Source organism: Miscanthus floridulus, chromosome 1, assembly GCF_019320115.1.
Source record: "Miscanthus floridulus cultivar M001 chromosome 1, ASM1932011v1, whole genome shotgun sequence".
Lineage (NCBI taxonomy): Eukaryota > Viridiplantae > Streptophyta > Magnoliopsida > Poales > Poaceae > Miscanthus > Miscanthus floridulus.
In genome coordinates this window covers 137,964,428-138,036,516 of record NC_089580.1, presented here as the reverse complement: position 1 = coordinate 138,036,516, position 72,089 = coordinate 137,964,428, and the positions used below count along the sequence as shown (strand labels likewise).

Below are 72,089 nucleotides of genomic sequence, written 5' to 3'. Positions count from 1 at the left end.
GGTCTGATCATTTCTTTTAAAATTTCTAGGTGATCAGTTTATCAAGTTTTTAGGAGGTGCATGTGTGTGTGTCTGGGTCTATGTACGACTCTTTATTTTCCTTTTAATGAAATGATACACAACTGTCCTGCGTGTTCGAGAAAGAAATATATGCTCCACCGTATAAATTGAAAGCCGTATAAATTTAAGTGTAAAATTGGAAGGTGTATAAGTTCTATTTGGTCCTAATTGAACATATAGCTGCATTCACCAAGCATATTATTAGGCCAACAAGGTCCAGCATTAAGCCCATCGCCATATTACATGAGCTCATTGGTGAAGTGTCACATTACAAGGATATCTCCCTCTCATAAACAAACAATCAGCTCAAACTGAAAACTTCAACATCCAAGTGAGCCGGCCAATCCACTAACACCACCATCCCACTGGAAACACTAATACACTATCCTCGCTACCATATCTGAGACACTGAGGATCCAAGCACAGGTATGAACAACATCTGACATGATTAATCCAAACCTAGCCAATTTACCCTATTGAGTAGAGGTGTAGGCGAATGACAAACAAAGGCAAGGGTAGTTAGTAACTTGGTACCTTCTTCATATTCGCATTCGAGAACTCCCATTTCATGTCTGGCTTGTTCTCCGGTGAATCAAGGTGCTGCAACAACAATAGAAAACGTCAACTCAGCTGAGCTATCAACCACCAACCAGATCAGGCAAACGCGGGGGGAACGGATCCAAGGAGTGCTCACGTAGTTAAGAGCCGTGGAGAGGGCCCTGGTGCTGGAGACGGAGCCCCTAGAGGCGGCAGCGGAGATCTGGAAGGAAAATTTTCCGCAGAGGAGATCAGACAATTAGTTTGGGGAAATGGTGGGGGTAGGGGTTGGGCAGAGAAGAGGACTAACCGGAGACGAAGCTAGCCGATAGCTGGTTGCTTTCGACGCAGATGTGGAGGTGAGGCCGAGGAGGCGGCGGGCCACGAGGTGCGCGGCCGGTGGCAGCATGGTGGCGTGGACGGCAGGGGAGGCGATGGAGCGGGTGGTGGTGGAGGTATCGGCGTGTGGCCGCCTTGCGAAGCCTGTGAGGTTAGGAGAAGAAGAGACCCATCTTCCACTCTTGTTGCATCGCTAAGACACGAGCCCTACAGGCCCAATGGGCCAGATCTAGCTGTCTAGCCCCATTTTTTTAATTGGGCTTAAAGTCTGGTCCGTGGCAGACTAGTAACATAACTAAGAGCCCTCTGGGTTCTAGCACCCGAACTTTTCAGTGATTTTGGTCGAGTCTTGGGTGTTTACGCAGTCTCTTTCTGATTTTTAGTGGTGGAAATCATCTGCCCTTTTCCCTAACAGTCTCTTTTGCGATTTTTCCCCAAACAAAGAGGGAAGCTTTATTAGCTAGCCATCGCAAATTACAAACGGCATGATGGAAGGACAGAGCACACGCAGGCACTTGTCCTTGCCAATGTTTACAATGTCTCGCTGAAGAGGCTAATGCATTTGCCACTTGATTGTACTCTCTCTACTTGAAACACTTCAAATCTCCTATACCAAGCACATCACCCGCAGCGAAGCGCGGGCAGCAGTGGCTAGTCTCTATAAACACACGTACGCAAACCCTATCCTCATGAGCACATCCGAAAGACTATGCCAACACATCTTGAGATTGACGAAGTCACCATAGGCGTCTTGTTGTCGATGGGAACGTTGTCTACCACTGAAAGCACAATGCATTAAATCCTAGAATAAATCTAGGAAAATGTGATCACCCATGCCAAGTCATGGACTTGAACCCATGTGGGCAGGTTTCAACACAACGAGCCTAACCAACTCAGTTGCATATATATAGTACTGCATATTTGGCTTCATGGCCCACCATATTGCATACTCAGCCAGGTAATCAAAACATCATATCAGCTGAGATGAAAGTTCATCAGAGTCTTGGCCACCAGGTTCAGATATGTGCTGCACAAGACCCTGCTGCAACCTACAATTGCTTCACCTGTGACCTTTGTGATCATCATCTCGCTCATTCGGCTTGCACACTCGTGCTTGGATCGGCCGCAGCTTGTCCTTCTGTTGTTTATAGGAAAAAGTCCATTTTGACTCCTCCACCTATTGCGAAGTCAACTTTTCCTCCCTCGACACTAAAACTAGACATAGTTCCTCCATCATCTCTCAAAACCGGCTACTTTTCCTATGTTTTCGTTGGTGTTTTTTTTCTATTTTTCTTTATGTTTTTTTTGGCTAAATCTTTGAAAAATCATAGTAAATCATAGAAAAATTATAAAATAAAAAATCCAATTGGGTTGAACTCCACATGAGTAGATCTATATAGTGAACATATGATATGGTATGCTTTACTACAAAGTTTTTGTTGTAACTTTATATTTATGTTTTTCTATAATTAATTCATAGTTGAGGTTTCTGTGATCCAGTTGTAGTGAAATTTTTATGTTGGGCTAATCATTACATGATTGAGCTATAGTAAAAATTTCATGCTTATTGAATAATGCATGATTGAGTTATAGATTTATCTAGGTTTATATATTGTTAAATAGTTTTTAAATGAAATTAAATATATAACTCAGTAATACATGATCCAATGAACATGAAATTTTTGTTAGACTCCACATGAGTAGATCTACACAATAAACATATGATATGGTATGTTTTAATACAAAGTTTTTGCTGTAGCTTTAGATCTGTGCTTTTCTGTAGTTAATTCATAGCTTCAGTTTTCGTGGTCCAATTATGGAAATTTTTATGGTGGGCTAATCGTTGAATTCTTGAGATGTAGCAAAATTTTCATGCTTATTGGATCATGCATGACTGAGTTATAGTTTTATCCATATAAACCTAGATAAATTAATAGATAAATCTATAACTCAGTCATATATGATCCAATGAGCATGAAGTTTTTTCTACATCTCAAGCATACAATGATTAATCTACCATAAAAGTTTCTCCATAATTGGACAAGAGAAACTGCAGCTATGAATTCATTATATAAAAATATAGATCTAAGGTTACAACAAAGACTTTGTACTAAAGCATGCCATATCATATGTTCATTGTGTAGATCTACTCATGTGGAGTCCAACACAATTATTTTTTCTATTTTATGATTTTTTATGATTTACTATAATTTTCAAAGATTCAGCCAAAATAAACATAAAAGAAAAAAGAAAAACCACCGACGAAATAGCCATGGAGGTAAAGTCACCGGTTTTAAGAGATGAGGGAGGTTTTAGAGTTGAGGGAGGAAAAGTTGACTTTCGCAATAGTTGGGAAGAAGTCTAGAATGTATTTGCATATATGGTACTGCATTAATTGGGGGATGCTTCTAGGCCTAGCATACCGGAAGGCCTACTATGACGAAGAAGGCGACTGAGACTATTCCAAGCCTGAGACCATCGGATACCAAAAGCCCGACTTGAAGTTCATGGGCCCTGACCGGCGCAATTGAGGAAGCCCATCGTATGATGCAGCAAGAGCAAAGTGCTTAAGGGCTATGTGAGACTTGGCCCTGACCATTAATTCTTCCTCCTTCCTAAAATATAGTGTATTGTGACTTCTAAAATTTATACTAAAATATAGTGTATTATACATGTGTCAATGCCTAGATTTGGCAAAGTTTATTAAAAAGAAAAACATAATTTGAGGAGAAACACCTTAACTGGTATTCTATGGGTACATGCATCACTTGAGGATTTCCTTAAGTAGTCTTAAATTTTTTGGAATGCACTATATTATAAGATAGAGGGAGTAGGCTAGTGTCACTTTCGGTTTTGAAGACAAAATTGAATACAAAAACATATGTATAGTAGGATCAGTCTATTCATATATGTGAAGTAATACATTACATTATAGTGTTTATATTTACAAAAGCATGGCTTTATTATAAGATAGCCTGAGGGTCTAAAACAAATTTACATAGACTTTAACTAAACAACTCCAGTGGAAGATGACCCCATCTTCACATGCAGCTGATTGGGGAAAGTACTAACCAAACTCAAACAACACCATCTTCTTTGAACTCTGACTCCTAAATCGTCTCACCACATGGGCGAGGTAGCAAGAGACACGAAGAACAAGGATGAGTATATCAAAATGCAATTTGCAAGCGTAGAAAAGTATGACATAAGGTTTAAATGCTATCAGATCAAGACAAGATAAACAATATAGCAACAAGCCACTTTTTGTATAAGTTACCTCGGAGGACCATGCTCTGAGCAAAGACCATGGCATGGCGATAATAAGTGTCATTTGAGCTATTGTTATGAACGTGAATCAGTTTGATCAAGTTGGGCACCTCAATTCACGGTAATATCCTTGATAGGAGCAGTATGAAGAGAACGTATGTACTCCCACTGTCGTTTTGAATTTTTGAGATACATCAGTTTTATTGTCTCTGGACATAGCGTATATAGGTACATAGCAAAAGCTACGTATCTAGAAAAACCAAAATGACTTATAATTTGAAATGGAGGGAGTAGATCACATTAGATGAAAAGGTGGCATGGTGACCGAGAAATCTGTGATGTCTCCAGATGGTCACATGGTTTTGTGTATGACATGGAGAATTGGAATTAGGGGCTGAGGATAGAAATAGTATATCCATATGTGATGGAAATATTCTTAGGTTTAGTGTCACATCACAAAGTGGTGCAGGAAGGAGTATAAGGTCACGACTAGAATCTATAACTTCTCCTAGTGATGTGGGGTTCTCTTAGTGTTTTAACATTCAACATTTACTATAAATATTTTCTACCAAATGCCTCTTAGTGAGGATTCTCATGTGTTGTGACTGGTGGTAGTATTTTGTTACGACCTAAAAACACTAGGAGAACTCCACCATTTTCACTACTGCAGACGGGCTCTTTATCGAGTGCTTAGGGCACTCGACAAAGCCCCTATTGCACTCGACAAAGGCTTTGCCGAGTGCCGCACTTGGCAAAGAGCAGTTGGTAAAGAACCCATCGGCAAAGGTTACTTTGCCGAGTGCCACATATCGGGCACTCGGTAAAGCCTTTACCGAGTGTCACGTCAGCACTCGGCAAAAAAAATCCGACGTCAACTCTGACGGCCTCTTTGCCGAGTGCCACCTTAGCGGCACTCGGCAAAGAATTTTTTCTTTTTTTTGAAAATTCTTTGCTGAGTGCCATACTCTTGCACTCGGCAAAGAAATTTTTTTCTTTTTAAAAAAAAATCTTTGCCGAGTGTCATGGCTCTGGCCCTCGGCAAAGCTGGGAAATTGGGTCTCTACTTCCCAGCTTTGCCGAGTGCCATGGTCACGGCACTCGGCAAAGCCCTTTTTGCCGAGTGTGGCACTCGGCAAAGAGGGGAAAAATGCTATTTTTTGGTTTTTTGCTTTCCATCAGCACAAACAAAGAAATCACATATATATCAACACACAGCACATGATATATCACATACACATCCATATTCCATCACATACACATCCATAACCCATCACATACACATCCACCATCCATAATACATCACATACAAATCCATTGTCCATAATCCATCACATACATTCACATCATCCATGACAATATCCATCACAATATAATATGTCTCTAGTAGTAGTCCAACATAAGGCTAAGTCTAACACAAGTCCATGCAACATGAAAAGAAACAAATAAATGGTACCTACTGCTAGCCTCCCCACCTGGAGTGTGAACTACCACCTTGAGGAGGGCCAGTTGGCCACCTGGCCTGTGGAGAAGGGCCACCTTGAGGAGTCGGGTTCAAACCCGCCGACTGTGGCTGCACAAAGGAGAAGCGAATTTATGAGTATCTACAGGAGGGCCGCACAAGCTAAAGGAATAAACAACCATATATACTCACCGGAGTCCCTATAGGAGGAGGAGGAGCCACAACTAGAGCGAGCAGCGACAGGGGCATGACCACACCTGGCAAGGCCTGAAGGCTCGCCATGAAGCTGAACATGTCCTGCAGCCTCTGTGCCTCGGCCACCCTTTGGGCTTGTACAGCCTCCATCTCCAGCCGATGGGCCTCCGCCTAGGCCGCCTGCTGGGCTCCAACCTCCGCAAGTTGGCCTGCAACATTCCACCCGCAATGTTTAAACAATGCAAAGGCAAGGTAGATGTGTAAAACCAATGAACGAAGAATAAAACAGTACTAACCTAGAGTTTCGCCATCTGCTGTTGTGAGCTCTACTGCTGAGAGGGTATGGGGAGGGAGGAGCTCGTGCTCCTTGCTCGAATCTCGGTGAGGATGGGAACAGAGGCGGAGTCGACTGTGTTGTCTACCATCCAGTACCGGCCGTGCTGCTTCCCTCCTCCCAGCCTCATCAGGAGGTCTGTGTCTAGGGGCTAGGTGGCTGGATCAAAGTCCTCCCATGGCGCTCGCAGGCCACTGAGGTGTACTCGCTAAGCTTGCTGTGGACGCTCGCATTGGTGTACGCCTCGGGCCCGTCCACCGGGTTGTAGGTGACTTCCGGGGCCGTCGCCTTGCCCTTGTGTGCCAGGGCGTACACCATGAACTCATTACATTCCTGGCCTTGGTGCACCTAGGACTGCGAGGAAAACACAAAGATGATTACAAGTAATGAGAATTGAGCGTTAGAATAAATAAATAAAGATGAAAACACAAAGAAGATTACCCATGTCTGGGCATACGCGCTGAGGCTTCGGTTGCCTTGGTGGTGTGGCACCCCACCCATCTACAGGCGGCAGTCTCGATAGATGTTGTGCTTCTTCGCCCATTCCTCCGAGAGCGACCTGTCCACAATGGCCTCCCAACAGAGGCGGTGCCTGGCGCACCAATCAGGACATTGTTGCATGCCATCAAGTTATTGATATGTCAGAAGATGAAATAAAGCCTACCTATTCTTCATGGAAGGAGTCAGTATTAATGTTTCGTACTTATAGAGAGGTACTGCTCCTTGGTGAGCATCCTAGTCCTAGCATCAGCCTTCCCCACCACCTAACCAAGGACGTCAGCGCTGTAGTTGATGATGCACTGGAGCCACGTCTCGTGGTACAGATCCGAGAGTCGGGACCTATAGACCTTGTCCTGCACTCATGCCGCCCGGTCCTCAAACCCTTCATCGCACCTGAAGAAGTCCTACATACAGACATCATGTATCGTTTCATTATTTCAAGAATGACCAATGAATGTGTAGTATTGACTAATTTAGTGGGATGAAGACTCACCCAGAACTCAGCCTTGATCCGCGCCGCAATGGTGCCAAACTCGCTGTCCTCGGCGACGTAGAAGTGGTCCCATGTCCAGGGCGGTGAAGTCACCGAGGCATAGGTGACCATGCCAAGGTAGTGCTGCCGAATTAGAAGGCCTAGGGTGCCATTGATGTGTTGGCCCGTTCTGGACACAACTTCCCAGTTGCTGCAAGAGTCATTAAGAAGAATTGTTAGTCTCCAGTTCGATTTTCAACATGTCATATAAAATAGTAGTGAAAAAATACTTACTTGTCACCGCTGGGTTGAATCACCGGGTGCCGATGAAGTGGGATCGGCCGCACCGGAAGCTATGAGGGCCCACGCAAGTAGACTCCCGACGAGGTAGAGCCAGAGGCAGTGCAAGTGGAACCCCCTGCTGTCACTGTCGCCACCTCCCCGTGGTCCGACGAGTCAAAGGAAGTGCCACCCCCTCCTATGTGCAGGCCCACCGCCTGGTCGTCCTCGTCCTCGGACAGCCGCAGGGGCGGCCGCTCCTCGTCCTCCTCGTCGGCGGCTCTGGCAAGGGGTCCTCCTCGGCGTGGGGTGGTGAGCGCTCCCTCATGTAGAGGGAGTCGACCCCCCTGACGGGCCTACCTTCCGCCCGGCATTTTGTCGAGTGCCTGTAATTTCAAAGAGTAAACCAATTAGCACAGTTAAATTATAAGTACTTATAAAGAGATGCAAAATGAACAAAACATAATTGCAATAATAATAATAATAATAATAATAATAATATAGTATTACATGAATTAGAAATATTCTTCACGATCGGCAGCGGCTGGATCATAGGTGGCGTCATCACTATCAATATTGTCAAGTAAATCGGCTCATCTCCATCGTTGTCATCATTGTCATCGCCTAACTGTAATCGCTCAAGCATTCATGAGTCCTTAGCATTTTGCACCTCTTCTCTGTCGTCCTCATCTCCATCGTCCTGATCAATGTCATTGTCTACTTCCATGCCCATCAGCGAAAACATGTCTATGTCAAACCTCCCTTCTAGCCCCTCTGGTTGATAGAACTCCCATGTGTTTGGGTCAAAGTTGTAATCCTCATCATTTGGGACAGGCAGTTACATCAATGTTGTGTGAAAGAAGAAGCTCATTGAAATAGGGGAGCCTAGTCAAGCTTGATTTGTGAGTCCACTAGTGTTCCTCACCATATCCAATAAAACCACCTTTCTCTTTATCATCTTTGAGAGCCTCTATCTTAGCATGGACCTCGGCACCGGTCATCATCTGAGGTGCAAGGTCGGTGACTTGAACCCCTTTCCTGAAGTTCTTGACGTCTTGTCTGAATGGATGGTCAAGAGGGAGGAATTGACGATGTTGGTCAAACGAAGAAAACTTGCCACCCCTCTTCAGCCAAGTGAACCTCATAGCTGTCTTGCATATTGGGCATGGGAACTTCCCGTGAACACACCACGCGCAGAATATGCCATACGCTAGGAAGTCATGCAGGGAGTAGTGGTACCACACATGCATTGTGAAGTTCTTCTTTGTAGCTCGGTCGTATGTCAATACCCCCTTTTCCCAAGCAAGGATCAATTCATCAATGAGAGGCTCCATGAACAAACCCATCTTGTTCCCTGGGTGTCCAGGAATTATCAGTGACAAGAATACGTTCTTGGGTTGAAACATGACATCGGGGGGGGGGGAGATTGAGGGGGATCACGAACACAGGCCAACAAGTGTACAGGGCCACCAGCAGTCCATAGGTGTTGAACCCATCTGTTGCTAGCGCTACACATACATTTCGAGCCTCCTCAGCTTTACCATGATGTATGCCATCGAAATGGGTCCATGCATCGCCATCCGATGGGTGTACCATCTTGTCAGCATTGTATCTTTTGCCATTTTTGTGCCATGTCATCTATTTCGCGGACTCCTCTATCATGTACATCCGTTGGATCCTCGGTATGACAGGAAGGTACCGTAGAACCTTCGTGGGGATACCAAGCTGTTCCTTCTTGCCATCACTAGTGTCGACCTCCAGATACCTAAAGGATTTGCACTTTGGACAGTGCGTTGCTTTCTCATGATCTTTCCTAAATAGGATGCAACCATTCAGACAAGCATGGATGTGCTCATACGGCATCTTAAGGGCACGAAGAAGTTTCTATGACTTGTACAAGTTCTTCGGCAGAATGTGACCCTCCGAAAGCAGGGATCCAACAACTGATACCATCGAAGTTGTCTCGACTCATGCTACACTGCGACTTGAATGCCATTAGGCATCTAATGGCATCCAGTTGCGAAACCATTATCTTTTTGTGAAGGGGCTTCTGTGCTGAAGACAACATATCATAGTATGCCTTTGCGGATTCCTCTGGCTCGTCCTCTAATCCTTCACCGAACCGTGCCTCCTGAAAGTCATCCATCCAGTCTGCTACCCCAGCATCTCCATCAAAAGCCTCGAGGCGTGGTCTCACCACCTCCTCTCTAATACGATCGGCTTCACCATGGTGGATCCAGCAGGTATAGTTTGGCGTGAATCCATACTTGCAAAGATCTTCCCCCACGTTCTTCCTATTCTTTCTTACACGGTTGTCACATTTGCTACAGGGACACGGCATCCGACTCGACCCTCTAGCAGCCTTGCCAAATGAATGCTCCAAGAAAGCATTAGTCTTAGCCATCCATTCTGGGGTCATACTTGCGTGGCCCGTGTACATCCAATCACGGTTCTCCATCCTCTAGCATATACATATGTAAGCGAGTAATATAACCAGCAATTGCATCTGCACGGTGTTTCTACCATCTAATAGGTGAGGATAGGTCCTAATCCCACCCGCGGATGCGTAGATGAGGTCAGTTTCAATGCTCCGCTCCTATCCGAGATAGAATTTTAGTAGCACCTCCCTGCTGTTCTCTTGATACACGTCCTGCAAGAGAGAGTATGTATCCAGAGAACAACAGGGAGGTGATGCCGAAAGTCTGTCTTGGACCAGAGCGAATCATGGAAACTAACCTCATCTACGTATCCATGGGCTGTCCAAAATATGTGGACAATCCGAAAGAGATACGGTCGCAGATATGCAAAGATCTGCATACCTCCGACCGTATCTCTTCCGAACGGGAGACGCCTAACTGGGCTACGTGACCATATAAAACATGCATGCAAAGGAGGAGGGGGTTATACCTAGGGTGGCGGTGGAGTCAGGCTAGCGGGGCAGTGGCGTGTCGGTGTAGTGGCGAGGCGATGCGGTGCAGGCAGACCAGCAGCGCCGACGAAGACGATCAGGGTTGCCAAGTCCCTCCCACGGGTCCTTCTACATAAAAAGGCAATAGGTTAGAATCCTTTGAAAATTTCGACAGCACCTCCCCTGCACGGGGAGGTTTTCAAAACCTACAAGAAACATAGGCGCGATGGCCAACAACCACATATATACCAAACATAGGCACGAAGGCCAACAAACATATATATACCAAGATGAGCCATGTACTTTAGTTCTCTTTCCATGCACATGAAAGTATCGAAGTAGTACAACAACAAGTACTACAACCACTACTACTACTACTACTACTAACACTAACACTACTACTACTAACACTACTACTATCACTACTTACTACTAACAATACTACTAACACTACTAACTACTAACTACTACTACTTACTAACTACTACTAACACTACTAAGTACTACTACTAACTACTACAGGCGTAGGGCATACCTTCGTGACGAGAATGGCAACAACAAGGGTCGGCGACGACGGCGGGGATGACCGCAGCGGCGTGAGGGTCGATGGGCCTAGGCCGGCACCTTCCTTCTCCTCCTCGCTTCTCCCCTTCTCCTCGCTTCTCCCCTGCCTCCTCCTCTCTTCTGCAGTGGCCGCCGACGGGGGAGGTGGCCGCCGAGGGGGGCGTGTAGGCGGGGGAGGTGGCCGCCAAGGGGGCCAACGCGGGCGGTGGAGGGCGGGCGGGGGTGGTGGAGGCCGGGCGGGCGATGGAGGCCGGGTGGGGGCGGCAGCCGTGCGAGGACCCAGCGTGGGGAGGCGGACGGGGACGGGCCGCGTGGGCCGCCGCATGAGGCGCCGACGCGGGGAGGCGGACAGGGACGGGCGTCGCGGGGGCCCACGCGGGGAGGCGCGGTGGCCGGGGCGGAGGCGCGGGCCGGCGATGTGCGGCGGCGGTTAAGGGAGAGAGAGGTGAGAGGGAGAGAGAAATGAGAGAAAGAGAGCGCACCGGCCGGGCGTGGGTGAAGGGATAAGGGCGGCATTGCCGAGTGCCAGATCGGTGGCACTCGACAAAGTCAATTTTCTTCGCCGAGTGTCGTGATCTGGCACTCGGCGAAGTTTTAAAAAAAATTCAGCAGCTCTTTGCCGAGTGCCAGCTGGGCGGCACTCGGCAAAGTTATTACTTTACCGAGTGCCAACCCTAGGCACTCGGCAAAATAATTTTTTTTTTGGTTTCTTGCCACCAATTTTTTTTGAAGCTTTAGTACACTACCACAAACAACAGGTTTAAATTTGGGACATTTTCATTGCCTTTTGGCATATTTCTATAGTTTATTTTATTTTGTTGATTTTTTCCAGAAAATATAAGTTTGAACTGCAGGTGCATCGAATAATGGATTACATTCGTTCAAAAAATGTTATTCTTGTTTCTTAGTGTAAATTTAGGCTAAATCTAGGAATTGTCTCAAAATTTCGATCAACGTGCTCATGGGGCAACGCCTCCAACTTGCGTTGGAGTGGTTTTTTAATTGTATAAAATGCGAACGAATTCCGAAAATCATGAAACTTGTCGAGTTGTCGCCGTATCGTATGCGTATGCCGTGGAAAAAATTTGAAAAAGTTTCGACCACGTTGTCACGTACGATGCTCACAAACCAGGACATCTCCACATTTTTTCAAATTGTTTCCACGGCATGCGCATACGATACGGCGACAACTTGACAAGTTTCATGATTTTCGGAATTCGTTCGCATTTTATACAATTAAAAAACCACTCCCACGCAAGTTGGCGGCGTTGCCCCGTGAGCACGTTGATCGAAATTTTGAGACAGTTCCTGGATTTAGCCTAAATTTACACTAAGAAACAAGGATAACATTTTTTGAACGAATGTAATCCATTATTTGATGCACCTGCAGTTCAAACTTACATTTTCTGGAAAAATTCAACAAAACAAAATAAACTATAGAAATATGCCAAAAGGCAATGAAAATGTTCCAAATTTAAACATGTTGTTTGTGGTAGTGTACTAAAGCTTCAAAAAAATTGGTGGCAAAAAACAAAAAAAAAATTGCCGAGTGTCAAACGGGGGGCACTCGACAAAGAGGACGCCGCTGGATGCCGTTAGGCCCCTACCAATCTTTGCCAAGTGTCTGCCTTTGCCGAGTGGCAGGCACTCGGCAAAGGCCTCTTTGCCGAGTTTCATATTTTACCGAGTGCAGCGCTTGGCAAAGTAGGTTTTTGCCGAGTACCTAAAATTTAGCACTCGGCAAAGATTTTTGCACTCGGCAAATCACGTGTTTCCATAGTGAATTTGGTAGTGAGTGGAGACAATTATCATCTAAGGCTTGTTATTGTGTTGACGGGTTCAGCCCAAGGCCTTAGTTTGCTATGGACCCTGGGCTGGTAGAACTTACCTTTATGAGATGATGTCAGGCTAGAGCGCCGGTGGCTAAGCTAAAGTATGCCTTAGGTAGACCACTATATCTTTGGTTTTTTGAGCCACCTGATATAGTATTTGTATGTCTGTTAACTCAAGTCAATAAATGAGGCTTATTTGGATCTCCTCCTCTCTAAACTTTAGAGCTAAAGTCTCCAAAAGTAGTATAAAATTAGCTCTAAACTTTAGCCCACCTTACATTAGAGCTTTAGACCTTAAAAATAAGTTAAAGTGCTCTAAAGTTTTTAAAGCTCTAAAGTTTAGAGACGAGGATCAAACAGACCGTTTGGCCTTTAAAAAAGCTAGAGTATGCCTAGGGCAAAAAAAATGATGTGTTATCCACAGTCAAGTCATCAAACTCAATCAAGCACGGGGAAAAAGACACCAGAGTCATTTCCAAATAGCTGTGGTCCATGTCGGGCCAACACGCAGAACGGGATGAGGAACATACATAGATCATCGAAACACGACACATCCAGGCGGCCGGCCGGCGCGGCTCCGATCCTGCCGGTGGTGCAGTGGATGGGTTGATCCGATCCGAACAAACAAGATAAAATCAGAAGGGGAGGACGTAGAAGCCAATGGCGTCGAGGTACTGGTCCGCGCGAGCGAACATGCCGACGACGCTGCCGTTGTTGAGCACGGGGACGTTGAAGGCCGTGCCATCGCCGCGGCCGAAGGGCCCGTACGTGGCGCGGTTGGTGACGAACTTGAGCGAGGTGATGGTGTGGGTGAGCTCCCCGATGGGCCCGACTGACCCGGCGACCTCCGTCACGTACTCGTGAGGGCCCAGGGTGATCACCTCGTCGCTCACGCCACCGGTGCCGCCCCAGGGCCCGGCGGTGTGCAGCTTGCCGTCCCGGTCCAGGTAGGAGAAGGAGATGGAGTCGATGATCTTGCCATAACGGAGGGAGATGCTCTCCAGCCGCTGCGGCGCCACCGTGATGTCGTAGGCGCTGCCGTGGTCGCCGCTGCCCCACGTCCCGATCTTCACCAACGCAGCCTGCACATACACCCAGGATTTCATCTCACATTTCATTTCATGTATCTGCTGCTAGCTGATAGATATTGCAAGGAGATCAACAGTGTAAATGATAAAGAGACGGACCATGTCGTCGTCGTCGCGACCTTTGCTGTTGGGTGTATCTGAGCTGAGGCGCAATGCAATGCAATGCACGCACAGACTCGTTTGTGGGTTAACGTATTAGAGAGAGAGAGAGAGAACGGCCGATACCGATACATAGCTAGCTGGGTAGTTGGCACCGGACAAGGCAGAAAATTGGATGTACAGTGATGGTGTGGGTAGTTGGTATGCACGGCTGTGCTGCCTCCACGTACACGGAGCCGCGTTTCCAGCAGGGGCATTGACGGCGACAACGACATCGCTGCTGGGACGCATCATCGACTTCTTGCTGAGATTTCCATATTGGAGATCGAACGCAACTGCTGAGGATATGCCATGCGACTTTGCTGATTTTCCTATTCGTCTCAGGAACGCAGTAGCGGCCCACCGACAGGTAATCACCTCAGGTGCATCCATAAGCAGGTCCATCTAGCAAAACTACTCCAGCTTCATTGGCATGATCAATCCCTTGGAGTACGATGATGCCCACTCTGAAACTGATCTTGCTGGTCCAACGGTCTCTGAACTCCTTGAAATTAAGGGTCTTCCTCTACGGCTGATAAGCCGGTTGATGCTGGTTTGTTGTGAGATAAAAACATTGTTTCATGGCTAATAAGCCAGATAAGTTCAAGCGAACAGGTTAAATACGAAATTTCAGGAATTTCGGAAATATCGGATCAAATTTAAATAAATTCAAAATGTTTTTAAAAAAAATTCTTGTCAATTCAATTGAAAAAATCTCCAGTCGATTATGCATCATAAATTTATATAACACCGACCAATTGACACAATATATCACAAAAGTAGATGTGCGGTAATACGGCGGGCTGACGGTGGGCTAGCTGCATATGCTGGTGATGTCAAACATGCGAGTGAGGAAATTAAATAAACTTGAAGATATTTAAGGCTCTGGTAAAACTAGAGGATATGGAGGGCTATTTTAGTACGATTTGACATAATTTTGGAGCAAAAGATGAATTTAACCGAAAAATTTTTGACCGATATAAAAAATTTTCAGTCCCTACCGAAAAAGACATATTTCGCCGAAATTTTTAACCCATTCTAGAGAAGGCTTCACACGGCTAGTCCCCAGCGTGGCAACGAGAACAATGACGCTCTACCAAAAGACGCGCATGTCTCTTGTTACCATTCGTTGGTGGTATATGTGTCCTAATCGCTGCTTTAATTTGATTTAATGTTGTGTTTTAATTTGAAATGAATCCTTTTAAAACACGGCATATTTATGAGAATTTGATTTGATAGACGATAGACGTAATTTGTTTCCAATCTATAAACCATATTTGCTCTACAGTCTCAACTAAATCATTTTTGAAATATCACAAGGAAAGTACATGCCGCACAAAAATGTATCCGTATTATGAGAAAATTTATACTCGCTATAGGTCTGCTTGTGTGTTCTCCACCACTTTTGGTAATTCCAGGAATCTCGCCGACCCGTGGATTAACAAAGCATTGTAAAACTCCTCTCTCAATGAAACACTTGTACGGCCACGTTCGCAAAAAAAATATGATAGTGGGCCGAACTGAGTGGTATACGTACCAATGACTTAGCATGGCATGTCCATACATTGATTTTTGGGAGCGTTCGGAACCTCCGGACAAAAGCGCGTGTCTGAACACGCTTGCGCAACCTTCCTCACGCGCGCCCGTGAAAAAGGTCGTGCCTACTGCTCCTTTCCCTTGCCCCCCTCCTCTCTCTCTGTGACCGCGACTCCGGATACCCACGCGCCCGCGGGAAACGCCGCGCCCGCCGCTCCTTCCCCCTGACCCTCTCCTCTATCTCTAGGCAGGTGAGACCCGAGAGCCGGCATGAGGACGAGCACGCCCCATCCGCAGGATCCTAGGTGCGCGTCTGGATCACTGGCCCACGGCTCGCCAGGCCCCAACCCCCGGCGCCCGGCTCCGTAGGACTCTCTACCTCTGAAACATGAAACACTTGGATGCAACATACGACTGAAGCAGATGAAACATTTGGAACAAACAATTACAACATATTTGTGAAACATATACATCATCCGGATAAAACACTTGCAAATTGCAACATGAAAACACTTATTGCAATATAAGACTAAAACAGCTGAAACATTTCGAATAAACTCATGCAACATAGGTGTCAAATATAAGCAATATCCAGATAAAAACGCTTGAAACATACGTGTGAAACAGATGAAACATTTTAAACAAACGCTTGCAATAGCCTCTGAAACACTTGCAACATATGCAACATTCCGATCTACTTTTACAACATCCATACGAAACACCTGCAATATACCCCTGAAACATCTAAAACACTTAAAACATACATTTGCAACATATGGAAGGGGAGATCGGGGTAGATTGATTCCGGCCGTGGGGCGCGAGCACCACCAGCACGGGCCATGCTCATGGGTGCCCTTGGCTCAACTGGGGACCGACATGAGGCACGCGACGGCACCACAAGCACCAGCAGAGGCGGCGCGGTACGCCTGACGACGCGGGTGGGACTGCAGGAGCAAGGAGCGAGAGGCGTTGGTGGGCGCGCGTGATGGGCAAGAGCGAGAAGTGAACAACACAGGGGGGCGTGTGCGGGGAGATGGCTGCAGTGGCAAATACGGAGTGGGCGGACGGACGGCCGCACGGCGCCATGAAGCATGCGATGGTCGAGCAAGTGGTAGATATTTTTGAGAGAGAGACGTGAGAGATGTAACGAGGAGGATGCAGGCTTGGTGAGCCATGTAGGCCCAAGAAAGCGGCGTCCGATCGGTTAGACGCCCACCCCTGAGCATTACCGTTGATTGTTGGTATCTATATGGTATATAGCAACATAGTTGGCCACTGGATTCAGAACCGGAGCGTTGTAAAGCACCTTGCCAGCGATTGAGACCTTTTTCTCTTCGTCTCTTATAATCAACCTAGTAGATCAAAATAGAAAAACATAGAGGCACAAAGTAGAAAAAAGATATTCTTTATTCGTGATTAGAGCCACCGTGTAATGTCTATACTAGACATAAGAGATGATTGATAAGAGCCCACAAAGAGAACTTGCAAGGGTTATGATTCCTTCTCATAGAGAACAAACTATGATTGTGATTTTCCATTCTCCTTTTCTTCATGGCTAGAGTCCTTCTCTTTTTCTTCTTGGCCAGATTTCTCTGCCTTTTCTTCTTGGTTGTCGTACTTCTCTTTTTCTTCTTGGTTTTCTACTTGCACTACCGGAATTCATAGGTTAGCCGTGTGCCCACGGCACACGGCGAAGGCAAAAAAAATACTCAGCAAAGCGTTTGCCGAGTGTTACACTCGGCAAACGGCACTTGACAAAAAATAACTCGGAAAAGCTGTCTCTGCCGAGTATTTTTTGTCGAGCACTCGGCAAGACGTTGCCGAGTGCTAAACCAACACTCGACAAAAAATATTTCAAAAAAAAAAACACCGCCACCACCACGTCTGCCGCCACCACCACCACGCCACAGGAGGCCACACTGTGTTCGTCCTCTGGAAGCTGTTGGACCACCGACATTGGGGAACGTGGAGGCTGTCGCCGGATCCACAGCAGGCTTGGGGCGTGGTGGCCCCATCTGCCTAGGAGTGTACCGAATCTGCATTCACCGACACCACCAATGGCGTCCACGCTTGGGCTGCTCCACCGCCGGCAGGGGAGTGTCGACACGGTGCGGTCCGCCGCCCCATGCTCCGAATGCGCCGCCGCTAGGGCCGTCCATGCCGGGGCCGCACAGCCGTGGAGATCAAGAGTGGTGCGCAATCGCCATGGAGATCTGGCCCACCCATTGATGGCCGCCGCCGCCGCTGCCGCTAAAGGGAGGGGGTGCCGCCGCCGCCGCCTGGGGGACGGCAGCCACGGGACTGCACTACGGTGAGGGGCGCTGTCGCCCGCGAAGGTGGAGGAGGCGCCGCCACGACGTGAGGTGGACGGGCGGGCGCCACCGCTGCTAGGATGGTGTAGATGCCATCGGAGGTGGGCGCCATGCGCGTGAGGTCGGATTCGCCATCGCCAGTCCCACAGCAACCGGAGGGGAGGACGATGATGCTGTTGGTGGGGAGGATGAAGATTCCGCCGGATCCGCAGCCTCCTCGATGGATCCACGGGATGCGCCGGCAAGGGAGCTGGGGAAGGCCGCCGGCTTTCGAGGTGGAGGGGAGAGGGCGCCGCCGGGTGGGATCGAGCCGCCGCCGCCGCTCTAATCCAGACGGGAGCTGGGGGAAATGAGGGAAAAGTAGGGTTAGTGACGTATTTATACAAGGCACCACTTTGCCGAGTGTCAGATCACGGCACTCGGCAAACTTATCTTTGTCGAGTGTCTGCACTCGACAAACCTTTTTTCCTATTTTCTTCTTTTCCATACTTTTAGAAGAGGAAAAAGTGAAATTATTTGCCAAGTGCTAAATAATTACACTCGACAAACATATATCTTTGCCGAGTGCCTAGTTTTACCGAGTGTTTTTTAGTTTACCGAGTGTCAAACTTTGTCGAGTGTTCTTTTTTTTTTGTCAAGTGCAATTATTTTGTCAAGTGTTTTTTTTTCAGTATTCGGCAAAGAACTTATTTGCCGAGTGCCCGATGTATTGCACTCGGCAAACTATATTGCACTCGGCTTAACTTCTGTTTCCGGTAGTGTTGGCTAGAGTCCTTTTTTTCTTCTTGGTCAAGGTCCGTAGGTTTTATAGCAGGGAGGGCAGCTGGGAGGATGTAGAAGCCGATGGCGTCGAGAAAGTCTCCTGCGCTGGCGAACATGCTGACGACTCTGCCGTTGAGCGCGGGCAGACTGTGGTGCGTGCTGTCTACTCCGTGGCCGAAAGGGCCGTAGCTGCGGAGGTTGCTCACAACCTTGATGGAGGTGATGCAACACTCCACGTTCTTGAACGTGAATGGGCCCACTGACCAGGCAACTCCCGTTACATACTCCGAGGCCTCCAGCGTGATCTGCGTGCATGTGCGGATATACACTAGTACAGAAACGGATTTTACTCCCGATTGAAAAACCCCTTCAGTCTTAGTTTCTCAACCGAAAGCACTAATCCAGGACTAAAGAGCCCTTCCTTTAGTCCCGGTTACTCACCCGGGACTAAAGGTGGTTGGTAAGATCAACCGGGACTAAAGAGGCCTCCCGGCCTGGCCACGTGGGGTGGCCCTTTAGTCACTAGTAGAGAACAGACCTTTGATCCTCGACCAAAATGGGCTCTAGTCCCGGAATTTTTTGCCCCCGGGACTAGAAATACCTTTACTCCCGGTTGGTGGCTCCAACCGGTACTAAAGGCCCCTGCCCAACGGCTACTGCGCCAGACAGAGGTGGCAGGGACCTTTAGTCCCGGTTGGAGCCACCAACCGGGACTAAAGGTATACTTTTACTCCCGGTTGGTGGCTCCAACCGGGAGTAAAGGTCTACTCCTGGGCCGTGGCTGCGCCCGGGGTTGGAAAGTTACCTTTAGTCCCGGTTGGATCTATCAACCGGGACTAAATGTTCTCCCTTTATAAATCGGCCGTCTCCTCCTTCCTCCCCGAGCCCGAGCTCAGCACATTTTGAAGCTCACTGCAGTAGTGTTCTTGCTTCCTCCCTCCCTCCATTGTTCCTCCATCCATTCTTCGATTCCTCCGTCGATTCTTCAGTTGTAAAGGTTACCAATCTCATACTCTCATTTTTTACCATTTTCTTATGCCATTTTATTCACTATATATATTTATGGTTCTTTATTGTGGTTTTTTTTCATTTGTAAGCAATTTGAGCTCAAAATCACTTTAAGCTTGCATATTTACATGAAAGAAGGTTAAAGTATATATAAATATAAAGTTAGAAAATAGTTAGAAAATTATAGCAAATCCTTACTAGTTGAACTTGCGGACCGTGTTCAGGTCGGCGAGGATGTTCTCTGCCGAGCGGTAACGGACGTCAAGGAGGAGCTTTGATTCTACGAGGGAGAGCGATAACGGTCGTGGAAGACCGTGTTCCCTTCCTCGTAGAATCGGAGCTCTTCCTTGACCAAGTACGGTGCCGTCCGGTGGAGAAATCCTCGCCGAGCTGATCACGTAAGCAAGGTCAACTAGTACGGATGGTTATTTATTCACATGTCCCGATATCGTCGTAGTAGTCTGTCAATCACCATACCTAAACGTAGTATATATAAATAAAAACTTAGAAAATAGTTAGAAAATTATAGAAAATCCGTACTAGTTGAACTTGCGGACCGTGTTCAGCTCGGCAAGCATGTTCTCTGTCGAGCAGTAACGGACATCAAGGAGGAGCTTTGATTCTACGAGGGAGAGCGACAACGGTCGTGGGAGACCGTGTTCCCTTCCTCATAGAATCGGAGCTCTTCCTTGACCAAGTACGGTGCTGTCCGGTGGAGAAATGCTCGCCGAGATGATCACGTAAGCAAGGTCAACTAGTACGGATGGTTATTTATTCACACGTCCCGATATCGTCGTAGTAGTCTGTTATGTGTGTACATTCCCATTCTTCTGTTAATTTGCGGAAATATCATATGAATTGCTTACCTGCCGCAGTAAAAGACGAGAACACAATGACCATTAAAAATATCATTGTTTAGAGATCTAGATAATTTTATAGTTTGTTAATTTTATTTGTTTATAAAAGAAGAAATTTATAGTGTATTAAAAAATGAGTATAGAGAGTAGATGGCAACTGCTTCCGGGTCCTCGGCCTCTCATGGGTTTCCAAAGCGACTTAGGCCGGGCCTTCCTCTCATTCCATGCGGCAAGTGTCGTGATGAGATGAAGATTGTGATGGAGTACCGAGTGAAGAAGGAGGGTCCCAACAAGGATCGTATCTTCTACAAGTGTCCGGATCGCAATATGAGTTATTTTATCGTATTTAATGATTATGGTTAGTTTATACCTATTTTCATGATGGTTGTGATTAAAGTTCTAGTTTTTTGTTTTAATTTCAGTGGGATGGCAGTGGACGATGTTCAGGCTTCTACTGGGAGGAAGAGTATGTTGAACTCGTGCAAAAATATCTTGCACAACAGGCAGATACGGCGGCTAATGAGGCAGTGATCCAGCCGAAGAAGCCCAAAGATGTTGCACAATCGGGGGATCTGTCTGTTTTAGTTGAGATTGGTCGCGAAATCCTTGTGCTCCTGAAATGTATTTTAGCTTTAGTTCTTTTAGTGGTAGTTGGGATTGTCTACATTGTAGCGATGCTTTCATAAATTTGTATCTTTTGTGGTGGCACGCATGTTGTATAAATAATTAATTATGATCTAGGTTTTAATATGATATTTATGTCATGTAATGCAGATGAGCCGTCATTGGATGTATAATGCTGATCGCCACTCACAAGAGTTCATTGACGGCGTGCATTCTTTATTACGTGCGGCCGAGACAAACAAACGCGACGGTTTCATGTGCTGCCCATGTGCCATATATAAGAATACGGTGGAATATCCTTGCTCAAGGACTCTTCATTCACACTTGTTCAAGTCGGGTTTCATGCCAAACTATATTTGTTGGACAAAGCACGGAGAAACCGGTGTTGTAATGGAAGAAGATGAAGAAGAACAATGGGACGACAATGATATTATTCCTGATGGTGCGTGCTTCAATGATACTGCAATGGGAGAAGCTGAAGAAGAGGTAGCCGCAGAAGATGAGCCGGCTGATGATCTTTGTCAGGTCATTCGTGATGCACAAAGAGAATGTGAAAGTGAAAAGGAGAAGATCAAGTTCGAGCGGATGCTAGAAGATCACAAGAAATTGTTGTACCCAACTTGTGATGCAGGGCAGAAAAAGTTGGGAACCACACTAGAATTGCTGCAATGGAAGGCAAAGAATGGTGTATCTGACAAGGGATTTGGAGAGTTACTAAAAATCCAAAAGAAGATGCTTCCGAAGTACAATGAATTGCCCGCCACTACCTACGAAGCAAAACAAGTTGTCTGTCCTATGGGGCTAGAAATAGAGAAGATACATGCATGTCCTAATGACTGCATCCTATACCGTGGCAAAGAGTACGAGAAATTGGATGCATGCCCGGTATGCCATGCGTCGCAGTATAAGATCAGGCGAGATGACCCTGGTGATGTTGAGGGCGAACGTCCACGTAAGAAAATCCCTGTCAAGGTTATGTGGTATGCTCCTATAATACCACGCTTGAAACGTCTGTTCAGAAACAAAGAACATGCAAAATTGTTACGATGGCACAAAGAAGACCGTAAGGTAGACAATATGTTGAGACACCCTGCTGATGGGTCCCAGTGGAGAGCAATCGATAGAGAATTCCCGGAGTTTGCAAATGACGCAAGAAACTTAAGGTTTGCTTTAAGTACAGATGGTATCAATCCTTTTGGAGAGCAGAACAGTAGTCATAGCACTTGGCCTGTTACTCTAAGTATCTACAACATTCCTCCTTGGTTATGCATGAAGCGGAAGTTCATTATGATGCCTGTGCTCATCCAAGGCCCGAAGCAACCTGGCAATGACATCGATGTGTACCTGAGACCACTTATTGATGAACTTCTCATTTTGTGGAATAAAGAAGGTGTACGTGTGTGGGATGAGTACAAACAGGAACACTTTGATCTGCGAGCATTGTTGTTCATAACAATCAATGATTGGCCTGCTCTAAGTAATCTTTCAGGACAGTCAAACAAGGGATATAATGCATGCACACACTGCTTCGGTGATATTAGAGGTGTATTCTTGAAAAAATGTCGAAAGGTCGTGTACCTTGGCCATCGTCGATTTCTTCCTGCAAATCACCCCGTAAGAAAGAAAGGTAAGCATTTTAAAGGGAAAGCAGACCACCTGACCAAGCCTCGCAACCGAACCGGTGAGGATGTACTCGATATGGTCAATGATGTGAAAGTCATCTTTGGAAAAGGACATGGAAGCCAACCTATTCCGAAAGACGCTAACGGTCACGCACCCATGTGGAAGAAAAAGTCCATATTTTGGGACCTACCCTATTGGCAAGTCCTAGAGGTCCGTAGCTCGATCGACGTGATGCACCTGACGAAGAATCTTTGTGTGAACCTGCTAGGCTTTATGGGTGTGTATGGAAAGCCTAAGGACACATTTGAAGCACGACAGGACCTGCGTTGTTTGAGAGAAAGAGACAACCTGCATCCAGAGAAGACAGATGATGGACGCCATTACTTACGTCTTGCTAGCTACACTCTAAGCAAAGAGGAGAAGGAAATCATGTTTGAATGCTTAAACAACATCAAGGTACCATCTGGATTCTCCTCGAATATAAAGGGTATTATAAATGTGATAGAGAAGAAATTCTGTAACTTAAAGTCCCATGACTGTCACGTTCTCATGACGCAATTACTTCCAGTTGCATTAAGAGGAATTCTACCTCCAAATGTACGTCTAGCCACCGTAAAGCTATGTGCATTCCTCAATGCAATTTCTCAGAAGGCAATTGATCCAACTGATCTAGCTAAACTACAGAATGATGTGGTTCAATGTCTCGTCAGCTTTGAGTTAGTGTTCCCTCCTTCCTTCTTTGATATTATGACACACCTCCTAGTTCACCTAGTCAAGGAGATTTTCACTCTCGGTCCTGTGTTCCTACACAACATGTTCCCCTTAGAGAGATTCATGGGAGTCCTAAAGAAATATGTTCATAACCGTGCTCGCCCAGAAGGAAGCATCGCCAAGGGCTATGGAACAGAAGAGGTCATTGAGTTCTGTGTTGACTTTATTCCCGACCTTGACTCGATTGGTGTTCCTGAATCGAGACATGAGGGGAGACTAAGCGGAAAGGGGACACTAGGGAGGAAAACATATATTGGTACGGATGATGATTATTTCAATAAAGCGCACTACACAGTTCTACAGAACTCCTCTTTGGTAGATCCGTATATTGAGACACACAAGGATCTCTTACGATCTGAGTTTCCAGGGAAGACTGAAGCTTGGATTACGCATAAGCACATGGAAACTTTCGGCGGTTGGTTGCGAAAAAAATGTCAAGGTGATGAGAGCATCCATGAGCAACTGTATTTATTGGCTATGCAACCATCATGGCATATCGTCACATACAAAGGGTACGAGATAAATGGGAACATATTCTACACAGTAGCCCAAGATAAAAGGAGTACCAACCAAAACAGTGGTGTCCGCATAGATGCCACAGACCCGAATGGGAATAAGCAGACATATTATGGACGCATAGATGAAATATGGGAACTAGAATATGCACCTACTTTGAAGATCCCATTGTTCAAGTGCCAATGGGTCAAGGTGACCGGAGGCGGAGTAACAGTAGACAACGAGTATGGAATGACAACAGTAGACCTTAGTAATATTGGGTACAAAGACGAACCATTCGTCCTTGCCAAGGATGTGAATCAGGTGTTCTATGTCAATGATATGTCTACCAAACCAAAAAGAGGGGAAAACGATAATGACTCAACCAAAGAGCCAAAGCGCCACATAGTTCTTTCAGGGAAAAGAGTCATCGTGGGAATTGAGGACAAGTCGGACATGTCAGAAGAATATGAAAAGGATGACCGAATTCCGCCCTTCAAAGTGAACAAAGACCCTAGCATCTTGGTAAATGATGAGGACACTCCATGGTTACGAAGCGATCATAACCAAGGGACATACGTAAAGAAGAAGTTCACTGCTGTGCCCACTTGATGATATAGTGATTTAATATAGTGTGTGTTTGAGATATTATGTAATAATTGTGAATTCAGATGTTTATTATGTAATGTTTCAAATTAAATCAATGTTTGATTTGGTGGGATTTCTCTCTCAAAAAGGTAAATTAGGATACTGAGTGATGAAAAATTAAAATATTAACGTTAAAATGATGTGAAAACAAATTTCCTGTCCAAAACCAATAATTTTAATAATTTTAATTAAACACTACATTTTTGCATTAACGAAATAATAAATATTAGTTACATTATGTTTTATAATTCTAACAAAAAATAAAAAAAGTTAGGTTATCGATTTTTCCTATGTGCAATAAACAAAAATAAAATTCATATTTTTAACAAAATAATTTTATGCCTTTTATTTAATTTACTATGTATTTAATAAAAACTATTGCATTTCTATTGTATTTAACAAGACTATTGCTTAAAACAGGCGAGAAACGAAACTGCAGGCCACCTTTACTCCCGGGTGGGAAGCCCACCCGGGAGTAAAGGTGGGCTGCAGTTTCGTGGCCCGCCAAAAAAAAGCCTTTACTCCCGGTGCGTGTTACCAACCGGGAGTAAAGGTATACCTTTACTCCCGGTTGGTAACACGCACCGGGAGTAAAGGCACCTTTACTCCCGGTTGGTAATACGCACCGGGAGTAAAGGGTTTTTACTCCCGGTTGGTGGCTGGCACCGGGAGTAATTCTCCTCTGCTATATAACCTCCAGCGCCTGGCAGATCGATCTGCTCGTCTTCTTCCTCGTCGAACACCGCCGCCCTCTTCTTCCTCGCGCCGCGTCCGTTCGCCTTCCGTGACACCGGCGCCGCCGTCTTCTTCCTCGTGCGGCCTCCACCGCGCGCGCCCGTGCCCCTCCTCCGCGCTTGCCCGTGGCCCTCCACCGCGCCCTCCTCCGCGCCCGAGGCCCTCCACCGCGCGTTGCCCCACCGCGCCGGCCCGAGGCCCTCCAGTACGTACACTGCCGAGCTTCGAGGTGATATATTCGTCGATCTCTTTGTACATTCGTCCGAGCCCTCCACTGCCGAGTTATAGATCACGTCGAAAACTACAACTTTGGTGTAAGCCATGTGTCAACGGTCGAGGTCGATTGAAAATTCCAAATTTTGAATCACAAAATCTAGAAACTAAAAATGAATATTTGGAACTCTAAATGATTTTAAATAAAAACATATCTTAAGGCAAGTTTTGAATATTTGGAACTCTAAATGACAAGTATAATTAAGGATCACCAATGAAATTACTTTAGAAATTAATTAGATCGATGTAAATCCATGGCTTGTATAATAAACACGCTATATATTATTTGGAAACAACGCTACGAACCATCCGCTAATGATCCAGCCCATCAACCGCCATATATTCATCACTATATGATATGCCATTATTTCAAGATGCAGTTTCAATAGAAGAATTTTTTCTATCTTCATAGATCAATGTTTGTTAACGAAATTTTATCCAAATATATTCATGTAGGGTCTTTTTTTTGAAGGATTTGTTGTAGGATATATAATGGTCAAATAGGAACTCAATTTTGATACCCAGTTTATAAACTAAGCGTTTTTTAGTTTATCAAAAATATCACATGTTTCTTCATTTGTGAACTTTGAATATACAGATATAATATATTAATGTTGCTAAAGTAATATGAGCATTACATATTTTTTTCCGGGAAGACTATCTTCAAACTTTATATCATAGCATCAGAGATCGCCTGTAGAAGAAGAAAATAAATTCTTATCATTTCGGAAATAGTAATGGTTATATGAGCAATAAGACACATATACTTACATTTCATAATGACTTATACTTATATTATTAACATAGAATTTTCTCATATGATGAATGACTACATGGTTGATCACATGGTACATAGGATCACAACATCACGCACCGACACCGCCCCGGCCCGCCTCACGTCGTCGTCGTCGTCAGCACGCCGGCCCGCCTCACGTCATCGTCGTCAGCACACCGGCCACCGCGCCGACACGTATATATACGTCATTTGTATTCATATGCATTTCGTCCATGCGTTTCTATGTATACGGCGGAGCACCGCCGCCCTCGTTCACCCATGTGTACAGACATATATACGGCGGAGTGGAGCACCGCCACTCTTGTCACACCGCCCTTTCTCGTGCCCTAATTCGCCCTAGTACCGACGTAGTTCGTCCTAGTGTGGCGAATTGCGTTCGTGATCGAGGGGCAAGATTTAATAATGCATATTGTTTGTAGATTTTACGCATGTAATAAGCAAAGATTTGACGTACTATATATTGGTTTTGTTTTTTGAAGCTAGATGGCCGACCCGAGAAATATGGATGAGGAGGAGTTGATGATGAATTTGATCAACACTGGCACTCAAGTTGCCGGCGATGATGGTGCTAAAAATAACGTGCAAGAGGATGTAGATGACGGTAGTCAGTACTTAGCTCTTGAACAAAATGAGCAATAACATATTGGCCAAGTATATATTTTTTATTATTAGCTATATATATATTATCATATGTCTTATGTGTGCTCATGACATTAAAAATAATGTTTATGTTTTGTAGCCCTCTGGATCGACATCAACAACTACAACGAAGAGTAAAAATGTTCGAGGTCCCAAAAAGCCATTGGAGGGTCGCTTCATCATCTCGGAGTTCAATGTGGATACAGGAGAACCGGGGGGGCGAATAAAATGAAATTTGTGCACCACTGTGGTTACCTTGTACGGGACCGGCTCCCGATTAGTACCCGTGAATGGAAGAAGAAGACCAATGCTCCTCATATCAGTTTTGTCTCCAATCGTGACAAGGCGTTAATTTAGAATGATGTCTTGGTACATTTCACGCTCCAAACAGATGATTATGATGATATAATAGATGGTGATGAATTGAAGGAGCGAGTTAGGGATTGGGCAATGAAGAAGATGGCCACCCAGTTTCAGACTTGGAAGAAACACCTATACACGACGTATGTCAAGAAGAACATAGCACCAGATTTTACTGTCCCAGGCCCGATCTCAAAGCAGAGGCCCTATTGGGATGAGTTTGTACAGTACAAGACTTCAGAAGAGGGTGTGAGTCGGGTGATAAAGAACCAACGTAATGCCCAACAGAAGACATACCACCATACCTTGGGATCAGGTGGCTACCCGACTGCCATTAAGAAGTGGAACAAAATGGAAGCAGACCTTCTTGCCAAGGGTATCAGACCAGAATCACTCGAGTGGGGAGAACGTGCAAAGAATTGGTTTTTCGCTCATGGGGGAACACTAGACCAGGAGACAGGGAAGTGCGTTTATGGCGCAAGACTGCAAGAAGCAGCAGAAAGATTATTTTATGCTCAGAGAGCTACTGCTAGTGGTGCGTTCAGGCCCAACATAGAGAAGGATGAGCTGACATACGCCATCAGGACTATTGAACATGGTGGCCGAACTAGAGGCAAAGGAAGTGTCTCGTGGGAGCATGGATTCCCTCAGGACAGACCTTCCTACAGAAGTCGCCAGAGAAAGAAGGAAGAAGAGGCACACCGGCTCCAGAGGTTGGAGGAAGCGGTGCGTGAAGCACAGGAGCGGGAAAAAAACCTTGAAGCGAGAATGCAGGAGGAAATCAAAAGGCAAGTGCAAATAGCAGTGAGTGCAAGCAAGCAGGCATCAGAGCCAGGAATCAACATTAGCCAATCTGTTCAGTTGAAAAGCAGCTGCGCTTCCACGGAGATACCAAATCAAGGGGACACAGGACTGCGCTTCCCTGTGGATGACGTCACTGAACCTTGTACAACGTGTGAGCTACACATTCTGAAGGAGAATTCCACAATCAAGGTGGCTATCGGTCTTGTTAATCCTATCGACCGAACCAAGACACCAAGGATTCATGGGAATATAATCCAAGAAGGATATGCCACCATCTAGGTAGATAAAGCTGAAAAAGGTTTTAGTGATTTGCCTCTTGACATTCCTAGAGGTGATGGCGAGAAGACTCTAGGAGAAGCGGAGAAGACATTCATTCTATGGCGCAAGCGCTACATCATCATTCCAGGGATGTCGGCTCCACCTCCTTCTGAACTACCTCACCATAGGTACGTGCGGATGAAAACACTACATCATTAATTTGTATTGGCTTAAATAATTAACAATCTGCTCATAATAATATGTCATTCCTTTTTTTGTAGCAGATCCTCCCCCAACCTAAATCCAATTGTTCAATCGCCAGATCATCATAGTGCTCTGTACGATGACATTGTGTTGGAAGACGAGGCTGCATCCACACCCTCTCCAAGGAGGTCTCCAACGCCGCAGCCGCCACCTCCAAGGAGGTCTCCAACGCCGCTGCCAACACCTCCAAGGAGGTCTCCAACACCGCTGCCAACACCTCCAAGGAGGTCTCCAACGCCTCCCCCGCCCCCGCCTACCAAGAAGCCTAGCAAGAGGCCAGCCCCTCAAACGAAGAACCAGTCCCCGCCTGCAAAGAAAGCCACCGTGAAACCAAGGGCTATTCCCAAAATAATATCTGAAGAGAAGGAAGAAGGAACTGATGCATATAAAAAAGACATGTCTAGATTCTATGACAAACTTAAAATGAATCAAGAAGCAAGGAGAAACCCAGAGAAACCGTACTTCTTCGTAGCTCCGGATATTTTAAGAAAAAAGGTGACTTCTTACCAGCATCAACAGCGGGAATCTCGTAAGTCATCCAAATCAACATTATCAGACTATGACCGCACTCTCACCAAGTCAATTGAGGCGGCACAGAAAAAGAAGCGGGCAGGGAAAGGAGTTGCCCAACTCGGACAACAAGCGCACCAATCAATCCCCCCGCTAGTTGTTGGTAATGAATATGGTTCGAATTTAGGATTAATGCATCAGGCAAACATACCTCCGGATGTCGATTTGGATCACCTTGGTGAATTTCTTGATGAGACTGGTCTCGACCTTTACCAGATGTTTGGTGATGGAAACATTGAGAGTGCGGCGGAGGTTGATATTTGGAAGAAAAAATTTGTACTAGGCCAGAGTCTATACAACCCTCAAGCCTTATCTGATCTGGGGACGCAAATGTACCTGCTAAACAAGTGGTACATGCAGGCGTCTACCAGTGGAGACTTCTGCGTTGGTGTCAGAATTAGAGACGAATATTGGTTCCATGGCGATGATGTTATGTATGTTGACTTTGCAGAATTTCATCAACTATGCCACCTGACCTCTCTGGACAAAGTTATCATTAGCTGCTATTGCCTGTAAGTAATAATTCTTTCGATCTATTATTAAACTCATCATATGTGTGTATATGCATATAAATTATCCTAACAAGTACTATATATATGCAGATTTACAATGACAGAGCTCAGAAAGGAAGGCTGCAATGAAATTGGTTTTGTTGATCCCCATATAGTATTCAAAGACCCAATTACTCCAATGACTAATTGGAAGTCTGAGTCAGAGAGTAACCTCATGAACTTCTTAGTGAACCAACGCCACAAGAAGGATATACTCTTTCCCTATAACTTCAAGTGAGTGTTAATCATGTCGATCATAGCCTTAATGGCTCATATGTTGATTCTAGTTAATTAATGAGTGTTATGCGTTATATCCTATAAACACATGCAGCAATCACTGGATATTGATGGACATCGATCTGGTGAAAAGTCACTTGATAATCTATGACTCGATGAGAAAACCACAACAAGACTACCAAGATATGATAGATATTATCCAGAGGTAATTTCGGGATCTCTAGCAACTATATATACACACAAACATGATGATTAACTATATCTGATGACGTGGCAAATTTTTTATTGGGCAGTGTTTGGAAAACCTTTATTGAGAAGCAACACATGGAAAAATGCAAAGCGCCACTGAATGTAATCCCATTGAAAGTAAGTCCCCTGAATCGCATCATCTTTATTAATTAAACATATAGCTTTCACCGGATCACCAGATTGGATGACAAATCTTTTTCTCGTAAAGTGGTGTCTGAGGCAGGAACAGGGGAACAACTACTGTGGTTACTATGTTTGCAAGTTTATCAAGGTGCTCTTCCAAAGAACTCCTACAGAGAGACTCAAAGTACGTTAAAAATACACTATATATTCATTTAATTATTATTATTGATTGTGTTACTATGTCTTTATATATATATATGTACATATATTAATTTATTTTCCTTTAATTCAAACCTGTAGACTCGATGGTTGGAGGAAAAGGTCATACGGCAAGACCAAATCAAAGCAATTCAAGAGTCTATAGCCGGATTTTTTAATGAGCAGGTCATCGATTCCAAGGGCGAGTTCTACTTCGACCCAACACTGCCATTGAAGCCAAGCTAGAGGATGAGAAGAAACTTGTTATGTCACAACAACTATAATGCAATCTTTTGTAATATATGCACATGAAATAATATAATGTAAAATACACATATGCATGCATGCATGTAAATATATATATGATGCATGCATATATATATATATATATATATATATATATATATATATATATATATATATATATATATATATATATATATATATATATATATATATATATATATATATATATATTTCTATGCTTGAATTGTGTGATTTAATACGTTCATTGTGCTTGAACCGAAACATACTATATGCGCGTATAAATGTATAATTAGCAGCGTACAATACGACTTCGAAAACCTATTTTGAAAAGAAAACAAAAAAATGAAAAGAAAAGAAAAAAGAAAAAAACCTTTAGTCCCGGTTCGTATTACCAACCGGGACTAAAGGTGCCGGCCATCGTGGCATGTCAGGAGGCACCTTTAGTCCCGGTTGGTGTTACCCACCGGGACTAAAGGTCCTCCTTTAGTCCCGGTTCCTGACCCGGGACTAAAGGACCCCCCCTTTAGTCCCGGATGCTTGCTCCCGGGTGGGGAACCAGGACTAGAGGGGGTTCCCCACCGGGAGTAAAGCTCGGTTCTCTACCAGTGAGTCCCAGTTGGTATTACCAACCGGGACTAAAGGTTTCTTTTTTTTTGTTTCTATTTTCAATTGATGATTCATTTTGGTTTTCGAATAGGTTTTCGAATATGCATTCTACGCTGCTAGTAATATACGTATTCTACACGTTTATAATGTTCGAACATTTTGTACAAACTAAAGTATGAAACTAACGTATATATTACATGCATATACATATATTGTACGTTATTTTATGTACATATAATAAAGCTTGCATTGTATATTATATCATATCATTGGGACAATAAATTCATTCCATCTGGTTTGGCTTCCATGTTTCGTTGACGTCATTGTAGAACTCGCCGGCGGGTTGAGGACCTGGTCATTAAGAAATCCTGCTATGGTCTCTTGAATTGCTTTCAGTTGGTCACATCGTATGACTTTTTCCTTCAGCCATAGAGTCTTCAATAAAAGTTAAAGAAAAAGTATTAATATATATATGTGTTGGTCACGTGATTACTTATATATATAAGCAACAAAAGAAATTGTGAATATATGAATATATTTATATAACGTACTTTAAGGATCTCTTCAGGAGTTCTTTTTGCGTACACCATGATGAACTCGCAAACATAGTATCCGCAGTAGTTGTTCCCCTGTTCTTGCCTCAGAACCCACTTTTACGAGAAAAAAGATCCGGTGAATTGAAAGCATGCATGGTGTTAATTGAATTATATATATATATATATATATATATATATATATATATATATATATATATATATAGAACTACTACTCTGTAGCTGGCTACAAAATAACTTATTCTGTAGCCACTTTGAGTTACGATAATTACTATATTAATTTATGAGATTATAATAACTCCTTACTAAGTGGTTTACTATAACGTTATGGTAAATATCCCCGTGTGTTATAGTAACCCAACTATAGTAAATATATATTGACATTATGGTAAATTAGTATATAAAATTATGGTAAATAGAGGTGGCTACAGAATAACTTATTCTGTAGCTGGCTACTGAATAGCCTCTCCCTATATATATATATATATATATATATATATATATATATATATATATATATAAATGTAGCTAGTACTTACTTTGTGTGCGATTACATCCAGTGGCGCTTTGCAATATTTTATATGGTATTCCTCAATGAAACTTTTCCAAACACTGTGTCCAATAAAATAAAAAATTAATTTGGCCTTTAATAATTGTTGTAGTTAAGAGATCGGGGTATATATAGTTACTAGAGAGATCAAATTACCCTTGGATAATATATATCATGTCTTGGTACTCTGTTTGCTCTTTTCTTAACGAGTCTAAGATGCTCAACCGACTATTGGCCATATCGATGACCATCAATATCCAATAATTGATGCATATGTTTTTATACACAAATATGATCGACATTAACTAGAGTCAACATATATATATATGGGAGATAGCTTAGCTAGTAAGCAAATAATTGAACAAATGTCCATATAATCGACATTAATTATTTAACACTCACTTGAAGTTGTAGGGGAAGAGTATGTTCTTGTTTTGTTGGTTCACTAAGAACCTCATAAGATTTTTCTCGAGTTTAGCTTTCCATTGAGGCGGGGGTTAGGGTGTTTGAATACGACATTTGGATCAATGAAACCAACATCATTATCCTTTCTCTTTCTGAGTTCTGTCATCTCATATCTGCATATATAAAAATATAGTGTGAGGATATATATAATTTATATATATACATGTAGCTTTATATATATATACACACTTTAATAGTAGAAAATAATCACACTTACAGACAATAGCAGCTAATGAGATTTTTGTCGAGAGAGTCCAGGTGGCATAGTTGGTGTAATTCTACAAACTCGACATATATAACATAATCGCCATGGAAGTAAGTTGGTTTCTAACTCTGACAGGAACAAAGGCCTCTCCCCGTTCACATGCCGTCATGTACTACTTGTTTAGCAGGTACATTTGCGTACCCAGTTTACCTAAGGCCTCAGGGTTGTATAGACTCTTTCCATGTTCAAATTTCTTTCAAGGATCCACTTTCGAAGCAGATGGTCCTTCAGCGAGCACTTGAGCAAAGTCCAAACCAGTTTCCTTGTAAAACCGAGACAGCTCCTCAAAATCGACGTCTAAGTCTAAGTTTGAACCATATTCATTATGAACGACAAGAAGGGGGACTGATTGTTGCGATTGTTGTCTGAGTTGTGCAACACCTTTCCCTGGTCTAGTCTTTTTCTGCGCCACCTCAAATGACTTGGTGAGAGAGCGGTCGTAGTCCGATTTTGGCAAGGTCTTTTGAGATTCTCGCTTTTTCTGGTCCACCTTCTTTGTTACAAGATCTGGAGGTAGGTAGAAGTACAGTGTCTCCGGGTTCTCCCTCGCTTCTCGTTGCTTTTTCATTTTTTCGAAGAAACTGTCCACATCTTTTTGTACTACAGCATTTAATTTCTTTTCACTTTTCTCGTAAGATAGTTTTTGAGGAATAACTGGATTAGATGATGCTTTCTTCTTTACCGGCTGGTGGGCCAACGGCTTCGTTTGTGGGATGGACCTCTTAGGAGCTGGCTTCTTCTTAGTCATCAAGGGAGGCGGGGAAGCTGTTGGAGACCTCCTTGGAGGCGTTGGAGACCTCCTTGGAGGTGGCGGCGGTGGCGGCATTGCCACCTGATTTCTCAGAGCACTATGATGGTCTGGAGATTGGATAATTAGACTTAGGTTGGCGGAGACCCTACTGTGTGAGTACAAAAAAGAATAATTAGGTATAAAAAATTATTATTTTTAATCATGCATGTCAATAGAAAATTAGTAAAAATTTTTTATTCACTTTTGTCCGCACCTATTGTCTGGCAATTGAGGAAGCGGCGGTGGACTAGAGACCCCGGGAATAATGATGTAGCGCTTGCGCCATAGTATGAATGTCTTCTCTGCTTCTCCTAGAGTGTTCTCCCCATCACCTCCTGGAATGTCAAGAGCCAGATCACTAAAACCTTTATTAACTCTATCCACTGAGACACTAACATATTTAGGTGGTATTATTGCCCCTTGGATTCTTGGGGTCTTGGTAGGATCTGGAGGAGAAAAAACACCGAGAGCCACCATAATTGTGGCATTCTCTTTTGGAATATGTAGCTCACATGATGTAAACAGTGCAGTGATGTCATCCACAGGAAAACATAGCATTGCGTCATCTTGATTTGGCAACTTTGTGGAAGCGCGGTTGCTTTTCAACTGATCAGGGGGCTAATATTAATGTTGATTCTTGGATCTAATGCCTGCCTTTGGGCACTCATTGCTATTTGCACTTGCTTTATGATTTTGTCCAGCATTCTAGCTTGCATGTTTTTTTCGCGCTCTTGTGCTTGAAGCAACGCCTCCCGTGACTCACGAACATATTCCTCCAACCTGCTGATCCGCGCTGCTTCCTCATCCTTCCTTCTCTGCTAGCTTCTATAGGTATCTCTGTCGTTAGGGAAACCATGCTCCCAAGAAATATTCTATCCTAAACCTCTTGTTTGGCCACTGTGTTCAGCAGTCCCGATGGCATACGTCAGTTCATCCTTCTCTCTATTGGGCCTGAACGCACCAATAGCTTTATCTTGTAGAGCATAAGATAATCTTTGTGTTGCTCTTTTGAGTTTTGGGCCATGACCCAGCTTCCTGGTCTCTAGGTCCAGTCTTCCCCCATGAGCAAAAAACTAATTCTTCACGCGTTTGGGCCAATTGAGTGATTCTGGTGTGATACCCTTGGCAAGAATATCCGCTTCCATTTTTTCCCACTTGGGAATGGCAGTCGCGTAGCCACCAGATCCCATGCCATGGTGGTATACCTTTTGTCGGACATTCTCTTGGTTCCTTCTCACCCGTTCCTCACCCTCTTCTGATGTCTTGTACTGTACAAAATCATTCCAGTAGGGCCTCAACTTCGCGAGCAGGCCCCTAGTATTGAAATTGGGCGTTAGGTTCTTCTTGACGTATTTTGTGTATAGGGATTTCTTCCAAGTCTAGAATTGTGTGGTCATCTTCTTCATAGTCCACTTTCGAACTAGCTCCTTCAATTCATCATCGTTGATATCATCATAATCATCCGCTTGCAATGTGAAATGTTGAAGGATATCATCCCAAATTAAATTCTTATTAAGATCATAGACAAAACTAACATGAGGCTCGTTGATCTTTTGCTTCCATTCACATACACTGATCGGAAGTATATCCCTTACAAGGTACCCACAGTGTTGCACGAATTCCTTTGCATGTGGACCAAGTGGTTCGCCTGTCTCGATATTGAATTCCGATATTATGTAGCGCCCCTCTAATGGCTTTTTCGGTCCTCGAATATTTTTGCTTTTCGCCGTTGTGGTCATCGATCCAGAGGGCCACGTATAAAAAAAGAATAAATAAATATCATATGTACACATAATAGATGATAAATATTCAAATATATATATACAATATTCAAATATATATATATATATAAATATATATACCTCACTAGTATTTTCTTGCACAATATTTTCTTGGTTATCTTCAAGAGCCAGGTATTGACTCCCGTCATCTACATCCTGCTGGTCACCATCAACAAATTGAGTGCCGATGTTGATAATATTCATCATTTCTTCATCCATGTTGTCTCTCGGGGCAGTCATCTAGCTTTTACTCCGCTAGATATATCTATAAAAAACATGTTTCAATAAATAACCATCCGTACTAGTTGACCTTGCTTACGTGATCATCTCGGCCAGCATTTCTCCACCGGATGGCACCGTACTTGGCCAAGAAGAGCTCTGATTCCACGAGGAAGGGAACACAGTCTTCCACGACCGTTGCCGCTCTCCCTCATAGAATTAAAGCTCCTCCATGACGTCCGTTACCGCTCGGTAGAGAGCATGCTTGTCGAGATGAACACGGTCCACAAATTCAACTAATACGGATTTTCTACAATTTTCTAACTATTTTCTAAGTTTTTCATTTCATGAAAAAATTAATTCTAAAAAATAAAAGGCATGATTTCTAAGTATTTCATTTTATGGAAAAAATAATTCTAAGTGACCTGCTCGATATCGGCGAGCTCGCGGGTGTTTAGGTTGCCGAGGATAGTAACATTTGTAGATGACATTTGTAGGTCTAAAGTTATCAAATATCCATCAAATTATAGCTCAAAAACATGTTTCAATAAATAACCATCCGTACTTGTTGACCTTGCTTACGTGATCATCTCGGCGAGCATTTCTCCACCGGACGGCACCGTACTTAGCCAAGGAAGAGCTCTGATTCTACGAGGAAGGGAACACGGTCTTCCACGACTGTTGCCGCTCTCCCTCGTAGAATCAAAGCTCCTCCTTGACATCTGTTACCGCTCGACAGAGAACATGCTCACCGAGATGAACACGGTCCACAAATTCAACTAATACGAATTTTCTACAATTTTCTAACTATTTTCTAAGTTTTTCATTTCATGGAAAAATTAATTCTAAAAAATAAAAGGCATGATTTCTAAGTATTTCATTTCATGGAAAAAATAATTCTAAATGACCTGCTCGATATCGACGAGCTCGCGGGCGTTTAGGTTGCCGAGGATAGTAACATTTGTAGATGACATTTGTAGGTCTAAAGTTATCAAATATCCATCAAATTATAGCTCAAAAACATGTTTCACTAAATAACCATCCGTACTAGTTAACCTTGCTTACGTGATCATCTCGGCGAGCATTTCTTCACTGGACGACACCGTACTTGGCCAAGTAAGAGCTCCGATTCTACGAGGAAGGAAACACGGTCTTCCACGACCGTTGCCGCTCTCCCTCGTAGAATCAAAGCTCCTCCTTGACGTCTGTTACCACTCGGCAGAGAACATGCTCGCCGAGCTGAACATGGTCCGCAACTTCAACTAGTACGGATTTTCTATAATTTTATAACTATTTTCTAAGTTTTTCATTTCATAAAAAGTTAAAATAAAATGTTTAGTCGTGGAGTCCATAGAAACGACCATATTTTGACCTAGCAATGCATTGTCAATTGTCATTGCGTTGCATTACACCCCAGACCGCAGCAACACAACGAAAACTATCAGGTCGGCTGTTCGGGCTCCGATTCTATGAACGAAGTGCACAAGACAGCAATGCAACCGCAAAACCATGACCAACAAAGCTAAACGACGACTAACGCCTTCCTGGCGCTCCCGATGGAAACGAGCCACACCACTGGGCACCGCAGCCGCGTGGAGTCAGCAGCACGAGTTCTCTGCCGTCTCGCACGTCGTGTTTTCAAGTGTTATAGAAACTCAAACATACAATGCTACTGACAGGCACATACAAGAGAAACTAATTACAACATAAAATCATTCCTTGGTTCGGTATGCAGCACGTCTGAATGAAGGAAGCACATACAAGGCTCGGTCGCACTCCAGTGAGGCAGCGCATGTGGGGAAGGCTCGGGCGAGCTCCGATGAGGCAGCGTGGGGAAGGCTCGGCCGCCCTTCGGTGAGGCAGCGTGCGCGGGGAAGGCTCGGGCGAGCTTTGGTGAGGCAGCGTGGGGGAAGGCTTGGTGTGCTCCGGTGAGCATGAGCGAGGTGGGGGCCGGGGACGAGGACGACGCGCGCTCCAGCGAGGATGAGCGAGGCACGCTGGCCGGCCGGAGAAGAGGCGCGCTGACGAGGCGAGGCTAGGGTGGTCACCTAGGAGCGGCGGCACTGCTGGATCGATTTGGTGGAGAAGATGAGGCGACGGCATGACAGAGACAGAGAGGAAGAGAACTAGGGCGTGGTTTATAAAGGGATACCTTTAGTCCCGGTTGGAGCTACCAACTGGGACTAAAGACTTTTTAGTCTTGGGCTATTATTAGAACCGGGACTAAAGGTCTGAGCTTTAGTCCCGGGTGTACCCACGACCTGGGAGTAAAGGGCATTTGGGCGGGCCGCAGAAACTGTAGCTCTACCTTTAGTCCCGGGTGGTTGATCCACCTAGGAGTAAAGGGGGATCTGTCCCGGCTAGTGGATACACTCGGGACTAAAGCTCAACCTTTAGTCCCGGATGGTTGATCCACTCGGGAGTAAAGGGGGAGCTGCAGTTGGCTTTCTCCAATTACCATAAGTTTTTTCCTTTTTTATATATTTCTTTTATATAAATATGCAGAGAGTTATTAATTGCCTAATAAATAAAATATTATCCAAAAAATTTATAAAAAAATCTTGGACTTGGTTTTGCATTATTATACGCAACAAAAATTTGTAAACCAAACTCTTTTGTTTTACTGTATAAATATTTGACATAGTGTAAATAATAATTACAATTTACACCATGCAAAAATATACTATTTAATTAAAATCATTAAAACTATTGTTTTTCGATAGGAAATTAGTTTTCACATCTTCTTAACGTTCATCATTTGGTTTTTCATCACACATTCTCTACGGGAAATCCACCGTCTAGCATAAAATTCATTTAAACCGTAGAAAATATGAAAACACGACAAAAAAGTCTGAAGTCACAATTATTACATAATAGGTCTAATACATCACTATATATATCAAGCGGGCACAGTAGTGAACTTCTTCTTAACATATATCCCTTGGTTATGATCGTGCCATAACCATGGAGTGTCATCATTTAGCTGGATGCTTGAGTCTTTGTTCACTGTGAAGGGTGGAATTTGGTCATCCTTTTCATAATCTTCTGATATGTCTAACTTGTCTTCAATTCCGATGATGTTTCTTCTCCCTAAAAGAACTATGTGGCGCTTTGGCTCATTGATTGGGTCGTTGTTGTTTTTCCCTCTCTTCAGTTTTATAGCCATGTCCTTGACATAGAACACCTGATTCACATCCTTGGCAAGGATGAACGGTTCATCTTTGTACCCAATATTGTTGAGGTCCACGGTTGTCATTCCATACTGGTTGTCGACTGCTACCCCACCTCCAGTCGCCTTTACCCATTGGCACTTGAACAAAGGTACCTTAAAAGTAGGTGCATAGTTTAGTTCCTATATCTCCTCTATGCGGCCATAATATGTTTGCTTATTTCCATTAGGGTCGGTGGCATCTATGCGGACACCACTGTTTTGGTTGGTGCTCCTTTTATCTTGGGCTACTGTGTAAAATATATTCCCATTTATCTCATACCCTTTGTATGTGAGGATATGCCACGATGGCTGCCTAGCCAACAAATAAAGTTGCTCATCAATACTCTCATCACCCTGACATTCTTTTCGCAACCAGTCGCTAAAAGTTTCCACGTGCTAACGCGTAATCCAAGCTTCAAACTTCCCTTGAAACTCGGATCGGAGCAACTCTTTATGTGTCTCGATATACGGATCCACCAAAGAGGAGTTTTGTAGAACTGTGTAGTGTGCTTTATTAAAATAATTGTCCTGCATATCAATATATGGTTTCTTCCCTAGTGTCCCCTTTCCACTTAGTCTCCCCTCGTGTCACAATTCAGGTGCACCAATCGGGTCAAGGTCGGGAATAAAGTTAACACAAAACTCAATGACCTACTCTGTTCCATAGCCCTTGGCGATGCTTTGTTCTAGTCGAGCATGGTTGTGAACATATTTCTTTAGGACTCCCATGAACCTCTCAAAGGGGAACATGTTGTGCAGGAACACAGGACCGAGAATGCTAATCTCCTTGACTAGGTGAACTAAGAGGTGTGTCATGATATTAAAGAAGGAAGAAGGGAACACCAACTCAAAGCTGATAAGACATTGAACCACATCATTTTGTAGTTTAGCTAGATCCATTGGATCGATTGCCTTTTGAGAAATTGCATTTAGGAATGCACATAGCTTCATGGTGGCTAGACATACATTTGAAGGTAGAAATCCTCTTAATGCAACAGGAAGCAATTGTGTCATGAGCACGTGGCAGTCATGGGACTTTAAGTTTAGAAATTTCTTCTCTGGCACATTTATTATACTCTTTATATTCGAGAAGAATCCAGATGGTACCTTGATGCTTGCTAGGCATTCAAACATGCTTTTCTTCTCTTCTTTGCTAAGAGTGTAGCTAGCAGGACTTAAGTAATGGCGTCCATCATCTGTCTTCTCTGGATGTAGGTTGTCTCGTTCTTTCAAACACCGCAGGTCCTGTCGTGCTTTAAGTGTGTCCTTAGGCTTCCCATACAAACCCATGAAGCCTAGCAGGTTCACACAAAGATTCTTCGTCAGGTGCATCATATCGATCGTGCTACGGCCCTCTAGGACTTGCCAATAGGGTAGCTCCCAAAATATAGACTTCTTCTTCCACTTGGGTGCGTGACCGTCGGCGTCATTCAGAATAGGTTTGCTGCCATGTGCCTTTCCAAATAGTACTTTCACATCCTTGACCATATTGAGTACATCCTCACCAGTTTGGTTGCCTGGCTTGGTCTGGTGGTCTGCCTTACCTTTAAAATGCTTACCTTTCTTTCTTAGGGGGGTGATTTGCAGGAAGAAATCGACGATGGCCAAGGTACTTGACCTTTCAACATTTTTTCAAGAATATACCTTTAATGTCATCGAAATAGTGCGTGCACGCATTATATCCCTTATTTGATTGTCCTGAAAGATTACTTAGAGCAGGCCAATCATTGATTGTTACAAACAACAATGCTCACAGGTCAAAGTGCTCCTGTTTGTGTTCATCCCACACACGTACACCTGGTCTATTCCACAAAAGTAGAAGTTCTTCAACTAGTGGCCTCAGGTACACATTGATGTCGTTGCTAGGTTGCCTTGGGTCTTGGATGAGCACTAGCATCATAATAAACTTACGCTTCATGCATAACTAGGGAGGAAGGTTGTAGATACATAGAGTAATAGGCCAAGTGCTATGACTACTGCTCTACTCCCCGAAAGGATTCATACCATCCGTACTTAAAGCAAACCTTAAGTTTCTTGCGTCATTTGCAAACTCCAGGAATTCTCTATCGATTGCTCTCTACTGGGACCCATCAGCAGGGTGTCTCAACATATTGTCTACCTTACGGTCTTCTTTGTGCCATCGCAACAATTTTGCATGGTCTTTGTTTCTGAGCAGACGTTTCAAGCGTGGTATTATAGGAGCATACCACATAATCTTGGCAGGGATTTTCTTCGTGGGACGTTTGCCCTCAACATCACCAGGGTCATCTCGCTTGATCTTATATCGCGATGCATGATATACCGGGCATGCATCTAACTTCTCGTACTCCTCGTTACGGTAGAGGATGCAGTCATTAAGACATGCATGTATCTTCTAGATTTCTAATCCCAAAGGGTAGACTACATGTTTTGCTTCATACGTAGTGGCGGGTAATTTGTTATCCTTCGGAAGCATCTTCTTTTGGATTTTCAGTAACTCCCCAAATCCCTTGTCAGATACACCATTCTTTGCCTTACATTACAGCAATTCCAGTGTGGTACCCCACTTTTTCTGCTCCGCATCACAAGTTGGGTATAGCAATTTCTTGTGATCCTCTAGCATGCGCTCGAACTTGATCTTCTCCTTTTCACTTTCGTATTCTCTTTGTGCATCACGAATGGCCTGACCAAGATCATCAGTGGGCTCATCTTCTGTCCCTACCTCTTCTTCAGCTTTCCGCATTGCAGTATCATTGAAGGCCCCATATTCAGCAATAATATAATCATAGTCCCATTGTTCTTCTTCATCTTCTTCCATTACAACCCCGGTTTCTACGTGCTTCGTCCAACAAATATAGTTTGGCATGAAACCCGACTTCAACAAGTGTGAATGAAGACTCCTTCAGCTAGCATATTCCTTCAAATTCTTACATATGGCACATGGGCAGCACATGAAACCATCGCGTTTATTTGCCTCGGCCACACGTAAGAAAGAATGCATGCCCTCAATGAACTCTTGGGAGCGGCGATCAGCATTGTACATCCAATGACGTCTCATCTGCATTACATGACATACATACCATATTAAAACCTAGAACATAATTAGTTAATTATACGACATGCATGCCACCACACAAGGTATTAATTTATGAAAGTCTTGCTACAATGTAGACAATCCCAACTATCACTAAAAAAACTAAAGCTAAAATGCACTTCAGCAGCATAAGGATTTCGCGACCAATCCCAACTAAAATAGACAGATCATGCATTTGTTCAACATCTATGGGCTTCTTCTGTAGGATCGCTATCTCATCGGCCACCGTAACCGCCTGTGCAAGAGAGTTTTGCACGTGTTCAACATACTCTTCCTCCTAGTACTAGCCTGAACATCCATTGCCATCCCACTGAAATTAAAACAAAAAATTAGAACTTTAATCACAATCATCATGAAAATAAGTATAAATTAACCATAATCATCAAATATGACAAAATAACTCACATTGTGATCCGGACACTTGTAGAAGATACGGTCCTTGTTGGGACACTCCTTCCTCACCCGGTACTCCATCACAATCTTCTCCTCACACTTGTCGCATGCAATGAGAGGGAGATCCGGCCTCAGTCGCTTTGTAACCCGATGAGAGGCCAAGGACCCAGAAGCAGTTGACATCTACTCTCTATATTCATTTTTAATATAATATAAATTTCTCATTTTATAAACAAATAAAATTAAAAAAACTCTAAAATTCTCTATATCTCTAAAGCATGAAGTGTGCTATGCATGCTAGAAATGAAAGCTCAATACTAGGTTTGAATAACTACTTTAACCTTCCTTCATCCAAATATGCAAACTTTAAAATGATTTTGAGCTTAAATGGCTTACAAATAAAAAAATCTAACATAAAAAAACCACATATATCTAGTCCATAAAATGAAATAAGCTACTGATGAAACATGAGAGTATAAAGTTGGTAACCTTTAGAACCGAAGAATCGATGGAGGAATGGAAGAAATCTTGTGATCACCGGTGATGAGGAAGAAGAGAGGCTGGCGACGAAGCAAGAACACTAAGCTCGAAGTGGCTCGGGCTCGGGGAGGAACAAGGGGTATATAGGAGGGGACCTTTAGTCCCGGTTGTATACAGAAACCGAGACTAAATGTCTCTTTCTAGTCCCGGACGGAGCCTCCAGCCGGGAGTAGACTTTTACTTCCGGTTGGAGGTACAAATTGGGAGTAAAAGTGAACCTTTAGTCCCGGTTGGTACCTTCAACCGGGACTAAAGGTCCCCTCCAACAAAAGCCTAGTGCAGTAGCCATTGGGCAGGGACCTTTAGTCCCGGTTGGAGCTACCAACCGAGACTAAAGGTTTCTCTAGTCCCGGGCGCGAAAAATATCGGGATTACAGCCAAATTTCGAAGTGGATCAAAGATCGTTTCTCTACAGGTGATGGATACAAAAGACTGTTGAAACAACAACTGAATTGAATTGATGCAATAAGCTAAGGATCGGAACTCACCGTCTCCGTGCCCTCTCCTTTGCCGTTGCCGCCAAGGGCCGGTGGTGTGCAGCTTCCCGCTCTGGTCACGGTAGGAGAAGAGATCTAGTCGATGACCTTGCCCCAGCGGATGGTGATGCTCTGCAGCCGCTGCGGCGCCACGATGAGGTCGTAGGTGCTGCTGCCGTCGCCGCCCCACGTCCCAAGCTTCACCACCGAGCTCTGCCGGTAGGACACAGAGGAAAATGAGCAGAGATTATGTTTGGTTGATTTGCGTCGTCAGCTCGAGTAGTAGTGATGCGATCATCTGAGTCTGATCGATACTTAAGAGCTAGCAAGAGGAGAGGGAGAGGAACAATTGAGGGACCATGTCGTCGTCGCGAGCTCACGTCGCCGCTGCCGCAATAGAACTGAACAAGACCAGGGAGGAGGGAATAGGGATGTAGTATTGCAGGTACAAGATTGTAGGCGTGATATGGAGTTCCATATATTACATTATTATTATACATATAATAACACTACTATAGAATGGACTTGTTGTCCCGGGCGGTAACGGCCTTTAGTCCCGGTTACCGCGCCGGGACAACGATCCCGGGACTAAAGGTGCCACCTTTAGTCCCGGGTCATCGAGCCAGGACTAAAAAGGGACCTTTAGTCCCGGTTGGTGTTACCAACCGGGACTAAAGGCCCTCCAGCCGAGCAAACGTGGCCGCACCCTTTAGTCCCGGTTGGTAACCCCAACCGAGACTAAAGGTTCCTTTTCTTTTTCTTTTTTTTAATTTGTTTTCAGTTCAGTTACACATATTTGTTTAATATATAATATGTTTTTATGTACGTATTCTACGCTGCTAATATAAATATACGCACGCATATAATTACATCTAATTCTCATCTCGAGCATTATTATATTCGAATAAAGTATGAACCTATATATATTATATATATATATGTATATATACAACACTTTCATAATCTTGTTCTCGAAAATAACAATATCAATAAATATTTAATTTACATTATTTATTCCTTAGGATCAAAGTAGAACTCGTCGTTGGGATTTAGCACTTTTTCTAGAAGATATCCTGCTATTGACTCTTGAACTGCTTTTAGATGGTCTTTTTGCATGACCCTTCGTTTCAACCATTCAGTCTTGCATTTGAAATAAAAGAAAAAGTATTAATACATACATATATATATATATTCATTTAAAAATAAATAAAAAATTGATATATACGTACTCTGAGGACATCTTTAGGAGTTCTTCTTATGTGCGTAGTGATAAATTCACAAACATAGTATCCACGCAAGTTATTACCTGGTTCCTACCGCAAACACCACTGTATGAAAAGAAGATTATTCTCATCATCTCACACATAAATTGAAGTACGATATAGTAATTAAATACGTGGGGAAGTGTATATAGTACAACTTACTGGTATTTCAACTACATTAAGTGGTGCCTTGCAATCCTTGCGATGTTGCCGAATAAACTCTTTCCAAACCCTATGCGACCAATAATGTACGATCGTTAATAAATTATGGCAAAGTCTATTCAATAATAGTTGTGCGCGAGAGATCGAAATTATCCCTGGATAATGTCTATCATATCTTGGTATAGTGCCCGCTCTTTTCTCAACGAGTCAAAGATTACTAACCGACTTGAGTTTAACTCAATGACAATGAGTATCTAGTGAAACCTGCATTGGTTTATACACACATGTACATGCATATAAGTTGTATTGATTTTACATAAAATGTGTAGACTACATTATTATTAACACTTACTCAAAGTTGTATGGGAAAAGTATTGTTGTCTTGTCGTGCTGCTTCACGAAGAACATCATGATATTCTCCTATGCTTCAGATACCCACCGCTCCTTGACAATAATACCAGTTTTGAATACGATATAAGGATCAATGAAGCCAACACTGGTGTCTTGTATTCTTTGGAGCTCTGACATCTGGAATCTGTATATAAATCTAAGTTACATGTGAGGATAATTATATACACGTATGCATGGAAGTGAGTTTATTAAATAAAAGTAAGAATCACTTACAAACAAAAGGAGCTAATGATTGATTTGTCCAGAGCGTCCAAGTGGAATAGTTGATGCAATTCTTCAAAACTAATATGTAAGATGTCATCGCCACGGAAGTAATGATGGTCTCTAAATCTGACAAAGATCCACTGCTCACCCCTGCCACACGCCTGCATGTACCACTTGTTGAGCAAGTACATTTGCGTACCCAATTCATTCAGAGCCACAGGGTTGTACAGACTTTTGCCATATTTATAAGTCTTCCAGGTATCAACTTCCAGGTTCTGGATTGGAGCTTTGCCTATCAATTGATCCAAGGTTAAACCAGTATCTTTAAAAAAGCATTAAGGGTTTGAACCGACACTTCTCCAGAGTTGTCTAGTCGATAGACTTCTATATTGGAACCATATTCATTAGCAACAATAAGATTTTGCATTGGTTGCTTCTGTTGTCCGAGCTATGGGACATCCTTCCCTGATGCTCTTTTCCTTTTCTTACTTGCATCATGTGACTTCACGAGGGAGCGGTCATAGTCTGATAGTGGCGAAGGCTTATGAAGTTCAATCATCTTTTTCTTGTGAGCATCGACCTTTTGCCTCAGCACCTCTCGTGGTAGGTAAAAGTACGGCTTCTCCTTAAGCTTCGCTTGACTCTTGTTTTTGGTATCTATAAAAAAATCTTTCATTTTTTTGTCTTTTTCAGCTGCTATTTGCTTATCAGTCTTTTCAGGAAGTATTTCTTGAGAAATAACTCTTTTTATCAGGGTCTTCTTTGCCGTCGGGACCTTAGACGTCTTTGTAGTGCGTCGCTGTGGAGGGGGTGGGGGCGGTGTTGGAGACCGGCGTAGAGGCGATGTGGCCGGTGTTGGTGGAGATCGGCGTGGAGGCATTGGAGATCATTGTGGAGGCGGTGGGGCCGGTGTAGGAGTTGGAGATCATTGTGGAGGCGATGGGGCCGGTGTAGGAGTTGGCGATCGCCATGGGGATGAAGTCGTCTTGCCCCCCGCGACGCTGTGATGAGATGGGGAATGGATGATTAGGCTAGGCTGGGGGGAGACCCTGCTACAAAAACAAGTTGTGTGTCAATTATTTTTGAAGCCAATAGAAAATTAATGGAAAATAATATTTCATTCACTTTCATTTGTACCTAGGGTGAGGTAGGAGAAGCGGTGGCGCCCCAGGAATGATGATGAAGCGTTTGCGCCATTGAATAAATGTCTTCTCTGCTTCTCCTAGTGTCTTCTCCCCATCACCGCCTTCAATGTCAAGAGGAACATTGCTGTAACCTTTGAGCACTCTATCGACCGAGATGCTAGCATATCCAGGTTGAATAATTGACCCATGGATTCTTGGTGTCTTCGTTCGGTCTATTGGAGATACAACCCCAACAGCCACCATGATTGATGCATTATTACCATCTAGAATGTGCAGCTCACATGTTGTTAGAGGCTCGGTAATGTCATCAATAGGGAAGCCAACCTAGCGTCGTCTTGAATAACTGGCAGCTCCGTAGAAGCACAACTGCTTTTCATCTAACCAACGGGGCTAATGGTGGCTCCCGACGTTGATTGCGATTGCATTTGACTCATTGCTAGCTACACTTGCCTCTTGATCTCCTCCTGCATTCTTGCCTCAAGAGATTTTTCTTGTTCAAGTGATTCAAGCAATGCTTGTCGTGACTCATCAACAAATTGCTCCAATGCATGGATTCGTTCTGCCTCCTTATCCTTCTTTCTCTGGCGGCTTCTGTAGGTATCCTTGTCTGCTGGGAATGCGTGTAGCCACGGAACCGCCCCATAGCTTCTTGTTCGACCACCGTGTTCAGGATTCTCTAGGGCATATGTCAATTCATCCTTCTCTCTGTTGGGCTTGAAAACACCACTATCAGCTTCTTCCCTAGCATGAGCTAGTCTCTGTGTTGCTCTCTCAATTTTTTGGCCAAAAATTAGCTTGCCAGTGTCTGGGTCTAGGCTTCCCCCATGAGTGTAGAACCAATTCTTCGCGCATTGAGGCTAGTTCTTCTCTATTGTTTCAGGTATGATTCCCTTGGCAGTAATCTCTGCTTCAAGGTTCTGCCACTTGGGAATAGCACTCCTATAACCACCTGATCCCATGCAATGATGGTATTGCTTCTGTCGGGCATTCTGTCGATTCCTCATCACATGTTCCTCACTGTCTTGAGATGTCTTGTATTCTACGAAGGCATCTCAATGGGACTTCAACTTGACAAAAGCCTTAGCATTGAAATTCGGCGTAGCATTCTTCAAGATAAACTTTTTATACAATGTCTTCTTCCAACTCTGGAACAATGTTGCCATCTTCTTCATTGTCCAATCCCTCACTAGCTCCTTCAAAGCATCATCTGCTTGTAATGTGAAATGCTGAGTGATATCTCTCCAAGCTAGGTTCTTGTCACGATCAGATACAAAACTAACATTAGGAGCGGATATCTTCTGCTTCCATTCATGAGCACTAACTGGGATCCTATCCCTTATAATGAACCCACATTGATTGACATATGTCTGAGCATGTGGTCCCAATGGTTTGCCGGTGTCGGTGTCGAATTCTGATATTATGAAACGGCCCTCTAATGGCTTTTTTGGCCCTCGGACTTTTCTACTTTTGTCGGTGGTTGATGTAGATCCAGAGACTGGCTACATGAGTAAAAACATAATGATTAACAACAAATATACATACGCATGCATCTATAAGAGATGATAGATAATCGAATATACCTCGCCAGTATTTTCTTGTGCGACAATTTGTTGATCTTCAACCACCGGCATATTCAGGATATCCTCATAATCAGCAAAGTACTGACTCGTGTCATCTACATCCACATTGGTGCCGGCGTTGATAATATCCGCCATTATGTCATCACTCAAGTTATCATCCGAAGCAGCCATTTGTATCTTCAAGATAACACATAGATAGAATTACTATGGTACATAACATAAGTACATGTGATAACACATATAGAATTACTAAATCCAATTAAATATAATAACACATAATATTTCATAAGGATAAACAATAATAAGGTATAGGCTTTGGAATCGAATCAAAAACACTTTCGATCCAAAAACATGGAAATAAGACATGTATATATACACATATAATGATACAATATATTTTCTCTCTCTCTCAACACATAGAAATAAGTGCACATGTCTATATCTCTAGATATGCATGTGATACACATAGAATGTCTCTCTAGATACAATTTTCTCTCTCTCTCAACACATGAAAATAAGTACATGTATATATACATATAGAAATAATTAAGTAAATATGTATACATATAGAATCTCTCTCTAGATATAATATATATAGAGAGATATATAGAATATATAATTAATAAATCTAATTAAATAAATCTAACATGAAATTAGATAAACTAGTAATAGATAATACATTTTAATCTAACATATATCAAAAACTATAATAAAAACTATCTAAAAAACTATCTAAATAAAATACTAATTAAATTTTAATACATTTAATCTAATATATCAAAAACTACCTAAGAAATAACTAAAAACTAACAATAATAAACTACTAATTAAAATTTAATACATTTTAATCTAACATACAGCCGAGACTTTGTAAAAAAAATCTAAAAAGCATGGCCGATCGAGAGCATGCAGCAGATCAAGCAGAGTACTCGACGGAGGCCGTACGGTGGGCGCGCGGGAAGCGTCGGTGATGGAGGGTGTGGTCGGGTGCGGCGGCGGAGACGGGATGCGGCGTTGCGGGCCGGGAGAATGGCGTGGCCGGGCGGGGGTAGACGACGGTGGCGCGGCAGAGACAAGCTCGACGACGGCGGATGGCGTGGCCGGGCGGGGCTGAGCGACGGAGGCGAGATCGAAGATGAATAGAACAGACGTTCGATATATATAGGCCGGGACCCTTTAGCCCCGGCTGGTAAGACCAACCGGGACTAAAGGGATCGAAGATGAACAGAACAGACGTTCGATATATATAGGCCGGGACCCTTTAGTCCCGGCTAGTAAGACCAACCAGGACTAAAGGGTTGGACCTTTAGTCCCGGTTGGTAAATGTCCTTTAGTTCGGGCTGGTGTTACCAGTCGGGACTAAAGGTATTTTTGGACGGGCACCGAAATTGCCGCCAATCCTTTAGTCCCGGTTCTTGGTCTGGGCCGGGACTGAAGGCCTGAAAATTTTGGCAACCCGCCAGCGTAATTGAAAAGACGTGGGATTTTGATTTTGTTTAATACTAGGTTAATCAATTAATTCCATAGCAACTTCAATACTTTGCAATATTTATTTTAAAAAATACTATTGATTAACTAATTATTTATTGTAAATAGGAAAATTTTGTAACCTAAAGTTTTTAATTTCTTTTATGAATATAGAATATAAATGTTACCAATACTAAGTATTTTGTTAATGCAAAAATATATTTATAACTTAAAATTAATAAAACTAATATTATTCGATAGGAAATTTATTATCACATTATTGTAACGTCAATGTTTCAATTTTGTCTCGGTTTTTGACCAAAATTGATAGGAAATTTTTGTTGAACCTATAAAAATAAAGAAAATATAGCATTTTTTGTTTTACAACTTTCTCAAATGAAAAAATGGCCTATATAAGGATTGTATATATTGATGAGCTTAACAAACTTGGTATTCAAAACTTTTCAATTTGAGACAATCTAGGGTCCCGAAAACTAGTTTGTAGGCGTTGAAATTTAAAAATCACAAATTTGAACCATTCAAACTTTCTCAAATGGAAAGTTGACCAAAACAACAATTGTAGATCTTTTTGAGTTTAACAAGCTTGGTATTCAAAACTTTTCAATTTGAAGTCATTTAGAGTTCATAATACTAGAGTCAAAGTGTTGTTTTTTCATTTGACCAAATTTGACTTGGTCAAACTTGCTCAAATGAGACACTAAATGACCTCAGATGAAAAAACTCTGAATACCAAGTTTGATCATATCAGCAAGATCTACAATTGTTACATAGCTCATTTTCCCATTTGAGAAATTTTTATCAAACACTAGTCACAACTTCTTGAATCTCATATAGACTTTCTAAAACTATGTCACACACTTGTGAAATTTTAACTACATTTTGTTCAAGCTTTCTCAAATAAAAAAATGGCCTATATAAGGATTGTAGATATTGATGAGCTTAACAAACTTGGTATTCAAAACTTTTCAATTTGAGACAATCTAGGATCCCAAAAACTAGTTTGTAGGCGTTGAAATTTAAAAATCACAAATTTGAACCGTTCAAACTTTCTCAAATGGAAAGTTGACCAAAACAACAATTGTAGATCTTTTTGAGTTTAACAAACTTTGTATTCAAAACTTTTCAATTTAAAGTCATTTAGAGTTCATAATACTAGAGTCAAAGTGTTGTTTTTTCATTTGACCAAATTTGACTTGGTCAAACTTGCTCAAATGAGACACTAAATGACCTCAGATGAAAAAACTCTGAATACCAAGTTTGATCATCTCAGCAAGATCTACAATTGTTACATAGCTCATTTTCCCATTTGAGAAATTTTTATCAAACACTAGTCACAACTTCTTGAATCTCATATAGACTTTCTAAAACTATGTCACACACTTGTGAAATTTTAACTACATTTTGTTCAAGCTTTCTCAAATAAAAAAATGGCCTATATAAGGATTGTAGATATTGATGAGCTCAACAAACTTGGTATTCAAAACTTTTTTAATTTGAGATAATCTAGGGTCCCGAAAACTAGTTTGTAGGCGTTGAAATTTAAAAATCACAAATTTGAACCGTTTAAACTTTCTCAAATGGAAAGTTGACCAAAACAACAATTGTAGATCTTTTTGAGTTTAACAAACTTGGTATTCAAAACTTTTCAATTTAAAGTCATTTAGAGTTCATAATACTAGAGTCAAAGTGTTGTTTTTTCATTTGACCAAATTTGACTTGGTCAAACTTGCTCAAATGAGACACTAAATGACCTCAGATGAAAAAACTCTGAATACCAAGTTTGATCATCTCAGCAAGATCTACAATTGTTACATAGCTCATTTTCCCATTTGAAAAATTTTTATCAAACACTAGTCACAACTTCTTGAATCTCATATAGACTTTCTAAAATTATGTCACACACTTGTGAAATTTTAACTACATTTTGTTCAAGCTTTCTCAAATGAAAAAATGGCCTATATAAGGATTGTAGATATTGATGAGCTTAACAAACATGGTATTCAAAACTTTTCAATTTGAGACAATCTAGGGTCCCGAAAACTAGTTGTAGGCATTGAAATTTAAAAATCACAAATTTGAACCGTTCAAACTTTCTCAAATGGAAAGTTGACCAAAACAACAATTGTAGATATTTTTGAGTTTAACAAGGTTGGTATTCAAAACTTTTCAATTTGAAGTCATTTAGAGTTCATAATACTAGAGTCAAAGTGTTGTTTTTTCATTTGACCAAATTTGACTTGGTCAAACTTGCTCAAATGAGACACTAAATGACCTCAAATGAAAAAACTCTGAATACCAAGTTTGATCATCTCAGCAAGATCTACAATTGTTACATAGCTCATTTTCCCATTTGAGAAATTTTTATCAAACACTAGTCACAACTTCTTGAATCTCATATAGACTTTCTAAAACTATGTCACACACTTGTGAAATTTTAACTACATTTTGTTCAAGCTTTCTCAAATGAAAAAATGGCCTATATAAGGATTGTAGATATTGATGAGCTTAATAAACTTGGTACTCAAAACTTTTTCAATTTGAGACAATCTAGGGTCCCGAAAACTAGTTTGTAGGCGTTGAAATTTAAAAATCACAAATTTGAACCGTTCAAACTTTCTCAAATGGAAAGTTGACCAAAACAACAATTGTAGATCTTTTTGAGTTTAACAAACTTGGTATTCAAAACTTTTCAATTTAAAGTCATTTAGAGTTCATAATACTAGAGTCAAAGTGTTGTTTTTTTATTTGACCAAATTTGACTTGGTCAAACTTGCTCAAATGAGACACTAAATGACCTCAGATGAAAAAACTCTGAATACCAAGTTTGATCATCTCAGCAAGATCTACAATTGTTACATAGCTCATTTTCCCATTTGAGAAATTTTTATCAAACACTAGTCACAACTTCTTGAATCTAATATAGACTTTCTAAAACTATGTCACACACTTGTGAAATTTTAACTATATTTTGTTCAAGCTTTCTCAAATGAAAAAATGGCCTATATAAGGATTGTAGATATTGATGAGCTTAACAAACTTGGTATTCAAAACTTTTTCAATTTGAGACAATCTAGGGTCCCGAAAACTAGTTTGTAGGCGTTGAAATTTAAAAATCACAAATTTGAACCATTCAAACTTTCTCAAATGGAAAGTTGACCAAAACAACAATTGTAGATCTTTTTGAGTTTAACAAACTTGGTATTCAAAACTTTTCAATTTAAAGTCATCTAGAGTTCATAATACTAGAGTCAAAGTGTTGTTTTTTCATTTGACCAAATTTGACTTGGTCAAACTTGCTCAAATGAGACACTAAATGACCTCAGATGAAAAAACTCTGAATACCAAATTTTATCATCTCAGCAAGATCTACAATTGTTACATAGCTCATTTTCCCATTTGAGAAATTTTTATCAAACGCTAGTCACAACTTCTTGAATCTAATATAGACTTTCTAAAACTATGTCACACACTTGTGAAATTTTAACTACATTTTGTTTAAGATTTCTCAAATGAAAAAATGGCCTATATAAGGATTGTAGATATTTCTATTCAAAACTGTTCAATTTGAGACAATCTAGGGTCCCAAAAACTTGTTTGTAGGCGTTGAAATTTAAAAATCACAAATTTGAACCGTCCAAACTTTCTCAAATGAAAAGTTGACCAAAACAATAATTGTCGATCTTTTTGAGTTTAACAAACTTGGTCAAACTTGCTCAAATGAGACACTAAATGACCTCAGATGAAAAAACCAATTGTGAAGTCATAACATATTACATAATATCCGTCTCTAAAACATAATATATTAAACATGCATCGTTGTATCATGCGGGCACAACAGTGAATTTCTTCTTGACGTATGACCCTTGGTTATGATCTTGTCGTAACCATGGAGTGTCTTCATCATTTAACATGATGCTTGGATCTTTCTTCACTATGAAGGGTGGAATTCGAATATTTCTTTCGTAATCTTCTGACATGTCTGACTTGTCTTCAATTCCCACTATATTTATTTTCCCAGAAAGAACTATGTGGCGCTTTGGCTCATTGATCATTGAGTTGATGTCTTTGTTTTTTCCTCTCTTTGATTTTGTAGACATGTCTTTCACATAGAACACCTGACTCATATCGGCAGCAAGGACGAATGGTTCGTCTTTGTTCCCAATATTGTTAAGGTCCACTGTTGTCATTCTATACTCTTTGTCGACTGTTACCCCTCCTCCGGTCAGCTTCACCCATTGGCACCGGAGCAAAGGGACTTTAAAATTAGGTGCGTAGTCTAGTTCCCATATATCTTCTATGCGGCCATAATATGTTTGTATATTCCCATTTGGATCTGTGCCATCTATGCGAACACCACTATTTTGATTGGTGCTCCTTTTATCTTGGGCAACTATGTAAAATATATTCCCATTTATCTCGTACCCTTGGTACATGAGGATATGCCATGATGGTTGCCTAGCTAATAAATACAGTTGCTCATCAATATTGTCATCGCCTTGACATTCTTTTCGCAATCAACCACTGAAACTTTCCATGTGTTGACGCCTAATCTAAGCTTCAGTCTTCCCTAGAAACTTGGATCGTAAGAACTCCTTATGTATCTCGATGTATGGATGCACCAATGATGAGTTCTGAAGAACTGTGTAGTGTACTTTATTGAAATAATCGTCTTCCATGCCAATATATGTTTTCTTCCCTAAAGTTCCTTTACCACTGAGTCTCCCCTCATGTCGTGATTCGGGAACGCCAATCGGGGCAAGGTCAGGAATAAAGTCAACACAGAACTCAATGACCTCCTCTGTTCCATAGCCCTGGGCGATGCTTCCTTCAGGCTTAGAATAGACTTTCACATATTTCTTTAAGACTCCCATAAACCTCTCAAAGGGGAACATGTTATATAAGAACACAGGTCCAAGAATACTAATCTCCTTCACCAAATGAACTAGGAGGTGTGTCATGATATTAAAGAAGGATGGAGGGAACACCAACTCAAAGCTAATAAGACATTGAACCACATCATTCTGTAGAGTAGCTAGTTCCACTGGATTGATTACCTTATGAGAAATTGCATTGAGGAATGCACATAGCTTCACGGAGGCTAGATGTACATGTGGAGGTAGAATTCCTCTTAAAGCAACTAGAAGCAATTACGTCATAAGCACGTGGCAGTCGTGGGACTTTAAGTTTAGGAATTTCTTATCTAGCACATTTATTATACCCTTTATATTGGAGGAGAATCCCGATGGGACCTTGATGCTGCTTAGACATTCAAACATGTTGTCCCTCTCTTCTTTGCTAAGCGTGTAGCTAGCAGGACTTAAGTAATGACGTCCATCATTTGTCTTCTCTAGATGAAGGTTGTCTCGTTCTTTCATGCCCTGCAAGTCCTGACGTGCTTCAAGTGAATCCTTTGGCTTCTCGTACACACCCATGAATCCTAACAGGTTCACACAAAGATTCTTTGTCAGGTGCATCACGTTGATTGCGTTGCGGACCTCTAGGACTTGTCAATAGGGTAGCTCCCAAAAGATAGACTTCTTCTTCCACATAGGTGCGTGCCCCTTAGCATCTTTGGGAACAGATTCGCTGCCTTGTCCCTTTCTAAATACTACTTTCACATCCTTGACTATTGCGAGTACATCTTCCCCGGTTCGATTATGAGGCTTCTTTCGGTGGTCTGGCTTACCTTTAAAATGCTTACCTTTCTTTCTTACTTGGTGATTCAAAGGAAGGAATCGACGATGGCCAAGGTACACGACCTTTCGACATCTTTTCAAATATATACTGTCAAGGTCATCAAAACAATGTGTGCATGCATTATATCCTTTGTTTGTCTGACCTGGAAGATTACTTAAAGCAGGCCAATCATTGATTGTTATGAACAACATTGCTCGTAGGTCAAATTATTCTTGTTTGTACTCATCCCAGACACGTACACCTGGTTTGTTCCATAAAACTAGAAGTTCTTCAACTAATGGCTTCAGATAGACATCAATGTCGTTGCCAGGTTGCCTCGGACCTTGGATGAGGATTGGCATCATAATGAACTTCCGCTTCATGCATAACCATGGAGGAAGGTTGTAGATAAATAGAGTAACTGGCCAAGTGCTATGACTAGTGCTCTGCTCCCCAAAAGGATTCATACCATCTGTACTTAAGGCGAACCTTAAGTTTCTAGCCTCATTTACAAACTCTGGAAATTCCCTGTCTATCGCTCTCCACTGGGACCCATCAGCTGGGTGTCTCAGCATATTGTCTACCTTACGGTCTTCTTTATGCCACCGCAACAACTTTGCATGGTCTTTATTTCTGAACAAACGTTTTAAGCGTGGTATTATAGGAGCATACCACATAACCTTGGCAGGGATTTTCTTTCTAGGACGTTGTTCACCCTCGACGTCACCAGGATCATTGCACCTGATCTTATACCGTGATGCTTTACATACTGGGCATTCATCCAAATTCTCGTATTCATTGCCATGGTAGAGGATGCAGTCATTAGGACATGCATGTATCTTCTGGATTTTTAATCCTAATGGGCAGATAACCTTTTTTGCTTCGTACGTAGTGGTGGGCAATTCATTTGGCTTTGAAAGCATCTTCTTTATGAGGTTCAATAAATTTCCAAATACCTTGTCGGATATACCATTCTTTGCCTTCCACTGTAGCAATTCCAGTGTTGTACCCAGCTTTTTTGCTCCTCTTCGGCCGTCGGGTATAGCAACTTCCTATGATCCTCAAGCATACGCTCGAACTTAACTTTCTCTTTTTCACTTTCCAATTCTTGTTGTGCATCACGAATGGCATCGCCAAGAGCATCACCGAGATCATCTTCTACCGCTACCTCTTCTTCATCTCCCCTCATTGTAGTATCATCAAAGGCACCATACTGAGCAATAATGTCATCAATGTCTAAATCTTCTCCTTCAACTTCTTCCATCATTACCCCGCTTTCTCCATGCTTAGTCCAACATATATAGTTTGATATGAAACCTGACTTAAGCAAATGTGAATGAAGACTCATTAAGCTTGAATATTCCTTTAAATTCTTACATAGGGCACATGGACAGCACATGAAACCATCTCGCTTATTTGCCTCGGCCACACCTAAGAAATAGTGCAAGCCCTCAATAAAGTCTTGGAAGCGACGATCGACATTGTACATCCAATGGTGTGATATAATCTGTATTACACGATAAATTATAAAAACCTTGAATATAATTAAGTATTTTATTACACAACATAAATGACACACACACGATTGATTAATTAACTAAGCCTGGCTACAACGTAAGCAATCCCAACTATCACTAAATAAACTAAAACTATAATGCACTTTAGTAACATAATTATTTCATGATCGTACGCAACTAAAACAGACAAATCATTCTTCTGTTGAATATCAATAAGCTTCTCCTGCTGGCTCACTGACTCATCAGCAGCAGCCGCTACCTCAAGCGCACCCAAATTCTGCACGTATGTAGCATAATCTTTCTCCCGGTACCAACCATCGTATTCATTACCCTCCCACTGAAATTAAAGCCAAAAAATATTTAGTCAAAAATATTCAAGAAAAACAGGTCAATTAGCCATAATTATAAAATACGTAAGAAACTCACATCGCGATCCGGGCACTTATAGAAAACACGACCCTTGTTGGGTCCCTGTCTCTTGACTCGGTACTCCATCACAATATTCTGCTTACACTTGCCGCAGATAATGGGAGGGAGTTCTGGCCTCAGTCGTTTCGCAACCGAACGAGAGGCCGAGGATCCGGTACCAGTTGTTATCTACTTTCTATACTTATTTTTGCAAACTAGTGTAAATTTCAGATTTTCTAAAATGATATATTTAAATAAAACTAGTACGGATTTCACATGTTTCAATAAATAACCATCCGTGATCATCTCGGCCAGCATTTCTCCACCGGACGACACCGTACTTGCCCAAGGAAGAGCTCCGATTCTACGAGAAAGGGAACACGGTCTTCCACGACCGTTGCCGCTCTCCCTCGTAGAATCAAAGTTCCTCCTTGACGTCCGTTACCGCTCTACAGAGAACATGTTGGCCGAGCTGAACACGGTCCGTAAGTTCAACTAGTACGGATTTTCTATAATTTTCTAACTATTTACTAAGTTTTTTATTTCATGGAAAATTTAATTCTAAAAAAAAGGCATAATTTCTAAGTAGTTCATTTCATGGAAAAATAATTCTAAGTGATCTGCTCGATATCGGCGAGCTCACGGACGTTTAGGTTGCTGAGGATAGTAACATTTGTAGATGACATTTATAGGTCTGAAGTTATCAAATATCCATCAAATTATAGCTCAAAAACATGTTTCAATAAATAACCATCCGTACTAGTTGATCTTGCTTACGTGATCAATTCGGCGAGCATTTCTCCACCGGACGGCACCGTACTTGGCCAAGGAAGAGCTCCGATTCTACGAGAAAGGGAACACGGTCTTCCACGACTGTTGCCGCTCTCCCTCGTAGAATCAAAGCTCCTCCTTGACGTCCGTTACCGCTCGACAGAGAACATGCTCGCCGACCTGAACACGGTCCACAAGTTCAACTAGTACGAATTTTCTATAATTTTCTAACTATTTTCTAAGTTTTTCATTTCATGAAAAATTTAATTCTAAAAAATAAAAGGCATGATTTCTAAGTATTTCATTTCATGAAAAAAATAATTCTAAGTGACCTGCTCGATATCGGCGAGCTCGCGGGCGTTTAGGTTGCCGAGTATAGTAACATTTGTAGATGACATTTGTAGGTCTGAAGTTATCAAATATCCATCAAATTATAGCTCAAAAACATGTTTCAATAAATAACCATCCGTACTAGTTGACCTTGCTTACGTGATCATCTCGGCGAGCATTTCTTCACCGGACGGCACCGTACTTGGCCAAGGAAGAGCTCTGATTCTACGAGAAAGGGAACACGGTCTTCCACGACCGTTGCCGCTCTCCCTCGTAGAATCAAAGCTTCTCCTTGACGTCCGTTACCGCTCGGCAGAGAACATGCTTGCCGAGCTGAACACGGTCCACAAGTTCAACTAGTACGGATTTTCTACAATTTTCTAACAATTTTCTAAGTTTTTTATTTCATGGAAAAATTAATTCTAAGATCACGTAAGCCACCGGAGACGAGGATGGCGCGTGCTCCAGCGAGGACGAGCAAGGCGTGATTTTGATGAACTAATTTAACTTTTGTTTATCCAAACATATATGCAAATCATCATGTGATTTTGAGCTAAAAATGACATATAAAATTATAATAAAGTCCAACATATAAAGTTACACATGCATCTACATCGCAAAATGAGATAAGCTACTGATAAAACATAAGAGGATTAAGTTTGTTACCTCCAAAATCGAAGAGCAATACCAATAGAGGGGGAGAGAGCAAGAACAACAGCAAGCTGAAGAACAGAGGCAGTGAGTTTGAATGGAATGGCTCGGGCTCGGGGAGGAAGAAATGAGCTAAATTATAGGTCGAGATAATTAGTCTCGGTTAGGGTTCCAAACCAGGACTAAAGATTAATCTTTATTCCCGAGGCATCACCCAAACCGGAACTAAAAACTTTAGTCCCGATTGGTATTACCAACCGGGACTAAAGGTACCAGCCGGGACTAAAGATCCCTGCCCCGTGGACAACCGTTGGGCAGAGACCTTTAATCCCGGTTGGTACGGTTGGTATTATCAACCAGGACTAAAGGGTCGAAGGCAAAAAAAATGCCAAGACTAATGCTAAATTGGGATATTGTTCTAAAATATGTTCTCTAGTAGCGTAATATATCGATAGCTGGGTAGTTGGCACCAGAGAAAGCGTAAATTTGGATGCGGAGAGATGTTCTGGTAGTTGGTATGCGCGGCTGTGCGGCCTCCACGTACAAGAACCACGTTTCCCTGCAGCGACCAGCCACGGGATATATATATAACTAGTAATAGAGTTTTAGAATTTAGAAGAAAGCTACACCCACCTAGACGGCTAGACTTATGTGCATCTCGCCAAGCCGTATGGGATTGGGACAGCTTTCTACAGCTCCGTACCGAAAAACAAAAACAGCTCAACTTCGATTATGCTTTTTCTAGCCAAACGCTTGATTCACCAAACCATGGATTTAGCTCGTAGATCCATGAAATCTATGGCGCTCCTCAAAGAGACTCCGAAAACTCCTATTTCATGGAGTTAGAGAAAATTACCCACTACTAATACTAGTTATGCAACTTACCGGTTCATTATATTCTCCGTCCACTTGGTTCTTCTTCTCCGTCAACTTAATCTTGTCGTTTTTTGTTTTAGTCCCTTAATAATCTTTTACAATTGCTTATGAATCTAGATTCATGGTGGTAATGTCCCAATCAGAGCCTAGATCCATGGTGGATCTCGTGCTCCGAATTTACTTTTATGGAGCTGGAGCTGTCCTAAACATGCTCTTAGCATGCATGGCTTCGTAACATACCACTGCACTAGTGCATTTCAGAGGCATTTTCGATTTACTGAGATAGTCCCACGCTAACAGTCTGCCAAATGATTTTTATCAATGGACCATTTTAGTATTTAGCTTATTAGCTTGTCTCTATATCTATTCTTTTCACAAACAAAAAAAGAGGATAACAAATATAGAAAAATAATTTTCTAAGCCCAGGATAAACATCCATAGCTAGACACCGTGATAACGCATCGCAAGTTATAGTCACATGATTTCTTTTAATATATTAATAGCATGGTCATTTTAGGATGTCCATCTCTTTAAAGAGGTAAACAGAGATGGGTGTTTGCCTCGAGCTCGCCTCACTGTTTTTTGAGGTGGCATGCAAAGATGTCCAACTCTATTAATTAGAGGACTTGTCTCTAAGAAACTTTTTTAGCCGTGTTGGACACTTCTGCATCTAAAGAAAATTTGTTAGAGTTGATCTCAAGCTCGGTCAAAAGAACCGAGTCTTAAGGGGCTTAGGCCCACCAGGTGCCCTGATCGGGGACAAGTTCTAACGTCCTAACGGCCTGGTCCCAGGGTCTGACACGTGCTATAAGAGAAAAGGAGATCCCACGTCTAGGGATTCTCTCGACTAATTTATCTAACCGATCAAGGGAGCACAAGATCGTCATGAAGACCTACGACAGCCACCATGTCGCTGCCCTCCAGCTTCTCTAACATTCGCGTATGCATGCTTCGTGAGCAGGCATGGGGACGTCAGCGGCCCTATGAGCATCTCCGATTTAAAGCTGAGTACCAATAAGTCTAATTAATTCTAAGTTATGTAAGCGATTCGGAGGCCTGCTCCAGGTTGTCCGAAACCCTAACCCTTAGCCGTCGCCCGGTGGTGCGAACGTGTTCGTGGCCGGCGCGAGGACTTCTTCTCGGCTCTGGCCACGCGCGGGCAGCCTCGTTTGCCGCGGTGCCTGGCGGCCGGTGGCTTGGAGCCCTCGTGGTCGGGAGAGGAGAGTGAGGAGTGGCGCGTACGTCGCAGGAGAGGAGAAGTCGCACGTGGGGGAGAGGAGGAGTCGCGCAGGGGATGGGATGAGTGATGAGGTATGATCCAAAAAACTTGGACTGTTAAATTTGAGTAGAGAAAGAAGAGGCTTGAGTGAGATCTGATCCATTTGTTTTTTACTAGGTGCTGTTGGCTTGATGCGCGTAAGAGAGGTTTTGACTACATGGGACAATTGTTGTGGTAGTTGTAGGTAACTTTACAACTGGTACATTTAGTGGTAGAGATTGTTCATTTGTTCTGGTCATCGTCGTTAGGGATGGAAAATAGAAATGGATATCTGAATTATTCGATATTTGTATCCGCCAAAACTAGTAATATGGATATCCGTATTCGTATCTGTTTCTAATATGGATACTAAATGAATACATTCAAATTCGTTTTTTAGTGTTTTTCTTTATCTGATTCTTGATCCGTATTTGACAATATCTGATAGGTATCCGCAAAGAAAATAAGGTATCATGAATCTATTTTAAAGTTTTCTCTCCATATAGAGTGATCAATTATTTAACTTTATTATTACTAAGGATGCATTGAAACAATTAATAGTATATCTATAAATAACTTTTAGTATTAATTGAAAATCATTAATGATACATAAAGATTAAATTCATTTTAGTATTTTTCTGATTTAGTGTAAGCCTAATATCTATTTTAGTATTAATGACACATAAAGTTTATTTATTTATTAATGTAATTTATTTTATATAATTTATATTTTCATGACAAATATTTATATAAATATAAATAGATTGAATAAATGATATTTTTAATTATTATATATTTATTGATAACTATATTATTTTCATGAGCTATCCTTGTCTATGTTATATACACAAATACTTTAATCTAATTCCAAAATATTGATAAAGAAAATGGCAATTTGTTTTGTACCATTTTTATTTGAATTTCTTCACTTGACCTATTTATTTATTATATATTATGCATAAACATGTATACCAAGGCAGCTAGAGAAATTACCAAAATACCCTTGTGTATAGTTAATTAACCTGTGCAGGAATATTTTGGAAGCTGGAATGTGTGGAGGATAGGGCACCAGGTCGTCCGATATGGCAGCCTTTGATGTAGGATTGTATTTTTTTTGGGACAAAATTTGAATTGTATGATTGCATTTTTTTTTCTGGATGGAGGGAGTAGGAATATGAGGCCAGACGGACACGTGGTGCATCGCGTGTAGATGGAAATGGATGTATGGAAATCCGAGTTATCAGAATCCGTATCCGTTAAAACTTGTAATATGAATATCTGTTTTCGTATTCGTTTCTAATATGTATATTAAATGGATGTATTCGAATTCATTTTTTAGTATTTCTCTCTATCTGGTTCTAGATTCGTATTCGACAAAATTATGGAATATCCGATTTGTATTAGTATCCGAGAAGAACAAGGTATAATGAATCTATTCAAAAGTTTTTCTCTCATGACTAATGACTAAATATTTAATTTAAATATTATTAATGATGCATTAAAACTATTTAATAGTATATCTATAAAAATATTTAATATTAACTTAATACTATTAATGTACATAAATATTAAATTAATTTTAGTATTTTCTAATTTAGTTTAAACATAATATATTTTTGTTGCAAATTCTTTTGATATTTTAAATTATTTTTTCTAATGTAAATTATATTATATAATTTGTATTTTATGAATATTATATGAATAATTTTGGAAATTGATATATTTAATTACTAAATATTTAATAACAGTTATATTATTTTGATTAGCTATTCTTGTCTGTGTTATATACATATAGTGTTGGGTTTATAAACCCGGGGTCCCTCGTGGACCGGCTTTCCAACAAAGGCTTGGCCCAGCAGACAACATTGCAAATAAACGTGCAACTCATGGGCCGGCCCAAGTATCTGAACGACAGGTCAGAAGGGTGATCCAATCACCGACCGAAAGGCCTAGCCGAGGAGGAACGGCGCCCGCTTCCGACTTCGGCCCGTCTCTCCGACCGGAGCGCTCGCTTCAGTCTCCATCCCGCCTACGGACGACCTCTCCGACCGAAAGGCTTGGCCAAACACCACTTCCGACTCCAACCCGCGTCTCCGACCGGGGGTGCGCCGAACCCTGCTCACTGCTCTTCTCCGACTAGCGCGGTCAGAGCCGACTGGGACCCACCGACCGGGGACGCCAGCTCGGTAAGGACTAGGAAACGAACAGAGAAAGTAAGGCAGGGCACACAAGTCAAACCATAATACTAGGGACCGTACCCTGTACACCTGCAGAAACAATACTCTGCAACCTCCCTGGCACGACAGAACCGAAACAGTGTTGTAGGCGCCGATATTTTCCCCTACAGTATTGTGGGCGCCATTAACTCCCATACGATAAGGCACCCCCACATGTCTCTAGGCATCAACAGTGTTGTGGGCACCGACATTTACGGACGAACATGGTAAAACCCCTCACGTGCCTCTGAGCATCAACAGTATAGCAGGTACCGACATCTGCTATACCTAAAGAAGACGACGCAACCTCCCACGTGTATCTGATATTCAAAATAGTATTATGGGCGCCTACCATCAACTTGTACCCACCGGCATGGGCAGCAAGACTTAGCAGCGAACGTACTCCCCCCTCTCACTTGTAAGGCCATCCCCTTCATCTATAAAAGGGGATGCGCTCTCTTTCAACAGATAAGTTTAAGTAGACTCATTTAGATTTATTAGATCGATCAAGTTTACTAGCACACCACAATAGAACCGTCAAGTTCAAACCACAAGCACACGCTTGAACACTTACCTCATAGCGGGGCTCCTGTTACTCTCGGCCCTTCCGACCGAAGTCCGACCAGACCTCTTGTACCCCCCATCTTTCTTCTTCTCGTTTGTAACCCCACTGCAAACTACGAGCACTTGGGCTCAAGAATAAAGTCACTGATCGACTCAAACTGGACGTAGGGCTCGTTACCTGAACCAGTATAAACCCTGTATCATTGAGTGCCAGGCCACCTCCGATCACAACGTACGACAAAACTGCAAATATTTACGTATTGGTCACTTTCTGCACCGACAGTTGTCACCGTCCGTGGGGAAGACACTGTACGTTCAACACTTTTTAGTCATCGGATGGCCCACTTTTTCGCCACCTTCGCCATGGCAGGCTCAAGCGATACTACTCGCTTTGGCTCACTGGAGTTTCCCGTACTCCCACCTGTTGGGATGTGGGTTCCACCTGTCTTCGAGCCATCCTAGGCCTTCCTCTTCGAAAGCCTGGACTTTGTCGCCGACCAGCTCGGCATAGTACACCTCCGCGGGGAGGCACTCGTTCTAGCGCTCGTCGGAGGGATGCCCTCCATTAGCTCCGGGACACACAACGACTACAATGACGAGGCATCTGCGCTTCATTCCGAGCAAACTCTCTGTTCAAACCCCGCTGTGAGTAATGTCCATACTGTTATTTACTCGCTATTTACTATCTTCCATCAATTATCTGGAAGGACTACGTTGTCTGTACCACAACCACCGCACGACCGGTTCCCCTACAGCCTCATGTCCTCCATGGACGCGTATGCCTAGGGGCTCTGAAAAATGCTGACGCCACCCCCTTTTACATCCGAATTCATGGGGATGTCGAGCTATGCTCCCACCTATTTCTACGAACTCCTGGATGACGAGGCTAAGAGCAATGGCTCCAGCATCGGTGACGTGGCACCTAGCCACCAACTATCCTAGGAGTGCGCTATGGCGGACGCTCCGGGGCAGCCACCGATAGTTGCGGAGTCTATGCAGACTCACACCCCTCTGGACCCGTGTGTGGGAGCCCTCACACTTGCGTGAGGGCACACCGAGGAGCTACGACAACGGCAACAGAACCATCCATCGCTTGCGCCAGCGCGCTCGGTACAACACGTTGTGCCCCATGCGCATAACCTGGCCGGTGGCACTCGGGGTCACGCCCGCCAGGTCCAGTGCAATATCATAAACGAGGGGAACGACCCCCCACAATTCGCTCGGGCTAGCCAGAACATCACCTCTGCGGGCAATGCTTCTGCACAGCGTTCCCAAGCCCATCAACCCCCAGGAGCGGGCGGTCTACCGGAACCTCTGGGCGCTGGTAGAAGCCACCGCCATTCAACAAGCGGAAAGCTCCACATCGCGACTCTGACACGCGCCTTCTCTCCCCACTGGTGGACTGGGGATGCGCTAAACGGATCGCTCCATCCACTCACCGCTACAGCCGCCAAACGCGGCTCGGTCCGACCTGGTGCCTTCTCCACACCGACCACCGTTATGCAAGTGGCCCAGTTCGCACCAAGATGCTCGCAGCATCATTAGTAACCGACATCATGCCTGGCATGATGATGACGTCCACCAAGCGGTGGTGAGGGCAGGCAGCACTAGCCCCGGCCGAACCATCGAGGGGAGCGGTGAAACATGCCCTAGGCATGGTCGTCGGCCAGACGACCGGAGTCCCAGCCCCGAGGTCCCGGGACCACAAGCCTTTGGCCGACGTATCCGGAGAGCATCATTCCCACAGTGCTTCTGACTGCCCACCAACATAGCCAAGTACACTGGGGAGACGAACCTCAGTATTTAGCTCGAAGATTTTCGGCTCACCTACCAAGCCAGGGGGGGTGGATGATGACCTTTTCATCATTCAGTATCTCCCCATCTATGTAGGGAAACATGTTTGAGCATGGCTCGAATTACTCCTGCACGACAGCATCCGTGACTGGGCGGACCTCAAGAGGGTCTTTGTCAAAAATTTCTAGGGGATGTATGTCCGCCCTAGTAACTCCTAGGACCTCAAGAGCTGCCAGCAGGAGCCCAGCGAGTCCCTATGGGATTACATCCGCATGTTCTCCCAACGATGCAACTCCCTCCCTGATGTTATCGACACGGACATCATCAGCACATTCCTCTCCAGGATGACCTGTGAGTCCCTGATCCACAAGTTTGGTTGCCTAAAGCCCCGTACCACCCACGACCTGCTCAACGTCACCACTAACCACACCTCCAGCGAGGAGACAGTCAGAGTAGTCTTCAACTAAGGCCAAGACAAAGGCAAGGCTAAGCGCATGGACCAAGACAAGGGCCCCTCCATGTAGAGGGGCAAGAAGAACAAAAATGACCGGTGCTGACCGGACAACACTGCGTTGGTCACCACAAATGATCGCACGGGCAAGCAGCCCCAACAGGGCCTTCCTGACCACTTCAACAAACTCATGGATAGCCCATGCACCAACCACGCCTACCCCATCAAACACCTCTACAAGGACTATGAGCTCCTCAAACATTTCCTTCGACAGGCCAAAAGAAGGAGACAACAAAGAAGCAGCAGCCAAGAAAGGAGGCGCGGTAGGCAAGGACAGAGATGGCTTCCCCAACCCTGAGGAATGCATCATGATCTTAGCAGATTTGATGCCATCTGGACCAAACGCCAGTACAAGGTGCGCTATAGGGAGGCATGCGCCGCCGAGACGGCCGTCCCCTTCTTCCTCAGCTAGTCGGAATCTCTGATCACCTTCGATTAGAGGGACCATCCCTCCCACATCATGAGACCAGGACGCTACCTGCTCATTGTTGACCCTATCGTCCGCAAGAAGCGCCTCACCAAGGTGCTGATGGACGGAGGCAATGGCCTCAACATCCTCTACGTCGACACCCTCGACTCCATGCGCATCCCCGGTCGAAACTCCGCCTAGCGGGTTCTCCCTTCTACGGGGTGATCCCAGGAGCATAGGCATACCCACTCGGGCAGATCGATCTGCCCATCATGTTTGGCAACTGAGCCAACTTCCGCTCGAAGGTCCTCACCTTCGAAGTGGTGGACTTCCTAGGGTCCTACCACACCATCTTGGGTGCGGCCATGCTACGCCAAATTCATGGCGATCCCCAACTACACCTACCTCAAGCTAAAGATGCCAGGACCGAACGACGTCATCACTATGAGCAGCGCCTTCTCGCACGCCTTCACATGCGACCACGAGCATTTCAAGCTCGCCACCATGGTCATCAACTCATCTGAGCTCCGACGGCTCAGGGAGTCGTCGACCCCAGTAGTCCTAGACTGCAACAAACCAACCTCCTCGATGGCCTTCCGCCCGCTCAAGGAAACCAAGGGGGTGGGAATCGACCCCACTGACCCAACCAAGATGGTGCAGATCGGGACCCAGCTCCTGGCCAAATAGGAATGCGAGCTCATTGACTTCTTACGTGCCAATCGCGATGTCTTTGCATGGCAGCCTTCTGACATGCCGGGCATACCGTGGGAGGTCACCAAGCATGCACTATGCCTCATCCCAGGCTCGAAGCCCACCAAGCAGGGCCTGTGTTGCTTCTACGATGAGAGGCATAGGGCCATAGGCGAAGAGATCGCCAAACTCCTGGCAGCTGGATTCATCAGAGAGGTATTCCACTCCGACTGGCTCGCCAATCCTGTTCTTGTTAAAAAGAAAATCGGGAAATAGAGAATGTGCGTTGATTATACTGGCCTCAACAAAGCGTGTCCAAAGGATCACTTTCCTTTGCCACGCATAGACCAGATAGTCGACTCCACCTCAGGTTGTGAGATCCTCTCCTTTCTAGATGCCTACTCGGGCTATCACCAGATTGTGATGAAAGAGTCCGATCAGCTCGCAACCTCGTTCATTACCCTGTATGGTTCCTTCTGCTACGTAATCATGCCTTTCGACCTGAAGAACGCTGGCACCATCTACCAAAGGTGCATGTAGCAATGCTTCACCGACCAAATCGACCTGCTCGATCAGCCTAATCAAGCTAAGCGGCCAAAACCAACAATCACCGTCTATGTTGATGACATAGTGGTCAAAACGGCTCAAGCTTGTGACCTGATTGCAAACTTGGCCACAACATTCGTGAACCTCCGAAGGTTCAACACCAACCAGGGGAAGTAGCTCCTCCTCGAGGTCCATGCTGGGATTTGCGAACATCACGCGGCCCCAAGGTCGCTGGTCAGAAAAGCCTTTCGCCAAGGTTTTTACTAGCCCACCGCACTATGAGATACCAAGGATGTTGTTCGTAGGTGTGAAGGATGCTAGTTCTACGCTCGGCAAACCCATTTGTTGACATAGGAGCTCCAAACCATCCCCATCACCTGGTCGTTCATAGTCTAGGGCCTCGACATGGTGGGACCCCTCAAAAAGGGCCCAAGCAGCTTCACTCACCTACTCATAGCAGTTGACAAGTTCACCAAGTGGATAGAGGCCAAACCCATCACCAACATCCGCTCAAAAGAGGCGGTCAAATTCTTCCTCGACATCATTTACCGGTTTGGCGTTCCTAACTACATCATCACTGACCATGGGACTAACTTCACCAGGAAGAAATTCTAGGACTTCAGTGATGGATACGGCATCAGAATCGACTAGGCCTCGGTCGGACACCCACGTAGTAATGGTCAGGTCGAGCGTGCCAATGGCATGGTCCTCCAAGGACTCAAGTCACGCATCTTCAACCAACTCAAGAAGTACGCCAGACGATGGGTTGCAGAGGTCCCAGCGATCCTCTAGAGCCTGAGAACGACCCCGAACCAATCCACAAGGTTCACACCCTTCTTTCTGGCCTACAGAGCTGAAGCAGTGCTGCCCTCCGACCTCAACCACGGTGCCCCAAGAGTGAAGGCTTTCCACCACGACCGAGCCATGGAAGCTCAGCAAGACGTAGTCGACCTGCTCAAAGAGGCCCATGAAACAACCATCATCTGCTCCGCTTGCTACTAGCAAACTCTCTGTAGGTACCACGAAAGGAAGATTAGGGGGAGGATACTTGAAGTCGGTGATCTCGTACTCCAGAGGACCCAATCAACGAAGGAAAAACACAAACTCTCTCCACCATAGGAAGGACCCTATATGGTGACCGAAGTGATCTAACCGGGCACCTACCGACTGGAGGATGACAATGGCAACGTTCTCACCAACACTTGGAACATTGAACAACTATGTCGTTTTCCCCTAAATTTGGTCTTACCGCTTTTTAGTCAACACTTGCTACTATAAAGCACCCCAGCCCAAACACTTTCAGCAATGCTTCACCGACCAAATCAACCCGCTCGATCAGCCTAATCAAGCCGAGCGATCGAAACCAACAATCATCGTCTATGTTGATGACATAGTGGTCAAAATGGCTCAAGCTTATGACCTGATCGCAAACTTGACCGTAACATTCGCAAACCTCCGAAGGTTCAACACCAACCAGGGGAAGCAGCTCCTCCTCAAGGTCCATGCCAGGATTTGCGGACATCACACGGCCCCAAGGTTGCTGGTCGGAAAAGCCTTTCACCAAGGTTTTCACTAGCCCACCACGCCATGAGATATGGAGGATGTCATCCACAGATGTGAAGGATGCCAGTTCTATGCTCGGTAAACCCATTTGTCAGCACAAGAGCTCCAAACCATCCCCATCACCTGGCTGTTCGTGGTCTAGGGCCTCGACATGGTGGGACCCCTCAAAAAGGGCCCAGGCGGCTTCACTCACCTACTCGTAGCAGTCGACAAGTTCACCAAGTGGATAGAGGCCAAACCCATCACCAACATCCGCTCAGAAGAGGCGATCAAATTCTTCCTCGACATCATTTACCGGTTTGGCGTTCCTAACTGCATCTTCACTAACCACAGGACTAACTTCATCGGGAAGAAATTCCGAGACTTCAGTGATGGATACGGCATCAGAATTGACTGGGCCTCGGTCGGACACCCACGTAGTAACGGTCAGGTCAAGCGTGCCAATGGCTTGGTCCTCCAAGGACTCAAGTCACGCATCTTCAATTGACTCAATAAGTACGCCGGACGATGGGTTGTAGAGGTCCCAGCAATCCTCTGGAGCCTGAGAATGACCCTAAACCAATCCACAAGGTTCACACCCTTCTTCCTAGCCTATAGAGCTAAAGTAGTGCTGCCCTCCGACCTCAACCATGGTGCCCCAAGAGTGAAGGCTTTCGACCGTGATCGAGCCACGGAAGCTCAGCAAGATGCAGTCGACTTGCTTGAAGAGGCCCGCGAAATGACCGTCATCCACTCCACTCGCTACTAGCAAACTCTCCGTAGGTACCATGAAAGGAAGATCAGGGGGAGGATACTCAAAGTCGCTGATCTCGTACTCCAAAGGGCCCAATCAACGAAGGAAAAACACAAACTCTCTCCACCATGGGAAGGACCCTATACGGTGACCGAAGTGATCTGATCGGGCACCTACCGACTGGAGGATGACAACGGCAACGTTCTCACCAACACTTGGAACATTGAACAGCTACACCGTTTTCCCCTAAATTTGGTCTTACCGCTTTTTAGTCAACACTTGCTACTGTAAAGCACCCCAGCCCGAACACTTTTAGCACGGGTCGCTCGGGGGCTCCATGAGGGTACAATACTAAATACTACCTCTCTTTTACTATCACATGGTAACAACTTTACCCCCGAATGGAAGCACACTCCATTCCTTTAATTGCCCTGCATAACTTTGTTCTTACTCCTAACCGAGCGCACCCTGCCATGACCTATGGTTACGAGCAGCCGAGCCTCGCGGGCCATGCCTAGGTTCTTAAAAGCTGCAGCCTACGGAACTAACGGGTAGGTGCGAAAAAGAAAGGATAAAAACAAGAGCTATGCTAGGATAAAAAACAAGGAATGGATAGTGGTTCTATCACAAAAACAGAACTGATGTATTCATTGATACAAAACTGTTCACACGGGGGCTCACCCATGAACTCAACTATTACATTTTCTAACTACTTCTACTCCAAATACTACTGCGGCCGCTCGACGACATCGGCTGACGCCAAAGGAGAGACCATGGCACACACCGCTAGACATAACCACAGCCACAAGGACCCCATCCGGTTCCGCTCCCTCGACTTCGGCAAGCGCAATGAGTACCTCAAGGGACCTACCCGGTTCCGCTTCCTCAACTTCGACGAGCGCAACGGGTACCTCAAGGACATCGCACCCATAGATGCTCAGTAGAAGAGCGTGGAGCTCCTAACCTTCTCATGCAGTCAAGGTAGCTCCTGGGTAGGCACGCTGCCACCAAGGTATGGACACCATGGTTGGAAGAAATCTCATCAAACTTTATGAACTGGCCAACCTGAGTAGTTGCAGGCATGGAACCCTCCACCAGCATGATCCTGGGCAACTTCCCCTCTGACAAGGCTCGCCTGGTGAAGATCCACTGGAAAGAATCCACACACAGATCCATCCTGAAAAAGGCCTCGCAAGATGAATCCACCGTGCCACCTCCTTCGGCGGAAGCTGCCTCTTCTCAGGCAAAGACGACTAGCACCGCCTCAGGCAGCCTCCAGCTCGACATCATGCTTCGGATTCACGAAAGGATCTGTAAGTCCTCTCCCTCGCTTACCCTCTCTCTCACTTAGGAACCACCGCGGCTTACAAGCACTCTCGATGAGGAGGAAGAAGGAAAGGCGATAGTTGGGGAATAGGCAAAGGACTGCGATGAGAATCCCTCTCCCTCCCCCTATTTAAGGAGGAAA

At 43.5% G+C, this 72,089-nt stretch overlaps 1 long non-coding RNA gene and 2 pseudogenes across 1 annotated transcript; all 3 read right to left on the bottom strand.

Annotated features, from left to right (window-relative positions):
* Positions 1-7,013: 7,013 nt before the first annotated feature.
* On the bottom strand, positions 7,014-7,582 carry LOC136495115 (uncharacterized). Its single transcript, XR_010768901.1, has 3 exons — positions 7,459-7,582; positions 7,186-7,375; positions 7,014-7,096 (listed from the first exon to the last, which is right to left on the bottom strand). It is a non-coding gene; the product is annotated as an uncharacterized lncRNA (long non-coding RNA).
* A 5,616-nt stretch (positions 7,583-13,198) lies between these two features.
* On the bottom strand, positions 13,199-14,287 carry LOC136495099 (protein GOS9-like; annotated as a pseudogene).
* Positions 14,288-17,896: 3,609 nt separating this feature from the next.
* On the bottom strand, positions 17,897-60,604 carry LOC136464011 (mannose/glucose-specific lectin-like; annotated as a pseudogene).
* Positions 60,605-72,089: the final 11,485 nt, after the last annotated feature.